Here is a 70,454-nt window from a genome sequence, read left to right as displayed (position 1 = left end):
TATTTTGTGACGGTGACAGTTTGTCTTCAAAAACCCAATTTAAACTCAAGCACCAATGGAACTGTTTGGCCCAGAAAAAAACAGTATACAACAGTCTGGTTCCCGCCTTCTATCTCCTCTCTTTCTTGTTCTGTCTACCACCAGCTAAATGATTGTCATGTTTTTGCCTCCTCTCTCTCTCTGGGCTTGGATGGCACGTTAATGTCCCTGTCACTTTTGTGCCAGCCCATCTATCCTCGGGGATAAAAACTGACACCATTTTTACAGCGCCCCGTATTGTCCTTGTGTGAGCCAATAAACACCGTCCGAATACAAGCATGATCCTGACGAAGGCCACGGATCGGGGGGCTCACTATCACTCATCACAGGGCTGACTCACCCCCCCCCCCCCCAGCACTCAGCTTTTAAAGAGCTTGTTTTGTTCCAAAAAAAGTCCCAAACCTAAAAGTTTTTACAGCTAGGGGGCATCTCTCTAACTTAGAGGTAGTTCACGGTCTTGGCTTGTTGCTCATATTCCCCATATTCATATTCAGTACCATCTGTGGTCTGGAATCGGCAGTCAGATGTGTACTAAATTTCGGGTGGAGATATGCAAGTGTTGTTCCCAGTGTGAAGTAGACACTGGCATGGTGTGCGCGTGCGCGTGTGTGTAATTTCCATCTGGAGTTAGCTGACTGATGTTGAGGGATGGCAGAATGTGGAACTTTAGCTGAGAGGCTGAATCCTCATGCAAAATCTGAGCTCTCAGTCAGTGGCGTGGCGGTTGTTAGAAACAAGGTACTCTTCTTCTTGCCAGTGTTTTAGGACTGAACTAATTAATCTTGGATGATATGACTAAATATACCGTACTGTAGGTCTCCAGTGGGCCTGCAATTCAATTATTATGCGTATTGGATTCCAACCCTTGGATACCAACGTAAAGTGTAATAAGAATTCCGAGAGAAGTCCAGAGGAAGCTATACTCAGCAGAGTTAGGGATGGGGAATGGTTTCCCGACGCAGTTTTGCACCTCGCAGCTTCCTGCTCAGACTTCCTTGCCAATCACAACACCGGTATTCTATTAAATAAGATCTAGTGTCAGGAGACTGTTCCTATCTCCATCATCTATTCTTCTCATGCACGCAGTAGACCTGGGGTCTTACGTCTCGTCTTCTAACTCTTAGATCATCCTCTTTTCCTCCTCTCTCTGTCTGACACGATGCGTCACTCTCCCTCACAGTCTGTTATATGCCCTGGATTCTCTTCGTCCCCCATCCTTATCGGCAGCCTCTCCCTTCCGTCTCTCCCTTCCGTCAGGCAGCATTTCAGACGCTTACCCTTTCTCTCTGTCATCCGATATCCACTGTCAGTTCCTCTGCCTTCTCCTCCGCCTTTTGCACATCGACGTCTCCCTCGCACTCTTTCATCCAGGGCTGCAGCCCCCCTGCCTATCCGTCACTCGCCAACTCATTTATCACCCCCCCCCCCCACCCCCCAGCTCTCTCCAGCTCTCTGTCCCCCTTATCCAGTCTGTCTGGCAGGACAGGCTGTATTTCTCCACTTTTAATGATGGCTAATCAAGCTGTTCTGGGAGCAGAGAGCGGGGCAGGGCTGGCGGTGGCGGTGGCAGGCCGCGGGATGAAGCTGGACGAAGACATGTGGGGAGAAGGAACGGGTGAACGAGCCACTGGGGACAGGAGAGGAGAACGTGAATGGACGAAGACAAAATGGCGGGATGGGAGATTAGAGAGTGATACGTAGCGATAAACTCCACAGGAGGTGGGGTTTTATATACCGAGGATGAGGAAGCCAGGTATGTGTGGATGAAGACACAGGTGGTGCTGGGTCCGGAGGTGCTGTTAAAAAATGAGAACTGGCGGGGGAGAGGAGAGAAACTAGCTTTGTGGGAAAGCAAATACAGACTTTGTTGTGAAAATGTCCCCAAGTCCTGTGCTACACTACTAAATCGAGTCAGTCGTGCAGAAAAAAAAACACACACGCGCGCGCGCACACACACACATTCAGTACTTGCTTCTTGATGTGGACAGATGGAACAGGTGTATTATGAAAGCATCTTAGAGAGGACAGTTCTCAGTCATCAAACCCTGCTGTAATTGTAAATCCCCCCCATGGATCCTGACTCGCTGTCACATCTCTCGTCTCCTTTGATCACGTGGAGGAGAGCCGGACGTGGAAGAGAGCTGGACGTGGAAGAGATATGGACTTGGCCCGAATTGTTATTGCCTACGCTGTCGTCATCCAGGCAAAGACATGCACACGCGTGTGTAGGCGTGCACGCAAATACATGCATGCCTACACACACCCGCACATACGAGACTCGTACTGCATGCACAGCACACATACGAATACATGTGCATACTGCACTGCACGCAAACATGCAGATACACACGCATAAGCACACACACACACATCTGAATACATTCTCTCCCACTTCTTTGATCTCTCTGTTGCACGCACACGCACGCACACACACACACACACACACACACACACACACACACACACACACACACACACACACACACACACACACACACACACACACACACACACACACACACACACACACACACACACACACACACACACACACACACACACACACACACACACACACACACAATCCGTTCTGTTAAAATGGCTCTGATCCAAACAGGAGCTGACAACATGGGGAGGCAGCAGAAGGTAGATGGGGTCCAGACAGCTCTGTCTCTGTCTCTCTCCGCTTGCACGGGGCCAGTCAGCAGCTGCTCAAGGTGAACGTCTAATGAGGCATGTGTGAATACTGAGCGGGCAGCCCACCGTCCACAGCCCGCACGGAGTGAGAGAGAGAGAGACAGAGAGAGAGAGAGAGAGAGAGAGAGAGCATCCCAAGGAATTAAATGAATTGATCAATAAATGATGAGGAAATACACACGCAAGCTCAATATGTCATTGCTTCCATTGGAGAATAAATATATTGTAGTGCCAAACAATCCAAGTCAAAGGCTATATGTGCATAATGTTGGATATTATACTCTTCCTCCAAAGAGGCCATTGTTCGAGGGACTTGATTAGAGGTTATGAAGACTGATAGGTGGTGGTATCATATGTGGTATGGATGGATGACCCTAAAGCCTAATTTATACTTCTTTCTATAAGGTGCGTCGCACACCGCAAATAGCCGATCTACAAGCTTACAACGCCCCCGCATCGCAAGCTTGTAGATGAGCTATTCGTCACACGACACCATTGTACAGGGGAGTATAGGTTAAGCATTTATACCTTAGTGCCGTGTTTCTTGAGGATGCTACGCTTTGCCATGATGAGCCTCTCAGTAGCCCCAGCCTTAACCCTCTCAACCTTTAATTAGTAAGTACCGAATCATCCAATGACCCTCCAGATATAAGGCTCTATGATCAGATTAAGGACATGTATTCCTAGTGTTTTTTGTTTGGTTTGGTTTTTCTTTTTTTTTTGCCTGTTGTAGACTGATTTGTATTGATTTGTATTCAAATATTGACATGCTGAATGGATTTTAAGAACCCTGAATAATCATGTCAAGGTCCTGTGCATACTCCTAATAGGGCCGTTTAACTTACAATATATATTTGTACTTTACAATGAAGCAAATAACCAAGACGCATGGATTTACAAGGAAAATAAGTCTGTGTTTTATGTATACAACAATCACATGTGTTGAAACATTTTGATGTTCGTTATGACGAAACTCATGAGGGCTAGCATGACTCTGCTAATTGTTCACACCCAAGGTATATACTATTTCTATGGAAATATAAATGTCTACTTATGTATTAACACACAAGAGAATAAAATAACTGATATTTTCAAAGCACTGGCTATGTACGCTTACTTTCATATCTGGAGTTGGAAACCGGAATACTCACCCCAAAACACACTCGCCCCCAGCAGTTCTTGTATTCTTGTATTTGTTTTACTGAGGATAAGGTTAGAAATAAGTTTAGAGTTAGGCATAGTTTTACTGAGGTTAAGTTTAGGAATAAGGTTAGGTTTAGGTATAGTTTACTGAGGTTATGTTTAGGATTAAGGTTAGGTTCAGGCATAGTTTACTGAAGTTAAGTTTAGGATTAAGGTTAGGTTTTGGCATAGTTTACTGAGGTTACGTTTAGGAATAACAGGTGGCGCCCGTTCCGAGGTTGCCGGATTTGCCCCAGGGCAACTGTGTTTTGCAGATGTGCACACATTTTCACAATTTTTCAAAAATAGCAGATCTACAAGCTCATAGCATGGCACTCTGTGCCACGCTATGAGCTTGGATATCTCCTATTTTGAGTAGCCAAAGAAATATAAAATGACAGAGATGCGTTCCCGGTCTTATTGGATTAAAGGGTTATAGGCTTAATTTGTAGTTTGTTCTCCAGTTCCGGTTAAAAACTGCAGAAAGATAAAAACATGTCAGGCTGCATAAGACTGACCTTATAGCACACCATGATGTAAGTACCTCAGCTGCAGCTGATTAGGTTGACCGTCTATGCCTTCACATTGGCAATTTGGCACACCCATGGCTCTGAGCATAAATCTAACAATTTTATTAGCTGCAGCTGTGTTGCTTTCTAGCTGGCCATGTTGTGAGCCTAAATAACCCCCTACAAAATCAGCCTAGAATTCTATGCCCCTTCAAGTGTATTTTTCGGAAAAGCGTTGTGAGGTCACAGTCACCGTGAACTTTGGCACCCCAATTTGAGTCCAAGTGGAGGTTTGTGCCGAATGCAATGAAATTCCCTCGAGGCATTTCTGAGATATTGTGTTCACACGAATGGTCGCCGTGACCCTGAGATTTGACCAACAAAATCTTCATTTCATCATTTTACCCCATTAGACTTTGTGTGACATTGTGTCATAATAATCATCATATTAATTCTGGCCAAACATGTGTTTTGTGATGTCACAATGACCTTTACCTTTGACCTTGGTCCTGAGTCCAAGTGGACGTTTGTGTCAAAACGTCATGAAAATTGCTTCCAGATGTTCCTGAGATATCATGTTCACAAGGTTGGGACGTACGTACAGTACAGACGTACAGTACATACGGACGGACGGACGTACAACCTAGAAACATAATGCCTCTGGCCACAGCTGTTCACCGGTGAAGGCATAAAGAAAGAAGAAAGTTAACACTTGGAATTACAGCAGCCTATGTCGAAGGCAAGCCTGTGTATGCATCCTCACTTGATTGATTGATTAAATACTTTATTAACAGTTTGCAAAAAGTACAGATGTACAGTTATACAATAATGCTAAAAGGATAACACAAAGAGGGGATAATTTCTTTTGGCAAGCTGGAAGACTCGTCTAGGTCCAGTTGCAAATTGCAGACAGGTGCTCTTTTATGGCCGTTTTTGAAGGAGGGTTCGGGAGTCACACTTTTTGATGGCTGGTGGTAGGGCATTCCACATTTTGGTGGCATAATAGTAGAATGAATTCATCCCCATGTTTGTGCCGAATCTGGGGGGAATGAGATCAGTGGAGCTCCCCCGTGGGCGTTACTCACTCTTTTGAAGTAGTTAGACTATCCTATCCTGGTACCATGTTGTGTTTTGCATTAACACTGTATAGCACTATTTAACCAATTAGCGAAAATAGCCTGGATGTGGACGTTGTGGGTTCGAATCCACCGTGGTTGGAGATCTTCTAAATTCGCTATTTTAAAAAGCTATTTTTTTTAGGATTCTTTTAAACAAACTGAAAAGGTTGCTATGACATGCCCAGAATTGACACAAGGTCGAATGTGGTTAATTTCTTAGTATGTTACACACTCACTCATGTGTCCTCTATTGTTGGCTCTGTCCACGTCCCTGTGCAACTCTTGCTCTCCGTAGTCTGCTCTCACAATATGTGACTTCAGACTTGAATAAAGTTCAGATACCCTCAGAATTAAATTTGGGAAAATGGGAAAAAAAAATTCAGCTTTGTCACTCCCTGCCCATGCCAATACTCTATGCCAATGTGCAATTTCAGATTGATTGACCGCTAAAATTTGGGGTAATGGAAAATAATCTGCCATGTCAGTAAGTGCCTATGCCAATGGTCAATGCCCATATCCAATTTCAGATTGATTGGCCAACCCATTAAGGAGAAAAATGGATGCAGACAGACAGATATTTCATTTTATAGTAAAGGATGCAATGGCCAGCGTTGGTCCCCTGCGTGGGTGACACATTGGCCGTGACAGGGTGTGTTTATGATGGATGAATCCCAGGCCTTCAAACTTATGGCTGGTTTATGAGGCTGCAGCAGCAGCCATGGTGCATCAATATAACACGTCCTCCCAGAGCACCGTGTGGAACCAAAAACATAAATTAGGTTACGCTCCAGAGAGTGCAACACTGCAGGTGTTTAGCCACACACTGGAAGAAACACACATTTACACAAACAAACAAAAGACACAAACACAACCACTAAATAATGGATTTTTCATAATGGCAATTTTTCCTCCATAACAAATGGGGTAAACAATGGGGGAATGCGGTGAGTCAGCAGTTTGTCAAAGTGGGCATACATACAGTAGCTTAATGAAGCGTCTGGTATTATTTTGGGATTTTGTGTTGAATAGCAGAAGGCTCTGGCAGACACACGCACACACAATGCAACGCTGTATAATTATGTTTTTTTGAGTCTTATAATCCCATTAAGACAAGACAAACAAATTAAAATTCATTCGTTCATTCATTCATTTTCTCTCTCTCTCTCTCTCAAACATACACACACGGACGTGACCTCTTGCGCTAATAGGGCTGTGAGTGTGTGTGTGTGTGTGTGTGTGTGTGTGTGTGTGTGGTGTGTGTGTGTGTGTGTGTGTGTGTGTGTGTGTGTGTGTGTGTGTGTGTGTGTCCTGTGTCCGCTCACTCTGTCCTTCAAATCCTTTTGTCCCCTCTTGAGAAAATGACATTCAACTGCAAATCTGTTTTATTGGCGTGCAACACAGTTGTACGATGAAGTACAAATGAGGCCTGGCAGTTGACTGCGTCTCTGCAGCTCATTCAAGAGATCGGTCACATTTCCAGACTGTGAACAATACAAAATCAATGTCACTCCATTTCTCCATTCAGCTGCTCCATTTCATTATGGATGATGGGGTTGCATTAAAACATAACTTTATTACCGGTAGATATGAATGAATTAAGAACTGGTATTGACCGGAACCACTATGGACTAATCTTGTTAAAAAATGAAGTGATATGGATTAGTTTGTTTGTGTTCATTCACTGGGGAGCCACTTGCATTGTAGCATATTGCTTGAAACACCATACATAGGGTTTGGGGTTAACTCACAAACTGTGAGCTTGCATTGACTATTTTCAGTGTGTGACACCAGTGGGCAACTAAGTATAAAACAGGCCTTTTAGGGTTGAAAAAGACAAAACAAAAAAGGGGTAAGAAATGGCATTTGAGAAATGCACGTCCTAAAATGTTTATGTCCTCACAAATATAGCAATGCCAACAGTGTGCGTGCGAGTATGCATGCAACGTAAATACTGTGCATAACCTACTGCCATCAACTGTTTACCAATGTGACTTTGCTGCTGAGTGAAGGAAACCAAACAAAAGCTCTTTCATCCATCATGTCACGTCTGCTGCAGCGGTCCCATGGGTGTCTTTCTCTCGTGGGTTTCTCCAATATGCAGAGGTGGAAAGTAACTACTGTAAGCACATTTACTCAAGTAGTAGCCTACTGTACTTAGTACAATTTTGAGGTACTTTTACTGGAGTATTTTCAATACTTTATCCTTCTACTCCACTACATCTCAGAGAGAAATATTGTACTTTTACTCCACTAGAATTATTTGAAAACTTTAGTTACTAGTTACTTTGAAGATACGTTATTACATTATGAAACGTACATTAAAGGAGAATACCGGACAAATTAAGTGTTGTCTTTGATGTCTCGTTACTCACCTACCGACGTGAAAAGTGGCGTTCTTTTTTTCCATAGATTCCCCTGTCGTCATTTTTTAAACCCCCTCCGTTGTCATAATGGGAGCGCGTGGGTTAGGGAGATTCGTCTATTATAACCGATGCAAAGTTGTTTTTTTCTCTACTGCTAGTCATTGTGGAGTCTCATGATAGTCAAACATGCGCTGAAACTTCCTGCGAGCCCACCGTTAATGGCGAACGACTTAACACTGGTTGCTTGTTTCCAGAACCTGGCAACACGAGTTGCCAGGTTCTCGAAAGAAACAAGCATCCAGAAAAAAACTACTTTGCATCGGTTATAATAGACGAATCTCCCTAACCCACGCGCTCCCATTATGACAACGGAGGGGGTTTAAAAAATGACGACAGGGGAATCTATGGAAAAAAAGAACGCCACTTTTCACGTCGGTAGGTGAGTAACGAGACATCAAAGACAACACTTAATTTGTCCGGTATTCTCCTTTAACCACTTTAGCCCTATTTTACACATAGGCTATTTGAAAGCCAATCACATAACTTAAATGAAAAAGATGCAGAAAAACTAGTCTGCATACTTTATTACCTCTGGGCTGGATTATTGCTAATGAATTCCTTCTTATCAGGCTGCCCCAACAAATCTCAAAAGACTCTCCAGCTGTGTCCAGAATGCCGCTGTGCACGTACTGACAAGAACTACCCAAAGAGGTCATATTTCTTCTATATTACCTTCTCTGCACCATGGTTCCCTGTAAAATCCAGAATATCATTTAAAATCCTCCTCTCCCCTACAAATAATAATATAATAATAATAAACTTTATTTATATAGCACTTTTCAAAAACAGGTTTACAAAGTGCTTAACAATACAAATACAATACATTACATACACAGGGAATATAAAGGCAATTCAATGATGGAAAATGTAAAAACAAAGGAACCATACAAAAATAATAAGACCAAAAATAAGAGTGAAAGCAGAGAAATAGCTGACTTCTAGCTAAAGGCCTTCTAGCTAAAGGCCATTCTAAAGTAATGAGTTTTTAAAAGGTTTTTAAAAGTGGACACCGAAGTGGCCTGTCTAATTTGCAGGGGGAGTTGGTTCCACAGAAATGGAGCCCTAGAAGCGAATGCCCTGTCACCTTCCGTCACAAGGTTTGTCTGGGGGGGACAAGTAAAAGTTTGTGTGCTGATCTAAGATTGCAGGTGGGTTTGTGGGGAGACAAGAGGTCAAAAATATAAATAGGAGCAAGTCCGTTCAGTGCTTTAAAAACAAACAATGAAATTTTAAAATCAATTCTGAACGCCACTGGTAGCCAGTGCAGTGAAGCAAGAACAGGGGTGATGTGGTCATACCTCCTGGTTCTTGTAAGAACTCTAGCTGCTGTGTTCTGAATTAGTTGAAGGCGGTTGATTGACTTTTTGGGGAGTCCAGAAAAAAGTGAATTACAGTAGTCCAAGTGGTTAGTGACAAAGGCATGAATAATGGTTTGTGCGTCACTAAATGAGATAAAAGATTAGATTTTTGAAATATTCCTAATTTGGAAAATGGCTGTTTTTGCAATGTTGGAAAAATGCTTTGTGAAGTTTAGGTCTGAGTCAAATAGGACTCCCAGGTTCCTTGCTTCATGGGTGCACTGTAACCCCTGTGTGTGTAATAACTGCGTTACCATGTCTCTACGGGTTTTTGGTCCAAACACAATTATTTCTGTTTTGTCATTGTTTAGCATAAGATAGTTATTTGACATCCAGGATTTTATGGCAGAAAGACAGGCAATCAAATTGGAGACAAGAGAAACCGGAGAAACTGTGGCACGGTCTGATGGGTCTAAGGAAAAATAAATTTGACAAAGCCTTGGTCAGGCACCATCCTATCTTAAAAAAAGTAATGTTCCTTACTGCCCCACAAGAGCTCTGCGCTCCCAGAATGCGGGCCTACTTCTTGTGGTTCCTAAAGTCTCTAAAAGTACAATTGGAGCCTTCAACTAAAAAGCTCCTCTCCTGTGGAACCATCTCCCATGGTCCAAGATTTGTTGACGAAACATGAAACAAAGCAGCATTGTAACAGAAATGAACCACTTTCAACCTGGCATCTCTATTTTGAGCCATGTCATTATAGGCTGGGGAAAGCAAACAAAAGTATATCATTTTTCTCCCATGAAAATAGCAGATCTACAAGCTCGCAAAATGTTGCAATGTGACACGTTGTGAGATTGTATATTGGCTAGTTTTGCCACGAGACAGTGTACAAAGACGTAAGTGTTCAATTGCCACGAAACAGTGTACAAAGACCTAAGTGTTTACAGTTGATCGCACAGTAGTGTTGGTTGCCAACCAGATCAGATCGAAGAGGGCATTCAAAGGAATGCCCACTTAAGCCTCATTATTAAGCTTTGGATCTGACACATTCTACAGAGAAACTGGCAACTCTGGGCACTGATGTAACAGCATGTACTACTGCATATTTCCCTTTGATCCACTCAACTCTCATTTGACCTTGGTCAGTTGAAACTCTCTTGGAGTATTTAGCTCACACTGCAGTAGCTCTGTAGCGCACGTGCATGTGTGTGTGTGTGTACTACAACTACCTTTGCGAGGACCAGATGTTTTCTTAAGGTTAGAAAAACAGAGGAAAGCCTTGTTAAAGTGAAGGCATCTTAGTGGTCACTTCCCAAGGGGGTAGTGTTAGCATTTGCATTAGGTGAAGGTTAGGTGTTCGGAGATGAATAGATCAGTCACAGCCACAGGTCCTCAGTAATAGCAGTAGTGCGTGACTGGATGTCTGGGAGTGTGTGTGTGTGTGTGTGTGTGTGTGTGTGTGTGTGTGTGTGTGTGTGCATGCATGCTTGCTTTCAACAAAGCAGACACACAGCTTTGTTTGATGAAAGACTGCTAAATAATGCATTGTGGTTAAACAAGCATGCGTGTCCAAATTAACTCAACTGGCACGTATTGGGAGAGGCACAGAGGCCAAAAGAGACACGTGACGTGACTCTCCTGAGTCCCGTTTCTTTTTCACACACTACAGCGGTCGATAGAACGTGGCAGGCAACGTGTGTGTGCCCTGTTCCACCTATCTTTATGGGGATCAAAAGTTCTTAACTGTGGCAGTGGCTTATTTCTATTCTCTGTATGCTGTATACCCGTTTTCTCCCTCTAATTTATAATTTTTGGGCGGTGAAACCGCCCCTATAAGTGAGATTTGGAAAAATGTACATTTTCCTGCGCTGTGATCTGGGCCCAGGAAATTTGTACAATTATCCTGCGCTGTGATTGGCCAATCACAATCTATTCAGGACTGTGATTGGCCAGTGTCACATGACACATGTGCATAGTCCTATATAAGCAACCATAACTTGAAAAAAACCATAAATTGGTTTTTTTCAAGTTATGGTTTTGTCCATCATAAAGAGTGTTTCAATAAATGTATTTATTTTTACTTTGTATATGATTGATCGACTCCATTGGTTGACTCCTTTCAGTATTGTAGTTAGCTAGGAATACACCGCCCACTTCACACAGGGTGTGATTTTTTGTTCTTGAAGCATAGATGTATCTCTTTACCCCTATTTGTAATGTATCTGTCCTGTCTGTCCATCAATCCACATCCATAGTGGCCATCTTGGAATTGGAAGGTTCCAGGTTCAATAGCCTGCTACTTGTTGAAATGAATTGTCCTTCATGGAGGGAAGTTCACATCCACTGATGCTCTGGGCTGTCAGTATATATAACCCTGTTCAGTGCTTTGCGGTTGAGGGGAGTACAGTTCCCATACCAGGCAGTGATGTATCAATCAGGATGCTCTCAGTGGTGCCTCTGTAGAAGGATCCATAGGATCTTGGGCCCTGCCTGAGGTGAGAGAGGACCTCTGTGTTTTGACCATTTGTGCATGCCTGGGTGCACTGAGCTGCTACCATGTGATCTGCACGTTGGAAATTTGTGTTGACATGCAGTTGGAGAGGTGTGTCTAGTGAAGTGGCCCGTGAGAGTGCGCGCACACGCACACACATTTCTCTTTAGTCTATTTTGCTGCTGCCATTCACAGACTGCTATTAGTGTACAGTATAATGCCTGCCTGCCCCCCCCCCCCCCGCATCACTATTGATGTTTATCATCATTACTATGCTGCCGCTGCTAGAATGCCCGAGGAGCCAAACCTTTACACAAGACACAACATAAAAAAAACGTAGAACCTTGAACGTGTTCCCTCTGGAATGCTAATGGGTGGAAAAAACACCATACATTGCTGCAGGAACTGTGGAAATGTGTTTTACTGATAGTGTGAATGCATCTGTTTGTCTATTGCGTTTAGCCTAGATACCGATTCCAATTTTAGATAATCATGAATTTAAACAGTATATATAGATTTTCTATATTTCCGTGTAGTTTTTGTTATTGTTTTGTCCAGTTGTTTGGGTGTTGAATGTTTAATGGACCACAATGGGAACAAGCCTTTGGCTTTTCTGTGTCAACCATTTGTGTGTGAGTTTTTAACTCATTGTACTGCATGTCAATCAATCAGTCAATGATGTGAACACTGAGGAACTTGAAGCTGCTGACTCTCCCTACAGCAGACCCATTGATGGCAATGGGATCCAGCCTCCCTCCGCTCTTCCTATAGTCCACGATCAGCTCCTTGGTCTTGTCAACATTGAGAGTTCACTATATGGTAGCCTAATGTTTGTAAAACTCCATTCACAGAGCTCGAGGAACTGTGTGTTCTGTTATTTATTACCCAGCACCTTTTACACATACCCATAATTAATCCTGCATTTAACCCAGCCTAAGCATTAAGCGCAGTGGGCAGCCATTCCCCAGACACCAGCTTCAGCTCTATTAGTGCCTTTTGGTCAACGGCAATGGCATGTACAGGAAGAACAACTGCATGAAGAAAGGCCTTAGTCAGCCCACAGTGGGATTCACACCCAGGAATTTCTTGCTGTGAGGAAACTACTAGTTCTTTAAAGCATCAGCTATAGCCTACAGTATCTTCTTTATGGCATTGACTCAATAGGCAGTGGCATGCTGCCCTCTGCTGTTAGAAAATCAGACACTCTCATCTTTGTCGAAAGGCTCCAAGTTCATTCAGATACTGGAACATACAAATGATACCAAGTTATTAATCTAGAGTCTAGATATAACTTTAACAGATTAACCACCTAAGTACCGGCTACCGGTATTTGAAAATACAAGGTCACAACACATTGTGATACAACATGTTGTGAGCTTGTAGATCGGTTTATTTGAGCTGTGCAGCACCATTGTAAGCTGAAATAATGGAGCTTAAGTGGTTAGTTCATCTTTGCCTAGACTATAGGACTGACCATATAACCCCATCAGAGCATTTCCGTAATATTTAACCAGCTACATAATATGTAACCCATTATATGGTCAGTTCTCTATTTCATATTCAAAATGTATGCAAACTGTAAAGCTGGAACTGTGCCAGTGTTTGAATTAAAGCGCTTACATGAGCCGTGCCTGCATGATGCAAGCTCCATAAACTTTGAACTCACATGACTGACCGCACATGCACACCACAGCATTAACACGTGGAAGTAAACAACTGCTTCCCCCAGGCAATCAGGTTTATGACAGATTGACCCTATACAGGCCTGTAACCTGTCCACCTACTTCCTGTGGACTCTGATCCGGACCTGGGTCCACTTGCCAGATGTTTTGATTAGTGTGAACACCATTGTCTGGAGTATACTTCATGTAACGGTATACGTATCAGGAGTGAAAACCAAGTGTACAAAAACACAGAGGCTCACAACTATATGACCACTCCCCCCCCCCCCCCCACTTCCCTCCCTCGCAAGTGTACTTGGGTATGGAAAAAACATTGCTAATGTGAAAGCCGACAGGTGAGGGGAGGTGTAGTTGGAAAGCAATCGTACCAAATGTGAAACCAGCAGCACATCCCACCACTTTATATAAATTACTAATATTGCACACAAACATATGCACACATTTACGGGGTGTGGGGGATGTCTGATTTAAGCAGTCACACCTGGCCTTACTAGTTACTACTAATTGGACTGAGCTGGGTGTGACTGTTCACCCCCACACACCTCCCCTCCCCCCCCCCCACATGCACACAGAACAGAGCCTCTGCCATAAGCCTCTGCTTACATACATAGTGTATACTGTATTTTATATATTTAGATGTTGTCCCATGCAGACTGCACCTTCAAAGCACCTCAAAGAGTGCTACACCATGACTTATGTACAGACTTAACTATTTATTTACCATAAATTATTTTAGTGTGACTGCTGCCCAAATGACGAGGACCTGAATGTTAGGATTAATAATAATACATCCTAAGAGAAGTTACAGTAGCCTAAGTACTTCATTATGGAGATCACAGCAGGTTGAAGGAGTAGTTCACCCCAAAAATTACTTATTTTCTATCAAATTATTGGCTTCGGAAAACAAAAACAAAAGCTCCATGAATTCAAGGCTTCGTGGGGTGTGTAATTGATGGAAAATAAGTAATTTTTGGGGTGAACTACTCATTAAAATATGACGCACGTCGCACAGCAGTCGTTGCTTTCACAGATCAAATTAAGATATCAAAGCAGCACTTTAATGTTCATAGTTATTTTAATTCGACATAATATTTGTACATAATATTGAATGTCAGGACTGGACTAATCCCTGACACTCATGGGCTTTATTCAAGAGTAAAAAAAAAGAAAACGTTACACTGATTAGAAATGCACGTCACATGCATGTCACACTTCACCATTTCAAATTTCATATACAATATATTGAGTCAGCGGAAGCCTACAATGATTTTACTTAAAATAAATCACTTGCATTTCCACCCTAGCGCAATAACAATGTTAGCGGTACAGATGCCAAAAGGGAGACTTTTGATTGTCCTGCTTTTTCCTATTATAAAGGCCCAATTTATACATCATCGTACAACAGAGTCGAGCGTCAAAAACAGACGTTCTACGAGATTGCGATGTGACGCGTTGTGACCTTGTAGATCTGCGGTTTCCGGCACGTGACAACAGTGTACATGAAGTATGAATTAAGCATAAGGCTTGGTGATAGAGATTGCGTGAAAGCATTAGTTGTGCTAGATCTACCATGTCCACGGAAAGAACCAAAAAAATAAAAACTATAAATTATAACTAAACCTAAACATATATATATATATATAACACAAAACAAAACACTGATTTAGACACGGCAGCAACACATTGAAATGAATACAGTACACAAAAAGAGTAAACGAGACAAAGAATATTTTGACATGACAACTTGTCAACAGGTGGTAATAATGCTTATGGTATAATGCATATAGATATTATAAGAGCTTTACGGTCTGTTGTGCTTTGGTATGTGAGGGAGACACCATTAGATGGGGAACACATTAAAAGGGGAACTTTGCCGGTATTTTGCATGAATTGCATCGTTCTATTGTGAAAACTGTGCCAACGCAAGCTCTCGAAACAGAAAACATTTGGAAGTGCTGGTTTTCACACGTCTTCCGCAAAACAAAACGTTAAAAAATTCACATTAAATACCAGCCAACTTCCCTTTTAAGAGAAAGTCCCACAACAAGGCAAAGACGCCAAATTCCAAACCAAAACTCATAGTCCTACACCCATTTCCCTTATGGAGCTACCCTGCCAGAAGTATAAACATCGCCAGGCCTTGTACTTCCATAGGGCGACATTGAGAGACTACTGTAAGTATTGGTCCTGAAGAGTTTGGAACGGTGCCAAAGTCAACTGATGTGCTGAAATTCGCTGATTACACTTTACCTAACCACCCCGCCATTCTCATCCGTCATTTTCTTTTCCCTGGTGTGGTCGTTATGTTCAGAAACTGAAGATGGCGTTCCCAGAGGGGCTAATGCTGATGAGAGTATTTCCGTTGGCGGCGTCCCAGTCGGTTTCTGACAGCCAGTCGTAGGAGGTCACCCCAATGTCCAGGACCTGGGGGTTAGTACGTGACACGGCGAGTCTGAGGAAGAGGGAGAAATGGAGTGTTTTCTATTAACTGAGGACCAGAGGATGACTAGGACAAATAACCAGGCGCAAGTGTGATTTCGGAACATCAAAGGATTAGTAAATTAAAGAAACAACAGTTCATTAGGTTATGCTATTTTTTGTTCATGGATGTCAGTGATGTCCTCTGCTGCTATGCCGTTATTGCAAACGATTCTTCGAAGGTCAACCGAGTGGTTCAGGGCAATGACAACTAAAAATATTTTAAGTGACAAAACGTCTGGGAGAAAAACTTTCCGGCCCAGGGCCTTTGCACCTAGAGGAGCCATCACATACTGACCCTGTTGTCATAGTCTGGTTAACTCTGCTCTCAGGGGCAATGCTTGCACAAGGTCTGGATAGAGCTCAACAGGATTACTTTAAGACCATTTGGTTCATGGAAGGAATGGCGTGGCTTGTGAGACAAATGCCGCAGGATTCAAATGGGCTACAGAACTGGTTCTCAACGGGGGGTCCGGGGACCCCCCAGGCGTCCTTGAGGGCGTTTCAGGGTTCCCAGCTAAATCATTGATAGTTAGGAACCAAATGGGCCCTTACAGGTCTGTAACTCAAATGGTTCCATTTGCACACTCAGATTTAATTTAACACTAAGGATCGATTGGGGTCTAAGAAATAAACATGATATCAAATGAGGGTCTGTGGCCTAATGCAAATCAGAATGGGGCAGTGACCTACAGTAAGCCAGTTAACAATCACTAATACATGATTATTCAACAAAGTCCTATGGTGTCAGACAGTCATGTATTATTATGAACTGCCCTGGGGTAAAGGATGTCTTAAGATTGGTAATTGCCAAGTCTCCCTTTCTTTTGAAGGAAATATCAGTCACACTATATTTATTTCATATACTATTTGAGTATTGAAAGTTGACCATAGTTTTGTTCCATAGAGACTGAGGACAATGTCCCAGCTTTTGTGCTATAAACTGGGTGGGAAAATATTGGAAAACAACTGCACTGCAGAACCATTCAGAATTCCCCTCAAGATGAATAAAAGGTCTATGTATTCGTCCATCCAGCCACGGTCCTAAGGGAGGTCCTTCATATTGGGGCGGTGACAGGACTGTTTCCAAAGCAGTGGCCATAGGTTTTGTTAGCAGCCAGCCAATCTTGCCGCTGTTCCAGCAACTACAGTACCTTGCCATTAGAAGTCTGCAGATATATCGGTACTGGGCGGAGAGATCTCCAATCGTCTGGCAAAGCAAGACTATGTTACTGGGATGGAATCTAAGGTGATGGATTACTGTTGGTGGATTGAGGTTATGTTAGTATGAAGGGCTTCTACAGTTAACAAGGCTTTTTTAAATGGATAGCAGTATACAATTTTACCTGGAGACGACCCATAGCTATTCAGAGCAAAGCTGGAGATACAAACACAGTAGATTGATTATAATCTAGAGCCCGGCTTTAGTTTCAACCATAGTTTCTTCTAGTTGATATCAAAAGGCTAAAATTCTCAGACCATCACCAAGTAATTAATTGTGATCTATTTCACACAATTTTCTGTCTGAGCCCACCAGATGGGAACAACTGTGTCCTGCAGTACACAGGAAGCACCAGTATGGGGCCTGGTAAGATCATTTTAGGGGTGAAATTTGATGAGAATGTTTTGGTGATTGGGAAATTGTGGTTGAAAACGGCGGAATCATTTTGGATTCTGTTTAAACTTAAAGAACTATACAAAGGAATCTTCTCTCACCTGGAGAAAGCTTCCTCCAAACCATCTTCTGTTTCCTGGAAGATAAAAGAAAAAAAAAGGAAAAAAAAGAAGAATCTCAGTGTTTGACAGATGTGCCTTTAGTTTCTCTCTTTGATTGTGTCGAGCTGAACAGTGTTACATTTTAGATTGCCGTTATATCTTAGTGCCTTCCATCTGTTTAGTGGATAATGGAAGATTCAATAAAACATATGTAAAAATATACGAAGGCACAAAGCCGAAATTTTAACTAAAACCATTATCTGTGGAAATACTAATTTCAGGCACCAACACTCACATGGAAGATTCAATAAAGTAGTTGATTGTGTAAGTAATTTCTTGTGTGTGTGTGTGTGTGCGTGCGTGAGTGTGACCTGTGTATATATGTGTGTGTGTGTGAGAATGTGGAGATCTTACCCAGGCTGGGGGGTTGTTGTTGTTGTTATTATTCTCAGAGGGCCTGTGGTTGTCCACTTGAACTTCTACAACATTGCCGTTGTTCTCCACCATCACATTAACATGGTCGTCAAAGTCCAGCAGGTTCGCTGTGATGACATCTGTAACCATCGATGTTCCATCAAATCAAAACAATGTTCTCTTATATCTCCTTTTAACATCAGTCGTTGGTAGTATTGGTGGTAGTACTGGTGGTATTTTCCATAATGTGGCCAAATTGCTGCAGTTTATTTTCTTTAGAGTCTGCCATGTCACCTCTTGTCAGAACACATGAACTGTGAAATCGTTCATGCGTTAATATCGCTTCAAATAAGAACTGTGTTCCAAAAATAAATGATCCCGGTGGTTTGACTCATATGGATATGAAGCATCAACTGACAGTGAGAAAAGGCTTACATTTTCACCAGAAACAGACTGTATCAAATATGAGTGACTGACTATCATAAACGATACAGAGCCACTTCCCCGACAATGTCGCCGTGACAGTTTGTTTATTTTTGGACCACAATTCATATGAGACGATTCTAAGATAACCCAATGTTATTCTCCATAGAGAAATTAGTTCCGTGAACCAGGGGATGATCGGGTGACGTCAGGACTTTGGTATTCTATGACATTGATAACCAACTAAGCCCGGTGCACAGCTCCGTTTATAAACAAACATAATATTACGTTAATCACGTTGTCATATTGCTTATTACTAATGCAATATAAATCGACTATTCGCCTTCGCCCGTCGGTAAGTAAACGTGACATCATCGGCAGCTGTCCACATCAAATCCAACGTGTTGAACCTTGAAACCGAGCCAACGCAACTATACTGGTTGGCTTCAGGTGTAGACGATACATTTTCAGGTACTGTGTGTGTGTGTCTTCACCTGTCCCTTTCAAGCTGCCCAAGCTATTGGATCTCTCCGACTGGGAACTGCTGCTAGCCTCTCCAGCTGAGCCAGACTTCACTCTCTTCTCTTTTTCTAGGAAGAAAAGAGACATTTATCTGCTTGATCAGAAGATAGTAAAAAAAAGCAGCTGATTGTATCCTGGAGATGTCCTTGGTGTTTGAAACTTGAGTTGGATTGTATGAACCCAGACACAAGCTGATAGGTTTGTTGTGTGTGTGTGTGTGTGTGTGTGGGGGGGGGGTTGTAAGTAATGAATGGTGACGTGCGTTTTCCTACCCTCTTTGGCCCCCTGCCAGAACTCGAAAGCCACCCTGAAGGCTTGGGCCACTGTTAAAGTCACTGCCTGAGCCTGGAGAACACGAGAAACATTATCAGCAAGCGATCATAACAATGTTGTTTGTTGACGAGGGTTCATGACATTTACCTTGATTTCGCACTTTGAAGTCGCTCTGGATAAGAGCGTCTGCTAAATGCCTAAATTGTAAATGCAGATTGTTCGACCATATAGACTCTGTTTTGCATTTTCTGTACTGAATTTTTGGCACTGTGGTTATATTCTCCTCATTAGCACCACCATTTTGGCTTTATTTTATTGTGATCTTAATAACTTGCTGTCTTGCTTTCTCTGCACCTGGAACTGCTGTTGTGTTGACCAATCTCCCCTCAGGGATTAATAAATGTAATTCTTATCTGTAACGTAATTCCTGTTGACATTACAATGTAGACACTTTTTGTTTAGGTGTTGTAAAGTGACACTGGAGATAAAGTATGGCAGATCAGTGGTTCTCAATTGACTTTGCACAAGGGGCCTTAAACACATAATCGTGCCCCAGCATGTTATGTTCAGTGACAAGGTACTATCCAGTGTACGCAAAGGTATTACCATTCTACAGCAGAGTATGATGTGATGTTGTGGTGCTGCGTAACACAACATACGTATGCCGTCTAAAGTCTAACTGAAAAATAATAATAACAGAATGCCATTCACAGATAACCTCGACGAGGGGTTAAACAGATAGGGGGGGGGGGGGTTTCAAAGGCTATGAGAGGGTCATAAAATAGTGGCAGTCACAAACGTAACATAACATCCACAAAGCAGGTCATGTTCAATGGCCTTGTTATGCCTGAACCGTTACTGAGAATCATTAGCGCCCGACCAGCCGACCTGTGCCTCAAGAACTGCTATGATAGGACAGTAGGAGGTCAATGCCATCTCTATAATCTCCATGTAGGAAGACGGGGGTGGAGTAAGCCCAATTCATACTTTGTAATATGACGATGTCGGATGCGGAGGAGGTGGGGAGGAGGGGGTCTTGGAATGTTATCCTAGAAGACGGATGGGAGGAGGATGGAGGGAAGATGAGAGGAAAAGTGCCCTTCTTCTTGACGTCCAGAAACACAGGGAGTTGATGGATGGGGCTTAGAAGTGTGGCCGTCTAGGGTTTCCAGAGCAGGGCGGGGGGGAGTAAGGGGGGGTCAGGGGGTGGCTAGGGGGGATACAACCCTGTTCCAAAGACGACTGCAGACAGTTGCGTTATATCTGAAGGCATTTGGCTGACTTTAGATGGGCTTAATACAGTCTCATGCAGCCAGACGATCTGAGATCTCCACCTACCGACACATCAGATGACATCTAAATTCAATGTAGTGGCTAAAACCGGGTGTAAACCATTTGGTGATTTAAAAAAAAGATCATATTGGTGCAATAAATACGAGTCCACCTAACTTATCATACATCACTAATACCTAATTCCACTAAGTATAATTTGGTGTTTAACAGACACTCTTATACAGAGGCACTCGCAAGAGTAAGCAGAATCAATAGAAGGTTTGTTGTTTTTAAGTCGGCCAACTCACCACTTTCCTTTTGGAGCACAGGTAGGCGTGACATTCCAGTGTTCCATTCAAGGTGTTCTGGGCGATGTAGGCAAACACCTTGTCATGCAGCTTGTCGGCCGTACAGTATGATATTCTGCAGACAGTCAAACTGAGTTTCAACCATTTATGCCTGATCCACGGGTGCATTCGCAAATACGCTCTGAGAATCTACTTCGATTTCATTTTTAAACATTTATATTACAAATATTAATGTTATAATATCATATAAAACAAAACTTAACTCACAATGCCTCGTTGTGAGCTTGTACATTGGCTATTTTTTTTGTTGCCTCATATCATTTGACACATTGTTGAATGTTTGACCAGTTTTTTATAGTATAGTTTGTTGATTACTTTTGATGCAGTATAGGTCTTTTTTGTTGTTGACATGTCTTAAATATCATTTCACTGTCATCTGGGGACCCCCCCCAACCCACAGGCTGAGAATCACTGTTCTAGACCACAAAGAAGTTACAATCATCGCATTTAGCAATGACTTCCTCCATCATTGTCACAAATGTTCAGACCCTTGGACAACCCGGCCTTTCAGTCGACAGATCAGTGGAGTGCACTCCAGCCTTCTTACAGTGGATTTATAAACGCACTCTTTGTCTTGCGCCGGCATTGCGTGACAAAAATACTGATCTACAACGAGTTGCATTGCGAGCTGGTAGATCGGATATTTTCGCCAGGCGACATCAGTGTGTGATGGAGTAGAAATTATTAAGCATAGGCTATTTTTGAGGTTTTTTTGCCTGTAATGACAGGCAGACACACCGAGTTACTGACACAGTCACTTTGCCAAAATGTGGTGTTATTCTCTCTCACACACACACACCTGTATATGGAGATGTTTTCTAGCAGCTTGTTGGTGAGTCTGTCGTGTAGCATTATTCCCTGAGGAGACACCTTGAGGGAAACCTTCTGGGATTTCTTGCCACTTGCTTTGGCCTACATTGGAATCAGACAGAAGACAATTCAGCACAACAAACTGGCCATATTCACATGGGGGGAGGAGGGAGGCCATTTATCCCTTACTTCATTGTCCAAGGCCTCACCTAGAGCTGCAGAATCGATAATTTTCTTAATTATTCTACCGATTACTTTTTATTTTATGAATATTCAAGAAGCGTGCTTTAAAAAAAAGGAAATATTTCATATTTGTATAACAAATCGATTAACAACTTAATTATTATACGTGCCGTGCAGAAATCTAAAAGCTCACAACGCATCACATTGTGAATTGCGACGTGTCTTGAGCTTGTAGATAGTCTACTTTCACCATTAAAAACAACAAAGAAACCTATAACGACATGCCCAAAGGGGATCGATTATTAATCCATTACTTTATTAAAACCGATTATTTTATAATCAATTAGTTTGATTAACTGCACCCAAACCTCACCGTGACCACGATCCTCTTGACGGCGGCTGCCGATAGCTCCTCCCCCTTTGGCTGGTCCACTAGGGTCATGCCGAGGTGACGCAGGTTGAAGGTCATGCCCTCCAGGATGGTCTCCCTGGTATCGGTCCAGTTCTCCGGAAGCTCTGGAGAGAAAAACACATGCACCGACTTGTTTGTTTGGTTTTCCAGGAACAGCGTGTTTATTTCCATCCCGCCGAGAGATACACGGAAAGCAAGCTACAATGTAAACAAGTGTACATTAAGCTTTTAAGTTGGCCAAGTTCTGCTGCTTTTCATGCTGACGCGGCTTTGGCATAAACAGCGCATCTAGGCCAGAGGTGGATGTAAAGTCAATATTTTCGCTCAGAGTAAAACTTCTAGAGCTCGCCAATCAAACAAGAAAAAAGGGGGAGAGCTGGGGGCTAGGATACGTGGACTCTGGCATAATAAGTGTGTTGAGAAGTTTATATTTTTGTCCCCAACACTTTCACAAGTCTCTTTAAGGCTGCAATTCAGAATTGAGGTTATTTTAACCGATCTGTATGGTAGAGTATGTTAATATAACCATTACATCTTCAGTGGTTGGACGTGGCTTCCGTACTCTTCCATTGAGACATTTAGACCCTGGTGTCGGGTAGGACACCTACTGGTTGACACGTAGTACTGCCTGAAGCTCATAAGAACCCCATCTTCCCTTGCCAAGCGGGAATGACTTTGATGAGCTGGAGGTAGAGGTTTGGTTTCCCCAGGTTCCCAGACCTGGGTTTGCATAAGTTGCCACAGTTGCAATTACGTCTCTGTCACGACTCGAAGAGCACATAAAACATCCAGATTGCTGCTTTGAAAACTAGGCCATTAGATTATGTCATCAGAATCTTTTACTTCATCTTAACCCTCTGGCATTTTCTTTTAAAATACAAAATGACTATCCTTATTCATCAAGGCTGTTATGGCCAACTTTAAAAAAGGGATTAAAAACGGTTAATAAGTTAACAAAACAGTACCGCACACTGACAAATTTTACCATTTGGCATGATAAGCGATGAATAGACCGATATAATGGTTTATATTGGCCATTATTTTACTTTTTGATGACATGGGAATTATGTAGCCAATGTCTACAAAAAAAGTTAGCTCACGTGTAGTGATGCGACATAGTTATGTTAAGTTTTCAAGTCCAACTTCTAAGAGCTTAAAAAAGATCCTGCCCCTACAAATAGCGGTCGATACACGGGTGGTCTAGGACTCTCCGAAATCGGGAAGAGACCCGTAAATCTGCCATCGGTCAGGCTCTAGCCATGAGAACAAGTACTTGAGAAAGCAGAGGTAACAGTAACAGTTGGAAGGAAGGAACAGTTGCTGCCTCTGCATGGTGCCTTTATCAATTTGTGTGTGGAGCGTCCTGCCCCTGACCCCCGACCCCCAGTGTGTTTACACAGGAGATTCCCACAGAGATGTGGAGGAGGAGGGCCGCCAACTCACCCCAGTGTTGCCAAGTCTGCTTATTATAAGCGACTCTGGGCTTGTTTTTCTGTTAAGTCGCTTGTACATATTGGTAGTTGCGTGTGGGTTGCAGGTTTTTGGGCTGTTTATTACGTGTAGTTGCTTATTTTGGGCTCGCTTATAAACGTTGTTTAAACCAGCGGTTCTCAAAATTTTGTCAAGGACCCCCAAATTAATGTCTCCCATCAGTATTTTGTGATCTCTGCAGCCTGTACCAGGATTTGTGTTAAAAAAATATTCAAAATGTTTCACTCCCCCCCCCCCCCAGATTTAAAAAAATAGCATATAACTACAAGCTCACTTCGCGTCGTGAGCTTGTAGATTTTCCGTTTTAGTGCCTAGTTGTTCTTTAGGGCTTGTTTTCATATACCTAGTTGCTCATTCCCCTCGCAAAATCTGGCAACACAGCTCACAACCTCAGTTACCTAGAAATGCTTTCTTATTCTCCTAGTTGAACTCTTCTGGGAGCCGCTGCATTCCAGTACCACATATAATGCTCTCGAACTCACGTGCACACATGCCCAGTTAACCTCTTCACCACTTGAACCCTAATACTATTCTGAGGGGAGAAGATTCGGTGCAAAATGGCCGATGCCAGTGTGTGCTTATAGATCAGCTATTTTTGGCCAATACTTTTGGTGTAGAGGGAAAAAAGATAGATAGAGTATGGGGGACAAACTAAGTTAAAGCTTGATTTACACTTTGTTGTAAGACGGTGGAGCGTCGCGAAAATAGCCGACCTACAAGCTCACAACGCTGTAGATCTGCTACTTTCACCTATGACAACATGGCCAAAATAGGGAGGCCAGATTGAAAGGGGTTACCGCACGCAGGGACGACCGCACTAGAACATGTGGCCTTGTTTTGGCCTGGTTGTGAAACGCAGGCATGCAGCAGGTACCAGGTACCATGCACCGCTGACCCAGTTAAATACAAAAGGGCCGAGGGTTCAAAGTTCGGCTCTCATGACACGTGAGGGAGACAGCTGTGTGCGCACGAGTGGCCTGAGAGACCAAGTGAAACCAGATGAGCCGGGTGTAACAGGTCAATCAGTTCATCTGCTGGACTTCAAGAGATTAATTATAGTATTAATTGCTCACAGGCCCTCATTGGAAACAAGCCCGCAAGGACTTTCATGAACGTCCTGTTAAAAGGAATTATCCTTATCCTTATTTTAAAAAACTTCTCAGATAAGTTCTAAGAACATTATAGACAGACAAAGAGTGACAGTGACAGAGATTGGGGTAAACCCAAGTCATGCTTTGTTGCATGATGGTGCTGATTGTAAAAAAAAAACTAAAAAAAAAAATCATCACTTGGAAACCAGTTATATTAACAATCGTAAATTAACCTAGATATAATTTAGACCATGAGTACAAGATGGTGGGCGGGCAAATCTAAAAGAAGGCGCAGGACCGGACAAATTCTCCTGGTCCGAATTCCAAAAGTAATTTCAGTCAAAGACGAATCCAAACATTGATAGACGAGTGTCCACTCCACATACACACAAGTGTGAAATCCCTTCCTCCAACACGCTGCGACAACACTGGGCAAACATGCTGATCAAAAGGACCCACTGACAGGCAGTTCACGTCCCAGGCTGATTTGTGTGTCCACAGCAAACACTCAATCACTGTGGAAACCCAACTGTTGGCTTAGTTGTGACACAGGATCACAATGGGACTGGATGCCAAATCCTGCTTCTTAACCAATGTTTGCCTCTACCCAACTGTAAGGATACACAGAACTTCACTAAAAGAAGAGTTTTGGCCCATTTTTAGAGGGTGAAAGGGGTTTGACTTCCAATGGAGACGTGAGCAGATAGCTGCTTAACTCTTAATTCGCTAATCGGCACAAACATTGTTAATATTGGTTGCATTAACACATGTGAAGGATGTTCTTATTCTCTTACTCTTCAAAATTTGTGTGACTTAAGACATCACTATGTATACTCGCCTCTGGGCTTTAGTCTTAAAATCAGAATAAAAAGATTTTGAAAAGAAAAAGACTAAGAGGATGAGACAATGTTATGTTTATCATTTCAACTTGAAGGGCATCTTATTCTTGGAGAAACATACGGGCATTGTGGGCCAAATCCATTATCTGCCCCCAAATTCCACTATCAGACAGTTGGGCCCCATCTTGAAATCAAAGATCGTTTAAGATACTTGCAGTTAAGAGACTAATTTACAAACACGATAAGGTTAGAAGAACAAGATGAAACTTCAATGAATGTGATTGTGGATGCATAATAAGTTCCAAACAGAAGCGGCCTTAGTTGGGTGACTTGGGTCATATCTGCTTTCTACCAAGCCTCGAGTTGAATCAGTGCTCTAGAAAGCAAAATGTGAAGCACAGTCAAAGATTCAAATAACAGACGTTAATAAATATGCGAGACTCAATATACATCCACAAACTCACTAGTATTACATGGGATTCTGGAAGAATAATAAGCAATAAACTTGTTACACAACAACCGTGTGGTGCATATTTTCTCAAATTGTAAAAAAAGAAAGATTTGGGAGAACGTTAAAGCTGCACACTGTAACTTTCATATCCAACTGACATTCGAACCGGGTCCCCCAAGCAAGTGCAGACATTTTCACCCCTGAGCCAATAGAACAGGCCTGCTTGCTCAGGGGAGAATGTGAACTTTGACCTTCAGGTAGTACCACTTGTCAACCAGTAGTGGTCCTACCAGACCACAGGATCTAAATGTCTCAATAGTAGAGCAGAGATACCAGTAAAACTAGGGTTGGGATCCGGAGCCGTAGGAACCGGATCAAACATTGAGGAACTGGAATCGGTTCCATCACATTTGTAACCGTTTCCGGAACCGGTTTTATCACACTGTCAGAGCTGGTATGTGGACTTCACGTCTGCCATTTAATTACAATACCGGTCGTTCTCAAACGTTTTAATTCCAAGGACCACCATAACTCAAGAGTGTACAAATGGAACCTCAACCAAGAGTCACAGACCTGTAAGGGTCCATTTGGAACCCCCTATAGGAATCGTGAAAGGGAACCGTGAAGGAATCGGACCGTTAAATGGGAATCGTTAAGGAACCGGAAGCGTAAACAAAATCCTATCCCTATCCCATTTGATTCACTAAAGAAAGTTACATAGTGGAGCTTTAATGCAGTTAACATTTTTGGATTTAAAATGCCATGGAATAATTGGTATTCAAGGATAGATTGGGGAAACATGTTACATTTATATGTGACATGGCATCGACTAAATGAATACTAACTTACTTAAAATGTCTGTGTTTGACTTTTGTAATATTTCCTGACAACCAACCAACCATTAATTATTTTCATCTTACTGTGCTGTCCCGTTTTTTTTTTTCAAACTCAATAACAAAAGTGAACCCAAGAAAGAAATCTTGAGTTCATGCAAGGATTGTGGAATCAAATATACTGCAGAGCTTCAGAGGATGAAGAAACATAAACAGGTGATAAAACGGGTCTGCAGGGCTAAGTCTCTGTGGATGCAGAGCTAAAAACAAACATTTGAGAGGCACTTGGCAGTGATTGTAGGGCTGAATGGGCACCTAAACTGAAAAATAATTCAAGGAACACTGCATCAATAGGCCAGAAAGGAGCCGGAAAAACAATAACAATCCTTAATAGACAATACTAACATTTGCATTTAAATACATTAGTTGACAATAGCTGCAGTAGATATCACAAGACAGAAGACAGTGTTATTATACATAACTAAAATGCACAGTCCTCATAAATCACACAGTATGAATAAAGCCACTGCAGTTTGACAGCTAATAAGAGATGGCAGATCTAAGATGGCCTTTGTTTTGCAATATCACAATTCACTTGTCGTCCCAAAACATCTCCCGTGTCAAAAGATCCCCCAAAATGTAACCCAATCACTCCTCTAATTTAGGTTGATCGATCTCCATATGTTTAATTTAACGTATACTCCATTGTACGACAAAGTATAAATCAGGCTTTAGCCTAAAGGGAAATGGAGTTTCTAGGTATTGAGGAGAACAGGGATATAAATCTCAACCCTATAAAGAAGTGCCCTGTCTTCATTACAAAGCATCACAGACAGACAAGAATCATATATTCTACTGCATGGCGCCCTGGGTGCTGCTGGGTTCACAGTGAACAAGCAACACTTGTTCAGTTTATCCTTCTTTAGAAAGAAAGAAGAGGGGAAAAAAGTAATACAAGACATATTGTAGAGGGTCCACATTCCTAGTCCAGTAGGTCAAATGTAGGACACAAATACTTGGCCCAGACTTGGTCCCCAGGGATTAAAGAAAAAGAAAAAATTATGCCAAGTCCCAATCTGTGATTTGTGAGACTGTGTGAAAGATTGAGGATTTACGCTTTGCTTTTATGAAATATCTGAGACCATAAGGGTTCATGAAATATGCTTCTGAAGTGAACATGTATCCTATTGCTAGTTATAAAACACCCTTTAGGGAAAGCCAAGAGAAAGGACTCTATGGAACACTATGCTGGACTCTATGGAAAGCCATGCTGGACTCAAATGACTGAAATCATTCATGGCAACTGAGAACTTTAATCCATGGGTCTTGTGGGCCAGCAGCGGGTGTGTGTGTGGAGGTCAGGTCACCGTCTGAGGGATGTGGGTCAGTTGGTAAGGAGTGTTTGCCCTATTATTGGGAATAAGGTAAGGTTCTTCTGGGACTGGGGCACAACAATACATTACAAACCAGATAAGAGATCAGTAAATGGGTCATGGCAAGCAGCATGCCTTGTACCCTAAGTGTTGAACTGAGCCATTGATTTTTTTCTACATAATATAATATGCCTGCCGCAGGTAAGGTATGTGTCAGCATCAGTTCATCATAAAATGTGCTTCAAAATCCACTGTCTTAATAACCTGGCTTTTGCTAGGGCATAATGCGGGCTATTAAGGTCATCATCTTTAATGCTCCTCTACAGGGATCATTCAAAATGTTCCTCTATACACCTAATTTAGCTGGTGGAACAGTGTTGCTAGGGAACAGCTTGGGTCTGAGCTACTGATACTTGATGATAATAAACAGTGCAACAGTATAGAAACTTGGACCCATTTAATAGAATGTCGTCAGGTGTGAAAAGGATGTTATAATGGAGTCAAATTCTCAGTGTTAATTTATCCATTTGTAACTCCCAAGAGTGTACAATAGGGAAACAAATGGACCATTATTTACATGTGTTTTACTCTCATAGTTAAAGGGTATAAGTTATCAAAAACATATTGTAAAAATATTTAAGGTCATAATCACTGCTAGAGTGTCCAGTAACAGGGGTCTCCCCATCTCTTTAGTAAACAGAAAATACTTTTTCAGGCCAGGAGCCAGGTCAGGAGAGAGAAACTCATACAGGATAAACAAGTTAAATTGGCAATTAAACAAAACAAATTAGCTGCAGACAAAACTGGACCATGTTTGTGGGGTTCTCCCTCCTGATTGGATGAAATTGGTTGCCATCCCGACACTGAAAATAGATTTTCTGTTTACTAAAGAGCTGGAAAGAACCCCGTTACTGAACAAACATCATATAACAGAGAACACTGTCAGACCGTTAACTTTTCCAACAATATTTATTTTACAAAAACATCACTACACCTCCTTTAACCACTTAAGCCCTGCAGTATATACCTGGAAACAGACTATCCACAACACACATCTTGTAGATCTGTTATTTTAGCATTATGTGACATGCCCAAAATAGTAATGCCAGGGTTAAAGTGGTTAAATGAACTGCAGCCAACTTGAACTTGAACACACGGTAGCTGTGCACTGGCTGACCTGCAGCATTCCTGCTGGTTGTTATGGTTTTACAGACAAGTAAAGACTCATGCCGTTCAGACAGAAAGAGACCCCAGAAGAACCAGAGATCAAGTGAGATTTAAAGTGTTACAGGGCTGAGCCAAGTGGACTCTCGGTGTGAACAACAATGGTCACAACATTTACAAGACAAATAGCCGAGGAAAAGCACTAATCATTTGACACTCCCGCCAACCACCTTGTCAATAAATAGAGTAATGTAGGCCAGGGGCTCTCGACCTTTTCAGGCAGTGAGTGACCCCCCAAAATAATCACATGTGAACTGGGGACCCCCCACCCCGACAAGCACTGTATGAATGTAGTTGAGTTGAGGCATTACATATAGTTTGACTCAGTTCCACAGATAAATATTGTGGAAAATATTAGATCTACAAGCTCACACCTTGCATTGCTTGTAGATCTGCTATTTTCACAGTTTTTGCTCTCTTATTATTTGACAATTTGGCCAATGTTTCACAAGTTTTAATAGTATAATTTGTTGATTACTTTTGATGCAGTAATGCTCTTTTTTGATAAAACTTAAAGGGGAATTTTGGACTAAAGTTTTCTTACCTTTTCTATGACGTTATGATATCTTAGGATGAATGGTACAGTAGAAAATTTTCATAACTCCACCCCTAAGCCGCCACAGCTTAAAAGGTGCGCGGATAGGCCTTTTTTGGTGAGATCTGACGTTCATAGTGACAGAACACTGTCCCAAAAAAAAAAAAAAAAAAAAAAACAGAAGTCTCGCTAGACGAGATTGAAATCTCGAGATTTCAATCTTGTCTAGCGAGACTTCTGTTTTTTTTTTTTTGGTTGCATAGTGTTCTGTCACTATGAACGTCAGATCTCACCAAAAAAAAATTAAAAAAAAGATATTAAAATATGTGATCTAACCTAAGGCCTATCCGCGCACCTTTTAAGCTGTGGCGGCTTAGGGGTGGAGTTATGAAAATTTTCTACTGTACCATTCATCCTAAGATATCATAACGTCATAGAAAAGGTAAGAAAACTTTAGTCCAAAATTCCCCTTTAAGTCCTTAAATTGCCACTTCACTGTCATCTGGGACCCCCCCCCCAAAAAAAAAATCATGTAGGGACCCCCCTGGGGGTCCCGACCCACAGGTTGAGAACCACTGATGAAGGCCTGTGATATAGGCCTATCCCTATATTAAATTGTATTCAAATGTAATTTTATAATGCGTTTGTTTCGCAGTGTTTTAAATTCAATGCTTTTGTGAATATCCTTGTAGTCGAAATAACAACTACACGTGCCTCGCCTAATGAATCATACGGATATACACATTTAAAGGCAAGTGTATATGCACTTGCCAATTGCCACATCAACAACACATGATTTTTGGATGTCAAGTTATAGCGCCCCAATGTGTTAAAGAAAAAATTTAATATGCAAATGTCAACACTACGTTTCGCGACACTGTGTCTACAAACGATGGAAATCGGCAAATCGCAACTACATAACGGAAAACTACTAGCCTTGGATCAAGACTATCATAGATGTATTTGATCGATTCTGACATTTTCACATCTAGATACAAAAGTCAAAGGCAGCTCGATAAAATACGATCTATGATAGTCTTGAATGATTCAAGGCTAAAAAACTACTGCCTTTATACTTCTTAAAACTTAAAGTGGGTATCAGTTCGTTAAGGAACTTTAGCAATAAAGCCAAACTGACTCTGGTCCAGGTCCATATAGCTAGAGTCATGTCAGCCACACTGGAAAACTAAAACAAAAAAGGTTTGACTTTTTATTTATTTATTATAAATGAACTTTTCTTATTAAAAAAACGTCTTACTTCTGTGCCGGCCGGAGTTCCACGATCGTTTGGCGAAACTTGGACTTCTGATAATGGCTCTTCCAGCCGTTCTCAGGGCGTCCATCGCTGGGTTTTTAATCAAAGTTTGGTGCCAAACCGAGCCTGTTCTGATCGCAGCTGAAGCTGGAATGTTGTTGTCTGGCCTGATGATCAACCCGACGATTTGAACCTCTGGCAGTGGGCGGGGACTACAACACGCCACTCAAACGTACGCTTCGCCGTACGACGGTGTCACTCGCAATTTCATTGCGATTCCAGTGGTGGAGGAAGTAGTTGTAGGAAGTTTTGTTTACTTAAAGTAGCAATACCCCAATATATAAATACTCTTGTTACACTAAAACACTAAAAGCCTGTTTTCAAAATTTGACTTGAGTAAAAGTCCAAATTATTGCCATCCCTGCACATCCCTATGTTGGGCATGTGGATTAGAGGGAAATATATATAGTTTATATATAAACTCTAGCGATAATAGCAGATCTACAAGCTCACAATGCATTAAATCAGTCTGTGATGTGAGCTTGTAGATCTGCTATAAGCCTATTTGTCAAACAATGACATATAAACAAATCCAAATATATATATATATATATATATATATATATATATATATATATATATATATAGTTTCTTTTTTGTTTGTTTTATTAGTTTTTAGAGTTAGTAAACATCGGCAATCTATTTGTCTATTAGTTATCCCTCATCATTTTGAATTGTCTTTTCTTTTTTGCTCGTTTTTTTGTATGACTATGCAAACTCTGACTTAGTATTTTAAAATACTGAGTCACTCTCAGAAAATAGCCGATCTACAAGCTCATCACAAGCTTTTATCTGCTCTTTTTTTTGTAAGACAGGGTATATAAATAAATGAGCCACTTATACTCCAGCATCCATATTGTGGGGAAAGCTTTCACTAAAAATAGCAGATCGACAAGCTCATAACGCAACTTGTCGATTGGCTATTTTCAGCAAAACTTTCAGGAAACAGAAAATACACTAGACTAAATCAACTAAATAATTGAAACTTCAAAAGATGGCAAATGTCCTCTGCCATCTTAAAGGCACATTCAATTGTATTAAATATGAACGATAACTTTAGCAGTTGCTTTACTTTCGGACAATGATTTACTTTCGCCCTCTAGTGACCACTAATAGTCACTAATTTAATTGTAATTGTAGACAGGCGATGTAAAATCTCAGTTATTTCTGACTGTCTTCCATGACAGATTGGACCAGACATAACTGCAATGGACAATGTCAAAAGATACAGATAATACAATCGGCCCATCACAATTCGAAAGAAATTAACACCAGACATAACACAACAAACTTGTTCAAACAGCTCACACTGCCACCAGCAAGACTTTCTTTAATTTTGATGCTCAAAGTGAGAGGACACATCCAACCTCACTGCTCTGAATAAAGAAACTAAACATGGCGGAACAATGAAACGATAAAAGAAAGCACCCTTTACTCCATTTCCTTCCACACTAACTTGTAAAACGACTTCAGAACAAAATTCACAATGCCATAGCGATCCACGTAAATACTTGTCCAGGTAGGCAACATGAGCACGACATGGTCAAATGGTTCCGGAGAAAATGTCATCCCAACACAACACATTCACAAAATCTTCCCTGGTACAAAATGAACCAACAACAAAAAAGAAAAAAATAACTAAAGTCTGGAGAACAACCAAACATTATAGGGAATATCAAGGAGGCGCAAAACAAATAAATAATAGCACAATCAACCCACCTGAATGCCAATCCCAGAACCATGTTAAACATAAAAAAATACCGTTTCAATAGGTTCTAATGACAAAACAATAATACTCTTTTTGCAAACGTTATGCTAACTACGTCCATGTACGAGTGGATGGAGAACGAACCAAAACATCAACACTTGGCACTTAAGAAATAAAATACAAAATGACAGACAAAAACAGACAAGAAAAAACATTCCTCAGCAAGTAAAAGTACATTGTTGTAAACAATAATATGCCAACTCTTGGGCATGATAACAATCAATCCGTTTGGTTGGCATTTGGCATACTTTGAGCCTGTATAAGTGACTTGTACCATATCCATTTGCTATTTGTTATGTTTTCCCTTTTGAAATGACAGTCTTTGAGCGTGACAGATCAGCTATATCAGGACCAAATAGATTACAAAGTATTTGATGTACAAGGTAACTGATCACATACTATGATATTGGGTTTATCGTTCCATACTGTGACTTCAATAGAGATGATCGTATGATTCAATGCTCGCCTTTTCCCGTATGAGAACAAAGCAAATCAAAGTAAGAGAGACACAGCGTTGACATTTTAGATCCCAGGGTTGGAGGGTAAATGGTCTCTTCATCTTATAAAAGAGAAATTTCAAGGCACTGTGAAACTGCAAATGGGTAACAAACAGTTACCTTGACATCGTTGACATCGTTTAAATCCAGTGGATAATAAGATGGCCTAACAGGTTCTAATTTGGTCCAGAAGGATAGGAAATGGGTGCAGCAAACAGATGAAGATCACTTAAGATTTTGGCAGTGCCAGGTCAAATCTATGAGCGTAGCTTTGACTATATAATTGTCATTTCTCCTTGAAATGTTAGTTATCTAAAAAAAAAATGCTTGCGGTCTGTGATTCCAGCAGCCGTGGATGTACCGTATCGGTGTTCAAAAACAAAACTGAGGAACAAATGAAATGTCGATCTGTCCATTATACCTAACAAAGTACAGTCATCACTCAGATGAAATGACTTCATCAAAAACAATCATTGATGTAAGTGGTGAGAAAAAGAAAACGTAAAAAGGGGGAAAAAAGAATAATACATTTACATTCGTCTCTACAGAGAGAACTTTACTTTACAGGCCATGTTTCATTGTAACTAAAATAGACATTACCTGCCGCAAGGGAAGAAAAAAACAATCGGTCTGAAAATCTAAATTGTCTGTAATAATAATGTGGTGAGAGAGAGAAAGAGGGAGGGAGGGAGGGAGAGAGACAGAATGTGGTGTGAGAGAGAGAGAGAGAGAGAAAGAAAGAATGTGGTGTGAGAGAGAGAGAATGAATGTGGTGAGAGAGAGGTGGGGAGAACTGACACTAAGTATGACAGACACTAAAGCTCAATTTATACTCTGTCGTATGATGGTGTTGCTTGCTGACAAGATCAGCTCTTGTCGACAAGCGACACCATCATGACGGGAGTATAAATGAGACACAAGCGATGTATGATGGTCCTCTGTAGACACACGTCCGACACACGTGTCCCTTATCTTCACCTCTTTGTTTATTTGACCTCCAAACAGATCACACCATCTAATGGCTACATCCTCAAACACAAACAATACAAAAACATCTCAATACGCAGAAGAAGAAGAAACAAAAGACTTGCGTACGGATTGTTCACAACAATAACTCCAAATCGACCCGGTTCTCAAAACAGAAGCGAAACAGGGCCAAATTAACCTTCGCCATGAGGACTTTGCGTGTGTATGTGTGTTTTTGTCTGTGACTGTTGTCTGTTGTATGTTACAGTGCAAAATTTGTCAGGGGAAATAAACAACAACTGAACTTGACCGGAGAACGTCAAAAAAGAACCTTCTGTCTGAGAAAACGTGTGTATGTCAGAGTCACTTCTTGAGGGGCTGGTAGACGGAAGCATTAGGGTCCAAGGAGGACGGACTGTTGTCCATGAACTTGGACGAGTAGTGCGGGGCCACAATGGGGCTCCGGCTGCCGCCGTCTGTGGAGTAAGACAGGCTGGGCATGACGGCCATCACCTCTGCTATCTTCTGCTTCAGGTCGGCAATCTCCTGCTCCCGCTGGTGGATCTGGCCTGGGGGGAGAGGTTATTTACATTAGGCTTCGTTTAAAGAAATGACACACGCTCGCGCGTGCGCACGCACGAGCGAGCACACACACACACACACAAAGTATGCTTGCAATGACAGAACGTTTCCATGGGAAACATTTTTTTCCCCTTATGCTTCATTTGGACTTGCGTCATCATTCCTTGTCTTCAATAGCTTCTATGACTTATGCCTATGTTATGGATACTCAACGACTGTGTCAGAAAGATGATATGATGACTTCATGTAGTAGCTACTACATGAAGTCAAAGCATAGCTAGAACTACAGGATAGAATAACAAGTAAGACGCGCGAACGCTGGAAGCGAACGCAGCTCAAAAATATTGTGTATTTACGGACTTGTAATCCGTGTTATTTCACCGTGATGGAGAGAGAACAGTGTGTGTGTGTGTGTGTGTGTGTGTGTGTGTGTGAGAGCATTGTCTAAATTCCTGCACTCTGGCGCACTCGTGTGGCTGCTTACAGGCAGTGCACGCATGTGAGTCATGTCACCCAGGGCCAGGCAGGCAATGAGAGTGTGAGTCACATGGGTGCATGCAGCCAATGAGAGGTGAACACAGACACACAGAGACACAACCCGAGCACGGTTTCATAGTAAGCTCCACTTGCGCGGAGGCGCGCCTCCTTCCGCTGCGTTCGCAAAAACGACTCACAGCAGGCAGAAATTCACCCAGACACGGTTAAGTGCAGCCTATTTAACTTGTTACTGATTGGACACAGACTTCAGATCGCATAGCAACAAGCATCCAGGTTTGTTATCGTAATGACTCGAATAGCGACACTAAAGGTACCTGGACCCCTATTCCTAAAACACAGATATTTTTGCAAGATCAAATCAGACTTGAAAGCACAGGGGCTGGGGTGAGGTGGGGTTGTTGTTAGGTGGTGGGCTTCAATGCACTGTTTCCGAGGGTCGATTTGGTTCCATTTGTACACTCGCAGAGTTAAATAAACACTTTTTTCTTTGTTGTTTTCTATCTAATGGGGCTCCATGGGCTAAAGCATATCAAATCGGGGCTCCTTGAAATGAAAAAGGTTGAGAACCAGTGGTTTAGTGTACCTTGTGCTATTTCCAGCTGCCTCTTGGCATCTCCCAGGGCAGAGAACAGGTCCAGCTTGATCCTGGTCTCAGCACTCAGGCTGTTCTCCAGGTGCTGGGTCTTCTCCTGCATGGCTGACAATGCCGACATCAACACCTCTGTGTCTTTCTCGTTCTCTTTGTACTTACGCAGCTCCTGTACAGGGAGGACAGGGGGTGGAGCAGGAGGTGAAGGAAGGAGGATTACGATAAAAGCTACATGTTAAAGGGATGAACGTTGCGCTCGTTTCATAAAGCGTACTAGCCACGTTCTTTTGTTATTATCCCTTTTTTTCTCCAATTCTTTTCAAAAATCTCTAATTCTCTTAGTAATTCTGTTAATTCCCAAGTACCCTTGTACTGTAGTCGCTGCTGATCTTAGGGAGGATGTAGGCGAGCACGCGTCTCCTCTCAAAACACGTGATGTGCCAGTCTGCTTCTTTTCACCTGACAGTGAGGAGCTTCACCGGGAAGACATAACACAACGTACCACGTGCCCTGCCGGACCTGAAGGAGTTCTCTGTTCCTGCATTAGCATGCTAGGCCCTACCAGCCTCGATTTTGAACACGGCCAATTGTGTGCATTGGGACACCTGGCCAAGTCAAAACCCTAGTCCCCGCAGCGGTGGACAGTAACTACCCAAGTGCCCTTTAATTATCACTTGTGAACTATGATGTCAGTGGCAGCTCACCAATAGGACCTGAGGAATCATTTTGGGTCCGTTCAGCTGTTCAATAGTACACCCCTCAAAAATAAAGTTCAGTTTCTAATCTCACCTGACACTTTCCCTCCAGATCTCTCATCTGTTCCTCCTTCAGCTTGACGTCCATGCTGAGCTTCTTGCACTCCGTCTCCAGCTCTCTGATTCGCTCGCGCAGAGACTCGGTACACTCACCCCTGACGACCACAGTGTCAAGAGTGACAGAAGAAACAGGAAAAAAGAAGCAAGAAGCATGTGCAGACATTTAGAATAGTGCCTGGTATTGCTGCTTTTTCCATCCTACCAGGATGTTAATTGTGTTCACCCATGCCCATGTAATTCCAGCTCTCTGATCATGGAATAATTAGTCTAGGGATGGCATATCAATGCAGTTAAAGGTGATATTTATAATATTTTATGTAATGACAAGAAAATAATACATCCATAGAGCTTTTAAGAAGGTGTGGAATAAAAATATCTCCCACCCCCCCAAAAAAAAATATGATAATGTTTGTTTTGTTTGCCCCTGTAAACTGACGGCTGACATTATTCATGTGTGCTTCTGTTTTGATTGGGTTATGTACTCCCCCCACCCAACCCCCCTGAAGAGTGTTACAATGTGCAAACTACAAGACTGCAGGACTTATAGATGTGAATCAGGGCAACATAGAGGATGTAATTGCGACATCTAGTGGCTGAACGCTCTCCATTGCACCTTTCAACTGGTGGGATATAAAACCAGCAGTACTAGGGGTCCATGAGGACCCATAGATTATAGAGGTTGCATCAGGATGTATCGATACGACATGTAGTGTAGTGGCATGGCTTCACCAGTGTATCCATTCACTCACAATTGACCAGTATGATGGTGTACGTGTGCACATGTGTACATGCAAACCTACCTGGTAGCGGCAGCCAAAGCCACAGCCCTAGCGGCGGTGGCCTCCTCCATCTTCTTCCTCTTCCTCTCGTCAGCCAGCTGTTTCTCGGCCAGGGCGCGAGCCTCCTGCTCTGCCTTGAGTCTCTTTTCCAGCTGGGAGATGGTCTGCTTGTCCTTCTGTTTGGCCTGCACCGCACCGTGGAGCCTGAGGTGTGGGGTAAAATATAGTCAAGACAGGTGGAAGCTTTAGCCTGATTACACTGTGCATTTTTGTTGTTGGCCTCGGTCAATAACAACAGTGAACATCCCCAACCTATATGGACTTCTGTTCCGTTTACTGGGTACCAAATAAGAAGACAGGGTCTAAGCCTGTGTGTAGTTTCAGGGGGCACTGACATTAAAGGCTTCATTTATACTTTGTTGTGCGATCAATCTGCATTAATTGCTGGGACAAATGCCAGTAGTCACTAGTATTTATCGGTTCCAGCACTGATTGGCAGTGACGGAAACAGGACACGCAGGTAGACTTGCACATTTTCTGCCCCTTTTCCGGGCCGATGCTATGAGAGAGCTTCTTCTGATTGGAGGGGAAATGGAAAAAAGTAGACCAAGCCTCTACAGTGAGAGTATTTGAACGGCATTTGTGCCCAGACTGGTGGGGGTCCTTGAAATAAAAAAAACTTTGAGAGTCACAGGTGTTAAGTGCAGGTAAATACATTGCACAGGGGGGGGCTCTCACTTGTTCTGCAGCAGCTCGTTCTCTTGGCTCAGTTGGCCCAGCTCGGAGCGCAGGCTGCGGTCCTGGCTGGTCAGGGAGGACAGGTGGCTCCGCAGCTCCGACTCCAGCTGTCTGCTGGCCTGAAGGTCTGCCTTTAGACGCTTCACATCCTGCTCCAGCCTGCACCACCCGACAGCAGGGAGGGAGAGAAGGATGCGGTGAGGGTGGGTGGGGGTGTTAGATGAAGGCACAGGGTAAGAGTTTGAAACAGCGAGGCAGGGAGAGAGGATGGAGAGAGTGTGTGCAAGACAGGAAGATGGAAATAAATTAGGGAGAATAAAAGAGGGAGAGAAAAGCAGAATAAAATGATACAGTAAAAATAAAATGTATGAGTGTGTGAAAAGAACAAACGTTAAATTTTTTTTTTAAATGTCTTTTCCATGAGACACATATCCCTAAAGCCTGATTTATACTTGGTTGTGCATTGTGTCTCACACCGAAAATAGTCGATCTACAAGCTCACAGTGAGCTTGCAGATCGGTTATATTCGGTGCGACATACCGTTGCGCAACTACAGTTAAGTATAAATCAGGCGTTACGGGATCATAAGCACAAACAATACCTAACACAACACACAACTCCAAAACATCACAATCAATTCACAACGACTGAAAGCTGCATGATAAATATACTAATAAAAGCTCTCACAAAAGTAGGAAAACATTATGTTCTCTAACTCTTTAACACTTAACTCAAGAAACTGCAAAAACGTTACGTTCAAAAAGGCATTCAACTCTATTACATCATTTAGCCACATCGAGTCTGAGTTTCCACCTGTTAAATAAGATCCCGCAAGATCCCAGAACGAAATTCAAACTGTTCATGACGATTTTTGTGTTTTGGATAATGGAACACAAACATATTTTTCACAGACATAGCCCCTTTTTATCATGCTAAATGTTCTGAGTTTTAGTTTATACAGTATGTCCCATGATTTAGTATGATATCATGAAAATGTGTTTAACCAAGGAAATGTCTACAGTACTTTTATTTTGAAATGCATGCCTCAATTCTTATAAATATATCTTTTGTCAGTGTATATGTAAGTGTCTCTATGTGTGTGTGTGTGTGTGTGTGTGTGTATATGTGTGCGCGTGCGTCTTACCGCACGAGCGCTTCCGGCTTGCAGAGCTGGTTGTTGGGGATGCAGTTCTCCACCGGGTCTTTCTGACCCTTCCCGGCGCTTTTCTGTTTCTTGCCTTCGTTCTTATTGGACGAGGAGCCGGATGGCACGCTTCCATTGGTGGAGCTGTGGTTCCGGGGGGAGGAGTTAGAGACGCTGCCGCTGCCGCCACCTCCTCCTCCACCACCGGTGGCAGCATTTTTGTAGTTCTTCCCCCCTGTTCCCGTCCCGGCCTCCTCTTTGGGAGCGTGCGTGTTGGCGTCGGCATGTGTGTGCGCGTCTCCCGCCAGATCGTTGTTTAGCCTCCCCCCCGCCACATGGTTCTCCATGTACTCCACCTCCTGCAGTTTGGAGTCCAGTGTGTGTATAATGCTGTTGTTATTGATCCCCACTGTGTGTTGCTTTTTGCCCTCTTTGCCGTTACTGTCCTTGCCTTTCTCCCGGTACTCCAGCTCCGGTAGCGGGACAGGGGTTGTGTTTTTCTTCCCAGGAGGACCTCCGTTTTGGGATGTTGGCACCGTGGCGTCCACCTCTGAGACCCCTTTAGCTAATGCCGCTGAGGGAGGGAGGGGCAGACCAGAGGCATGGTTAGAAGGAGGAAGGGTTTAACATTCCAATATTTTTTTGAAAATGCTTGAAAATATTGGAACATTTTCCAACATGGAAACGATTCTGCAAAATAATTGCAATTATCTCGAATAATTGTGATGATTCTGTACTAACTGTGACAGGCTTAGAAACCCAAGGCTGATTTTGTAGCTTGGTTTCCTGTACAGGTTAAAACCTACATAGAAGGGTACAAACATGGCAAGGCAAGTAAGCAACGCAGATCCAGCTAAAAGTAATAACTGATGTGGTTAGATTTAGGTGTGGAGTATTAATAACAAGAGTGAACTTAGATTTAGTGTACCCAGCGCCAAGGGTGTGCCAATGTGCAAGCACAGACAATAGCTAACAGTATTGCCAATGCTTTGCACATTGGCACACCTAAATCTACCACAACCATAATTAATTTTATTAGCTGGAGCTGTGTTGCTTGAATCGCGGTGTACTATAAGATTAGTCTTGTGCAACCAGCCACGTTTTACCCTGCTGTTGTTTTTAGCATGAATTATTTTTTAAAGTCATAAATGACAAAGGTCTGCCTAGGGTTTCATTCCCGTTTAAAGTTCCCCTGTACTGGCCTCCACCGGCTATCTGTTAAATACAGAATTTACTATCCGTTTTAACCACATGAACTCTAGCATCCCAATAGACTCTGTGCAAAACAGTCATCCTGTGTTTCCAGAAAGTGGCATACCTGTTCAGTTTCCCATAGCTTTGTTTGATTGACTCGACAGCAAATTTGAACCGGACATGACACCTTCAAATGTGTTTCCAGATCAAATCTGGTGCCAAGAACAGGATATGGGTATGCCACCTTCGAAAAGTGGGACTACAGTTCTGCACAGAGGCTATTCTGGACATGTCATAATAGGTGAACACGCGGCAAAAAATGCAGATCTACAAGCTCACAACACATCACGTGCGATGTGTTGTAATCTTGTAGATCTGCTAGTTTTGGCGAATGTTAGCTTATTATGACATGACCAGAATAGGGACGCTAGGGTTCGATCGCTTCGTAAAACCTCAGATCTCTGCTAAAAAATAATAAAAAAAAGTTGAGCTGGAACACACACAAACGCAAAAACTACAGCTGATAACCACCTTTGTGACTTCTACACCTGCCTGAGTCTCCACCAGGAGATGGCAGTAGTCTGTATCATGTCTGTATCTAATGGAGCCAAGCTCCAAAGCAGAGAAGACATGGATCGTTTCTCAATACCAGAACGCAAAGAACAGACTTGCATCTTTGAAAAAAATGATCTTGTCAAGTGAACTATTATTAGAACTATATTATTGCAGAGGAATAGCCACTTGTAGACTCCTTGTACACGTGTTGCGATGCGTTGTAGATCTGCTATTTTAGCGAAACATTTGCCCCACAATAGGGACGTTACACGCTAGGTTAGTTGTTTGAATGGTCACTGCTAATGGCCGACTTCTGCCAACGGCGTAGAACACACAGCAAAGACTACGGGCAAGCGGCAGGTCTTTAGAATATCATCTGAGTGAGCACATTTCTCTGTCCCGGTTGAAGTCTAACAATTAGGTCTTCCCCTTATTACATTTTTCATTGTTGAGGTTTTACTGATTTTACTTGTACAGCATTGTTTGTTTTAAAGTGATTTATAAGGGTGCCTGCCGGGTAGCACAGACCATAATGCTCCTTGTAAGTCGCAAAGGACCCAAGATGGAATACAACTCCTGTCATGTCTCATACTGTATGTCTCCCTCTCTCTACCCCGTGTTTCCTGTCTCTCCACACTCTCTAATCTGATCTAAATAATGCAAACAAATCCAAAACAATCGTAAAAAAATATAAATACATTCTTAAATAAAACTTAACTTAAAGCTGCACTATGTAACTTTCCACTTCTACCCTGGATTTGAACCCGGGTCTCGTGCTGACATGTTTTACCATTGTGCTAATAGAGCCTGCCGGCTTGCTCAAGGGAACATTTTAATCTCGACCTTTAGGTCAAAATTCTTGTCAAACCAGAAACAGGATGGTCTCAAAAGGTCATGCCTCAGCTAGACACACAATCTAAATGTCTTAATAGAAGAGCAGGGAGACAAAATACAACCACCCCAATTGTATAAGTTATATTGTATCAACATACTCTACCATGCAGATTGGACAAATTTAAAATGTATTCAGAAAAAGTTACATAGTGCCGCTTTAAATTATGATTGTGTCTGTTTGAGCATGTACTTATGCCTGTCTGTGAGCACGTGTCTATGCATTTATACATGCGTCTGTGTGCGTGTCTCACCCTCCTCTGCCTCTCTCTCAAGTCTCTGAAGCATCTGTTGCTCTGGAGGCAGAGCCTGCTGCAGGAGCTGCATGTAGAACTCGTTCTCCTTCTGCACCTCCTTCTGCTTCCTAAGACGCATCTTGTAGCTGACGTAGCTCTTGAAGCCGAAGCCCAGAGTCACCACCGGGTAGCCGATGCTGCGAGGTACAGGGAGAGAGAGAGATGCTAATGTTTCAACCTGGCACCATGACAGGCATGATTCATGCGTTAGAATCGTGTACCATCTGCATTAGAGCTGGCTTCAAACTGTACAACAATATAATAACAGCAGTGAACGTTCCAACCCATATGAACTTCTGTTATGTATCTTGGATACCAAATATGAAGAAGGAAAAAAAGCCTTGTTTGTCAGCTGTTAGTTTAGCTAGATAGCTATATTGACCAGACTGAACTACATAGACCTGGAACACCTATACGTTGTTATACCATTCAAGCCGGGAACACCTGTGTGTCACATTAGCTGTTGCTATCTGTGCCGGTGTTTATGCAACACATTTCTCATCCCGTCATATTAAAAAGGTACCTTTGGCATCCACGCTGATGCCGAGGATAACCTTTTGCATCCTATGTTTACGCTGAAGAAACGCAGACCATGTCATGTCGACTCAATGTGCAGTTCTCACAATAGGCTTAGGCTTCAATGCTTTTGGTTAAGCTTGATATAAATTGTGTGGCTGTGTATTTTCACACAGGGAAGGGACCCTTGTCTTTTCATTTTATTTTGATCAGTTTTAATAAATGTACTTGTGACATCTCACATGTGGCTTTGATTTACAACTTTCTTTCTCCCCTTCCATTGTTAATTAACATTACACCGAAATGGTTGATGATGGCTAATGTAGTTATCCTTAAACTAACTACAAGATAACATTGACCAACCAACAGCCAATCAGATGTGACCACGGGTTTTGGCTCATCTCCTAGCAACTATTCTGGCAAGTACAAAGCAATGCATACAGACAAACACTACATGAAACAAAGTACTACTGTAAGTAGGTCACTATCATGACATTTTACTTAGGTTTTGGCATTGAACATTGGAACGTATAACTCAAAAGTGCATTTGTTTTTTCTATTAGGCTTTGTAGACAAAGAATCGAATCAAAATAAATAATGTATCATGGCTAAATGAAAGACATATTTCATTTATACATAGAATTTTGTTTTAACTAGCGGAAATAGAAGTGAGCTTATAGATCTTCTATTTCCGCTATTTTTTTAAATGCATGAATTTTTCAACAGATACATTTATGCAGATGAAGGGAAACGATTCTGACGATTATGCAAAAATAATTGCGATTATCTCAAATAATTGCGATTATGTAATAATTGTGACCGGCCTAACTGTAAGTACTGTTTTTTGGTGCGCAGAACAGGTCCAACACAGGTCAAAATGTCATTAGGCATGTTTTAACCTCAGTCACTGATAAAAAACAAAATGTGGGAAATAATACTACTGCATAATACTACAAGGGAAAATGTGGTTACAGTACCAGTGAGCAGCGAATGGCCGACACAGGTCGACATGAAAGTTTTTCAGGTCTTTGAAGCGGATGGCGGCTTCGATGTATACGAATAATATCCATAGCGATACAGTGGGTAGACAAACTCCTCTTTCTGTGGAGAAGCACAAAACAAGAAGAAGTCAGCAGTCTGGGTTTGGCACTGATGGAACCTGGCAGTATTTGCATTTTAGATTCTGAATCAGAAACATTTGACTGCCAAGTGTGCGGTTCATACAAGGAAACGGCTCTGGCATTTTTAATTAAAAAGTACACCAAGTCTTTGAGATGAAATTGGCTGTTTCACTGGCAGCTATATAGAGGATCCAATAAGAGAAACTTTGGACTGACCTGTGTGCCAGACGTACTGGACCCATACGTAAGTGCTGGCAGCAAAGAACAGCCACTGGACGGGGATGAAGAGGAGGCAGATGATGTCTGATGTAAACGCCACACACACAAAGAACACAGAGAACGCCTGGGTGGAAGAGAGGAAATAAGACAGAGAAGTCAATAATTTGCAGAAAAACTGCATACAGTAAATTTGTATTAATAGCACTAGTTAGGATGGCTAAATGCAGAGGACAAACAATTATTATATTTTCAGCATGATGTGTTTTATACTGGCAAGTGGCAACTATGACTTGATAATGCTGAATCTTTTTGTCTTCTTCTCACAAATAGGAATTTTGCAATTGAGAGAGAAAAAAACAAATATATATGGAGATATGTGGCTGGAATTGCAAGAGAAAGAAACAAATTGAGGCCTTTTTAATTTAATTTAATGTATTCAGAAAACAGTCTCACAAACGCATGCACACACACACACACACACACACACACATACATACCAGTCCCTGGTATCTGAAGGAGTCGTAGACACTTCTGATGAAAAGCCAGAAGGGCCACAGGTACTCGAATCTGAACTCCAGCACAAAGTCAGCCAACAGCACCAACACCCACACCACCAAAAACTTCAGGTAGAGGAATGTACTGCAAACACAACAACAACAATCATTATTCTACAATGACCATGTAAACTTATTTTATGACACATAACCACGTTCAACTGGTGTCCCTATTTTGGGCATGTCATTATAGTCTCGCGAAAAAACAAACAAACAAATAGCAGATCTACAAGCTCACAAGTTGCGATGTGATGTGTTGTGAGCTTGTAGATAGGCTATTATTTATATTTTTATGAATAGGGCTTCAGTTGTTACGCCTTTCATGAAGAGGACAGCTTGTGGAGGCTTCGTATAGTGAATAGAGCATTTTTTATTGAAATATAAAATGTTCAGATTAATTAAATAATGGAAAACTCATCTGTATTTCCCACCTACCTGTTGATTCTAAAGGGGCAGAAATTAGAAATAATGATTAGTAATCTACCACTCTACAATACTATGCCTGTAAAGCAAAAATGGGAATCTGATTTGGGGTGCATCTATGATGACATTGATTGGCATAACATGCATGTGAATGTTCACAGACCTTTCTTAATATCCACTAAACACAGACAAATGCAGTTTAGCATTTTTAATAGAACCTATTATACACCACATAGATTACATAAAATATTCAATAATGATTCCCCCAACTGCCAGAGGTGCAAAATCTCTGAGATTTACTTCATATGCTGTCCGTGCTTGGAGGAGTTTGGAAATATATTGTTAAAACAACTTCAGAAATAGTAGAGTCTGAAATAGTGCCCGACCCTAGGATTTGGATTTTGGGAGACATACAGGGACTCGCATTAAGCCATCATAGGAAATACTTTATTTTGCTGGCTGGCACAGCTGGGAAAAAAATGTATTCTTCAAAACTGTAAATCTGAAAACTCTCCCTCTCAGAGACCTTGGTTGAACGAATTGCCTTCCTATTGTACTCCTGAAAAGATTTTATACAATGTAAGGAGGAAACCTGCAACATTTGAGAAAATATGGGGTTCTTTTATATCTTTATTACCATCACTGCGTCCTTGTAACTACATGGGATATTGTATCATGTTTTTAATGCAAATATAAAGATGGAACTTGTACCATACCTGGGTGTGTGGGTGTGTGGGTTGTTGTTGTTTTTCTTTGTGTTCTTGTTTTTTTGTTGTCGTCTTGTCTTTTGTTTTTTTGTCATTGTGAAAAAATGTTAAAAACTAGTTGAACATGCATATATATATAAATCCAGCCTTTCTGTGCCAATTATTATCTATATCTGCATTTGTGTGAAATGAAATGGGTATTATGGGTGAGAGAACCTTTCTTCTATCCTTGAAGACACCCAGAGTGAAGATGTTATTTGCATAATATGAATGAACATCCAGGCAGAATCTGTGAGCTCCTTCGTCATGTCTGGACATGCTCAATTTGACACAGCTGTTTGCACTGTCTTGATTTGCCATCGATTAAACAGCAGGCAAATGCACGTTCGATTCTGAGTTATTTTTAATGAATGGGTTTGTTATGTATAACTGGCAGTGGTGTAAAGCAACTAAGTACATTTACTCAAGTACTATACTTAAGTATAATTTTGAGGTATTTTTACTTTCCTAGATTATTTACAGTTTTCAGTGCTTTTACTTCTACTTCACTACATCTCAGAGGCAAATATTGTACTTTTACTCCAATACGATTTTTTAAAAACTAGTTACTTTATAGATTTTTATTATTACAAAACATCCATTACCCACTTCAACCCCTATACATTTCGGCCATTTGAAAATAGACCAATATGCTATTTTCATTTTTATACATTTGTACATTTTGATACCAATACTTTTGTACTGTTACTCAAGTACATTTAATTCTGGACTTTTACTTGTAATAGAGTATTTCTACATTGCAGTATTGATACTTTTACGTAAGTAAAAAATGTGAGTACTTCTCCCAACACTGCTCTGGTGGCTTTTTTGTTTTGATTCTGAATCCAGGACGAGCCACGCTGTGATCACTCAACAACCCCGCCATCGGCTTTAAAACGTGCGTCCCTCATCCATGCACGTCGCCGTTGTCATCATATTATTATAGTTCGCAGGTTAGAGGCTCACTCAGCCTAATATTAATGTAAAAAAAAAAAATCCCACGTGCCATCGCGTGTAATTTACCGGAAAAAACGAATCCATAACGTTCATGTTTTAGAAGCAATTCATTGCTTGCATCTAAAGAAAGGACACATCTGGACATAATGTCTCAAACATAGGCCTAAAAACACTGTCCATTCAGAGGTGTCTCGTTCACACCGCGTCTAACTGTGGATACAATGACACACATCGGCTACTTTGTTGCATGTCAAAAAAACGAAAATAGACGAAATATAAGCTCACATACATAGATCGGCTATTTTGGCCGAATGTTCGCCTATAATTGCTGCCAAAATGTTTGCCTATTATTTATAATTTGCCCAGAACATGGGGGACGCTGGATGTTTCATCAAGTGGATGATGAATGCGCGTGCACACACACATATAACACATCATACATATATGATCCATAAACACAGAGACGCCATTGTTGTACCATAACGTCCGTTAGGACCGTTGTGTTCTTCCTACCTGCTATAAATACCCTCGGTGATTCGGCTCCGTTTTAACGGCCGTCGGAGTTTGCTGCAGTCCGCATTGCGCCGCTTCATCCTCCCCCTGTTGATCCAACAATGAATTAAATATCGCGGAAAATGTCATATAGTCGACCCGTTTAATGAGCGCGCCCCTCCCCCCCTTCAGTGGTCCTCCATTGTTGTTGTTTTATGAATACATGAAACAAAGACATAAATAAAAACACACGTCCAAGAGGAGAGAGCCCCTCCCCTTTTCACGACACCGTCCGTGCGTAGCTGCGTAGGAGCGTCGTGTGACGTCATGTGACGATACCCACTTATTGTCAAAGTGAACAAGAGAGCACTTCAATTTTATAACCACCTAAAACAGTCGTTTTCAACCCTTTTCATATCAAGGTCAATTGTTTATTCGGTATTTTGAGCCACGGACCACCATTTGATTAAGATTAAGCCTCTCAGACCCAAAACTTAGAATAATGTTGTTATCATTGGAAGGATACGATTTTGTCCACAATTTCATGCTGTATTGATGTGGTGGTACCATAGGAGAGATAACAGGCCAAACAAATAACAATTCTTCTACATTCTCTAATTGTGTAGACTTCTTGTATTTCTTTGTCTTGCAGATGTTTCACAATAATTTAACTTGAGAGTGTAAAATGAAACCAAATGGACCCGTAACATTTGGTATCATGATTTTACACTCTCAAGAGTTAAAAATCCATAAGGGTCCATTTGGTTACCAACTGTCCATCATTTAGCTGGGGACCACCTGGAACCCCCTTAACACACACTCACCGCCAAAGGGAAGAATTCTCCCCTTTTCAGTCAATGGTGTTTACCGCCAAAGGGGAGAATTCTCCCCATTCTCCCTTTTTGGGCGGTGAAACCGCCCCTATAAGTGAGATTTGGAAAAATGTACATTTTCCTGCGCTGTGATCTGGGCCCAGGAAATTTGTACAATTATCCTGCGCTGTGATTGGCCAATCACAGTCTATTCAGGACTGTGATTGGCCAGTGTCACATGACACATGTGCATAGCCCTATATAAGAAACCATAACTTGAAAAAAACCAAAACTTTGTTTTTTTCAAGTTATGGTTTCGTCCATCATAAAGAGTGTTTCAATAAATGTATTTATCTTTTGTACATGATTGGTTGACTCCATTCAGTATTGTGATTAGCTAGCAAGACACCGCCCACTTCACACAGGGTGTGATTTTTTTTTTGAATTTCCAAAATGTTTCTCTAATTTTTGAGTATATATTTTTTTTGCATTATTCACAACGAATTAGGAGATATACATTTTTTTTTACAAAAAAAATCCATTCACTTCAATGTTAAAAAATAAACGGACAAATAATTTAAAAAAAATCTATAAAAAAATGATTAAAAGCCCTGGCAGTGGGTGAGTACATTATGAATAAACTCTGGCAGTCAATGTGTTGGACTACTGGTGGTCCCCGGACCACTGGTTGAGAACCACTGACCTAAAAGAAAGCATAACCCAGACACGCTCCATAACATAGCCCTCAGAAAACCTACAGGGATGCCCCTTAGTCAGCTGGTCTAGGGACAGCACAGGTACCAGACGGAAAACCCATCACTGGACTTAACCAGATTATAAGAAAACAAAAAGAAAGCTACCTGACATACTGGAAAGAGACAACCCAAAACCAAAGCAAAATGGAATGCTATCTTGCACTAAAAAGAGAATATACACTGGCAGAATACCTGAGAACGATGAACGACCCAAAACTAAGGAAAGCCTTGACTAGGTACAGACTCAGTGAACACAGCCTTGCAATAAAGAAAGGCCGCCACAGACAGACCCTTCTCCCAAGGGAAGACAGACTATGCACCCAATGCACACAAAATGTGGTGGAAACAGATCGAACTACACGTTCTAACCACCTGCCTGCCCACTATATCAAGACATCAGAGACACTTCCCCCACGTTACACTACATACACCCAAAGTGAGTTTGAAAACATGACCAACGACAAAACACTAATTGATTGATTGATTGAATACTTCATAAGCAGTTTGCTAAAAAAACACCTCAAGGTATGCTTTTTTTGATTGATTGAAATTTTTATTAGGCAAAAGAATGTAAAACAACACAGTTACATTTATAATGCTTTTGTCTAAAAGGTCCGGCCAAAAAAGTCCTTGCGGACTTGTTTCCGTTGGGGTCCTTGAGTTAATTTCATAGACATATATAGTAGCAACCAAACAGTTCAAAAATCAACATGAAAATACAGATAATACAGAAAAAGTACCACTATGTACAAAAAAAGCATTTAAAAATATATGTACAAAAAGAAAGGGGGGGGGGAAGCATGGAAAAATAAAAAATTATATACAAAAAAAGCATGAGGAAATACAAAATATGTACAAAAAGAGGAGGGGGGGGGGGTCGTCTGTCTACAGGAGGATTGCTAAGAGGATTTCAAACCCAAGAAAGCCTATGGCTTGTTTCCATTGGGGTCCTTTGTACTCAATTCATCGAAACATTAATGACAGACAAATATACACTACAATGAAAAACATAATATAAACAGTTATTTAATTCCTATACCTACTTGGATAAATACAACAATGTGCGAACACAGCAGCAAGATTTGTGAACTGTTACTGATAAAAGAAAATGGTTTAAGCCAACCCTAAGCCACCCTAAGGACTAACCATTGAGTGTAGGCCTACAGAGTAGACCTCTAGACCTACTGCACATGACAGAGCTGCTACCTTTAAACACATTTAGGCTTTTTTGCATACTATTTAAATAGTTTTGAGAACAAATGCTGCTAATTGTCCCAAAGTGACTGCAAAAGGTTGCTGCTATTTGTTTAAAAAAAGCCATTATACCCATTACCCTGTATTACCCTGTATATATATATATATATATATATATATATATAGCATGTATATAACAACGCAATGTGACATAGCTCTGTCTAACACAATGCTGCTGTACCCCCTCCAACTGTATATAGTATTACTTTCCCCATTTTCTTAAACTGTTTTTTAATATTTTGACACTTGCTTTGGCAATGTAAACGTATACATGCCAATAAAGCTCATTTGAATTGAATAGAAAAAACGGTGACGTCACCACGTCGCAACCGTGGGCAGTGAGCACACAGCGTCAAGGGGAAAAGATGGCAGCGCCCGTAGCTTAACGCGTTTTATCTCTCTATTTGGGATTTTCTATGGATTTAATATCAAAGGTACGTGTGTGAAGCCTCTTGGTTGTGCTGTTCTCTGTTCTGCCTTTGCTGTCAACGTGCTTTAATCAAGCTCAGATCAGAGAGGTTTATGTATTGATGATAACATTATGTTACTGCTGCATGCTGCTTGCTACTCAGCCACGTTTGTTTTCATGATGGCATAGCAAGATTCAAGGTTTATTTATTCAATACATCATCTCATTTACACTTACGTACAGTGGTGAAAAAAGTACTTTATTACTTTTAGTAAAAGTATCACATCAATACTGCAATGCAGAAATACTCAGTTACTAGTAAAAGTCTGGTAATGAAAATGTTTTGAGTAAAAGTACAAAAGTATTGGGATCAAAATATACTTGGATGACCAAAAGTAAAAGTACTTGTTATGCAGAATGTCTCGTTTAAGTTATCATTGTCTAAAATGTATAGAAATATTTTGAAAATAAGATCTACAAGTTCACGACGCCTCACGTTGTGAGCTTGTAGATCGGTATTTTCAAATAGTAAAAGTTTACATAGGGCAGAAGTGGTTAATGTTTTGTAATAGTAATCCAAATATACAAAGTAACTTGTAACTAAAGTGTTCTTATAATTGTTGTGGAGTAGAAGTAAAATTTGAAATACTCCAGTAAAGTAAAGATTCCTCAAATTTGTACTTATAAGTACTTGAGTACATGTACTTAGTTACTTTCCACCACTGCACATAATTTGCTTTCGGTTCCTCAACATTGTAACGACTTTAACAAAATACAGAATTAAAGTATACTTTTGTATACTTTATTGCAGGTTTGTACAGTAGGCTTACAGTACATGCCATTTCATCCATAATATCTTACAAGTTTTACTTACACTTGTTTAATTTATCCTGCATCACTTTTTACATTTGTTTTAATTTATATACAAACAAAAAATATTAAATGATAATACAAACAAAAAATAAAAGGGGGAATAAAGAAAGTAGAAGGAAAAGGAAAGAAAAATAAAACAAATTGGAGTAGACAATTTAAAATAGGGATAGCTTTCCTGTATTACTTTAAAATTTATTATCACGCTTCATGCATTTCTAAGACCCATTTACTTCAGTTTTTAATTCTTAATTCTTTCCATCTCTTTAATCTCTTCAACTGTTACGTTCTTTGCATACTTTTAAGTGCCTTTGAAGGTGCTACTATGTGTATTATGTTTCAGCATATTAGTATACTGTCTGAATGTGTGGAGTCATATGATTGTAATATTTTCGTTCTGTAATGATTTGTACCAATAGTGGGATGTTTGCATTACCTTTACCTGGCATGTGTAACATTTATATTTTTGTATTATAGTGCTCCATCTTTTCAAAGTTGACATACTGATTTCAGTGAATAATTTTAGGGATGGGATGGCGGGTCAAACCTTCTCTAATTAACCCATTAACCCACTTTGGCTATTAAAAAATAGCAGATCTACAAGCTCATAGCGCGCTACGAGCTTGTAGATCTGCTATTTTTGAAAAATCATAAATATGTGTGCACATTCTTTTTATTTATATTATTTTAAAGCGAACATTTTTTACTGTCTTTGCTTCTGGGGGGTCCCTGGAACAAAATATTTTGAGGGGTCCTTGACATGAAAAAGTTTGAGCACCACTGATATAGAAGCAATCATTTTTCAGAATACTGTTGGGATTTAGACGACATTTGTAGAATCAGCTTCGGATCTTAATGGGTTAAATGGTCAATTCTGATGCTTTGTTGGAAGCATGGCGCCTACTAAAAGACCGAACATTGCTCTTGTTCAGATAAACCGTACTGGCCAGCTCCAGTAACAAGTTGTATACACGTTGTTGAAATATTCCGTTAATTTCCATTCAACTGGTTTGTATTTTTACAGATGACGTCCGCTGAGGAAGAGATGACAGAGACAACGGCACCATCCACCCAGGATGAAGAGGAGCTGGTGGAGAAAGAGGACAACTCAATAGAAAAAGACGGGGAGGAAGAGGAGGGGATGTTTGAGAAGGAAGTGAAGGGAGGAGGGGAAGACGAAGAAGATGGAGTGAATCAGGTGGTGAAAGAGGACAACGCTATAGAGACAAATGGAGAGGAGTTGTTGGAGAAGCAAGAGGAGGGAGGAGAAGATGTTGAGGAGGTGGAGCAGGAGGTGAATGAAAATGGAGAACAGAGGCTGTCGGAGAAGAAGGCAGAAGCTCACACAATAGTATCTGGAAGCACTGATAACGCAGAGACAAAAACGGCGTTGACGAAGAAGCAGAAGGAGAAGGAGCAGAAGTCGAAGCAGGGGGAGGCGGTCCTGAACGTCAACAATCAAGTGGTGAAGATGAGGCTGGAGGTGAAGAGGGTGAGAGCACTGCTCATCAGGAAGCTGCTGCGTCACTTGGCAGACCTGAAGAAGAAGAAGGGCAAAGAGACCGACCTGGAGAAGAACAAGAGGAGAGTCGACCGGCTACTGGAGGAGATCCGTCAAATGAAACGCCTCAGACCAGATCAGGTAGGTTTGACTGCACCGTAACCACTTAAACCCCTGTGGTTGACCGAATAGTACAGGATTGCATATTTACTTCCTCGACATCCATTACTAGGGACAAAGGATCTTTTATGAGCAAATTTGAAAACGAGACGCAGGTTCGTCAACAGAATCATTCTGCTGGTGATGACCCTACAAATGTGACCCAGGGTGTACTGCACGAATTCAATTACTATTTAATTGATTGATTTCTATTTCCTTTGTATTTCATTTTGTGTAATAATTGAGGATTTTTCTCATCATCAGGTGACTAAAACAGCCTTGGTGAATGACTTCAACTTTGAGAAGGTGTGTAAAGACCTAACTACCACTATGTCTCAACGGGCCATGGCACGTATCGCCACTCACCCTCAGTTCAGCAAGAAGATTGACGTCATCAAAGCTGCCGTCAAAGCCTTCGACGAGGAGAGGAAGATGGAAAGGCAAAAACAAAAGATGACCCCTTTCCAGGAGGAAGAGGAGCAATATGCATTGAAACAAAAGGAAGAAGAGGATCAGGAAGAGACGGAGGACGAGGAAGCGGAAGATGACGATGAGAATGCAACCATTGGGGGGTCGTCTGAACCGGGCACAGAGACATCAGCTCCTGTAGATGAAACAACAGAAACATCAGAGCAGACAGGATCTGAAATTATGGCTAGGTCCAAAACTGTTGCGGTTTCAAAGAGTGTTAAAATAGCCTCTACGAAAAACACAGAGATAAAGGACATTTTGAAAGAAACACTGCAAGGTAAACCCACAGCGACGAAAGCCCCTGAGAAGAAACAAAATCTCAAGCCTGCTCCTAAAATGCAGCAGAGCAATAAAGATGAGGAGGAGGATGATGGTGATGATGATGACGAGGAGGAGGAGGAGGAGGAGGACGACGACGAAGAGAAGAAACAGAGTAATGATGATGACAAAGAGGACAAAGGGGGTGATGAAGAGGAGGAAGAGAGTGATCTGGAGTCAAGTGATGAGGAAGAGAAAGAGTACTTTGACGACAGCACAGAGGAGCGCTTCCATAAGCAGTCAGAGGGCAGCGAGAGCGAAGATGACTTCTTTGTGGGAAAAGTGAGCAAGTTCAAAAAGAAGAAGAAAGCCCTCGCCACCCCGAGTCTGAAAAGTCAAACCTCAGACGAGGGCCAGACTGATAAACCTAAATCTGAGCTGAACTATAAAGCGCCTAAATCTGAGCTGAACTATAAAGCGCCTAAGTTGGCCTCCGTCTTCTGCAGCACCCTGTCGAGTTCCAAGCCCGGCAGGGGTGGACTGAGCCGGGATAGAGGCAGAGGCAGAGGTGGGGATAGATCCAGGGGCAGAGGAAGAGGGGGGGACAGGGGTGGGGGTACGGACAGGTTCTCCAAGAGCCCCTCCAAGTTCCAAAAGCAGGATGGAGCGGCCAGAGGGAAGCCAGGGTTCAAGAACAGCGAACGTGGCTCTGAAGCCAGACAATTCCAGTCAGAGGACAAGGACAGGACCTTCACTGGGCGAGGGACGGGACGGGGAAGAGGTGTTGCCAGGCAACAGGATCACAGAGGACCAGGTGGATTTTCCCATCAGGCACCACAGCAGGCACTGCATCCGTCCTGGGAAGCCAGTAAGAAGAGGAAGGAACAGCAGGGGCAGATCATGGCCTTTCAGGGAAAGAAGATTAAGTTTGACGATGATGATTAATGTGAATTTGTTCTCCATTGACCTTTTGAGTAAACTTTGAAAATGGTATAGTGTTGCTGTCGGGTGGAAACCTTGTATGTCTGATAGTACTCATTGCTATAGAGTGTTTGTTCAGTAACCGGAGTCTCCATGTCTCTCCAGCTCTTTATTAAACAGAAAATGCATTTTCAGGTCGGGACACAAATTTTATCCAATCAGGATAGAGAACTCGAAACAAGTGAAATTGGAAGTAATGACACAAAGAAATGAGCAGACAAAAAGCTCACAGCGCAAAATGAATCTGATAAATGAGTACTGATTGCCTGAAATTTTGCAACCCACCTGAAAATGTATTTTATGTTTATTGAAGAGATGAAGATATGGAGAGACTCCTTTTACTGAACAAACCATATATAGCAAGACAATTGTGCTTTAACTTTTTAACAAAAAAACATTTTGTTTTAACCGAAAAATATATCTTAACATACCTTCAACCTCTTTCAATGTGGCGTCCCTATTTTTGGCGTTAGTACTTTATTTTAAAAGCTTTGAAAGATGAAAATTGCTGATACAAGATTTCTGCCCGACAACGACAAAATTGTTTATTTGTTGGCTTGGCTGGACTGTTGATGAGTGTGACCACAGGAAGAAATTGGAAAAAAAGAAGAGGTATGCATTGCTCATGTAAAAATGATCAATAACATAAAGACCCACCCCTATTACTAAAATGGTAGAATTATACAGTATTTTGTATAGTGGAGTTTCACTACCTCAAGTGTCATTGTTCCTCGGCGTTCAAAATGAATGAGTAGGCCTACCCCGGCCCTCATACACACCTCAGTTGCATATGAGAATTGATCACATGATAGTAGATAGAAACCCCAAGCATATTCACTAGTTTTCAAGGACTCATTCCAGCTCTACACAAATTGATATCATAATACTACTTATACTAAATATAAGTATAACTTGAGAACCTGAACAAATACTACTTTTTTTAAATGGTTCCATTAATTTCCAGCTCCAAATGGAAGATCATCAGATCACATTTGTTTGTATTTGCAAATGGGACAACAAATGGGTTAGTTTGCTATCCTTATTATGGACGTGTGTTAATAGATGAAAGATGTTTGTGGTCTCCATAATAAATTCATTTTACAAGAACTGATCATTTTATTTTGTCTAGTGTGGAAAGCCTAGTGATGCGAGGTAAGTTATCTACAACAAAAATATTGATTAAACCAATCTATCATCATGAATTGTTGTGGAAAAGAGTGTTACTGAGCGAATCCAGTCATTGGCTGGTAGCAGTTACGTCTGACGCAAACCTGTATACGGCTGCGTCGCGGACCAATAGCAGCCGGTATGCAAATTTGATTTAAAAAATATTCCGCGAAATCTGAGTTTCGCGGGAGAGCGCCCCGCGCGTCCGCTCATTCATTGGCAGCTTCCTGGAACCATTTCTCGGCTGTTTCTGAGGAGCTCGCGGCCCAATAAAATCCATTGCATCTTCCTTATTTGGATAACTTACAGTTGATAATAACATCTAAACCGACTCGTAAGATGTTAAACTCGTGATAACGCTCATTATTTTTGCTCCGAACCAAGGTGGATTTGCTGGAAAAGCGAAATTGCAGCGGCCAGCTAAAAGAGACATTCGGATAAAGATGAGAAGGGGGGCTGCCTCGGTCCCAGAGAAAGTCCTCACACCGGGGGTTGGGGGCTTCTCTAGTGCCGACAATACGTTCTTTTTGTCGGCTTTTTCCCAAGATCATCCCGCTGCTGGATCATATGTAAGCAATATGTCGACCCTGGTCCCAGCCGGTGATACACTGTTGGTCTTGTTACCCGAGCCAATGGACTCTAGGCTCCGGAGCGCAACCCCCATCGGAGCGTCAACACACAGGACAGGGCAGACAGCTGAGCTCGGACAAACCCAGGTAACCGATTCAACTTAAGCAGCAGTGTCGGTGTAAACAGTAAAACACCGCGTATGAATCAGATTAAGTGAAATATGAAGGCTCGGTTAACCGATGGCGTGGCGCAGGAATCACGATTAAAAGACGAAAGGAGATTGTTGTTTGTCATAAAATGTTTCAATGAATTGAATACACAAGGACTCCATTGGAAACGAGCCATAGTAGTGCTTTCTTGGGTTTGATCCATTCAGCATCCTTTTGTATGGAACTGTACTTTCTGTGCTTTTTTTGGGGCAAACTGTTAAAGTACTCAATCAATCAACATGCTTATAGTCAGTCACTAATAATGGATCAGGAACCAGCTATAAACTACAGTAGTAACTTGCTTTATATATTTAAAATGTCACTTTAATCTACAATACAGTGAACGTATAAGTGCACAGTGCATTATTATACCCAATGATGGTAGACGGTTAAATTGCTCCGTTTCTTGAGCAAGCCTCCTCGACTTCTCAGATCGATTTTTTTTGTTTAGCTTGTTGTCTTCCTGACAGGACGGTGTCACAATCGAGCTTGTGGTTATTTCTCTGGGTAGCCCAGTTGGCTACCTGGCCTGGTGGGCAAGTAGCTAAGGCTAGTCTGCAGATCGGGCTGTTCTGTTTTCTGCAGTTCTCCCACTTGGAGTTCAGATCATCTTGTACAACTCGGGCTAGTCGGGACTCGGAGCTTTAAACTTTCGTTCACTTTTATTAACCAACACAGCGTTGGCGATGAACCGTCTGAAGAACTCGGTGGTAAGAAGGGCTTCATACCCAGGACAAACATGATATGACTAGATCGCAATAATATGCACATTTTGCTGCCAGTAGTGAAGCTAACGTCAAGCTAACCGTCTCAAAGAGGGGGATGGGACGGGGTTTGCTGTTCCCATTAAGCACACTGGGAGCTCTGCAAGCTTATTTTTTGCTATCCCAGGTTAACAGCGTTAATCCTCACCAGTGCACAGTTAATGTAACTCCGTGAGAGTGAGTACAAATGTCACCCTACTCTAGTCTACTGGAGGGGTGCAATTGTACACACTAGTTACAAATGGATACATCAACACTAACAGTGATGATGTGTACAGTCAGTGTAGCAAAATGGCTACCTACTAGTGAATCAATCATAACACATGGGTAGATCATGCAAAAAATAAATGCCATTTTAACTGCATGATTGCATAGTAATAAGAGGCCCATGCAAGGAAATGTCTTGGGCAGATGGTGCCATATTAAGCACTTAAACTGATCCCAACTTGACTGGAAAAAGTAGGTGCAGTACATGCAGGACTTTTGTGTAACAAAACATGCATTGGCAGGCATTCATCAAAAAACGTAACAAGCTTGATATCGAGGAGATATGGGACATTATATAATGTGTTATGCACAGTCTGTATGTGAAGAGTTATTAAGCCTTTACCATCCAGCTTCCAGACCTGAACATTAAAATAATGGAAATGGCCTAAACGGGCTATTAAGGTGGAGACAGAACCTACACACTTGACACTTAATGTTCTCAAACTAGTTTTTTGTATTCATGGGCAGTGTTTGGATACATACCAGTAGCTGATGGGGTAGAGACTAGAGAGGCTATCTAGGAATCAAAGGTCACAGGTTTGACCCTTGGCTCGCCCTTCTACATATCGAGGTGTCTATGAGCAAGACTTTACCCCTTACAGCACCCCCCTCCCCACCTGAACAGCCATCAGCTGGGTGAAGCTATAAAATGTCCTGGTCCCCCCCCCCGGGGACTAGGAAATGCTCCCATAAAAGTGTAATGCCACTATGACAGTATTGAGTGCAGGGTTCACCCCCCTTCGTCCCTATTTGTTCAAATACATGTTCTAAAGATAAAAATGATTATATTCCCTGCTGGGAAATCCATTTCACTTGCATTGTTTTGTTGCTTTGTCAGGCAAAGAGGAGGCTGGAGTTGGAAGCCGATGACCCAGATTACTTGCCCCCGGATGTTGGCAGCATCTCCAAGATGCTTGCAACATCCCCCACAACAACAGCCCACCGCCAAAAACAACCCAAGAGTAAGTCTTTTGTATATATATCAATATATATATTGATATGTTATATAGATATTGTGATATGAGACTAGATATCGTCTGGGATTTTGGATATAGTTATATCATGATATGGAATAAGTGTTGTCTTTCCTGGTTTTAATTACTTAGGCACGCACACACCGTTAGCCCCAATAACACTGTTTCACGTTTGTAAGCTAGCTTTATTCCCATCCTGTTTGTCTGGCTGTCCCATGCCAATTGAAAAGACTTGGCTACTCTAAATGTATACAAATAAAAACTCAGCCCCACAACACAGACCAGAATTCCACGGCTTTCACTGAACCATTTTTGTCCGGTACACAGGCAATGACACCACCCAGTTTCAAGGCTTCACTCGGCCGTCTTCGTCCACAGCGCCTGACAGGACGCGCTATGACACCTCCTTGGGCCTGATGACCCACAGGTTCCTGCAGCTGCTGGCCCGGGCCCACAACGGCATTGTGGACCTCAACGTGGCTTCACGGGAGCTCAGTGTCCACAAGCGACGCCTCTACGACATCACAAATGTCCTGGAAGGGGTCCAACTGCTCAAGAAGAAGGCCAAGAATAACATTCAATGGATGTGAGTAGTTTTGTATTGCGTGTCCATTTGAATTGATGATGCTGCCCTACGGCTGGGCAATATATCGATATTATATTATTGATTGATGTTTTTGACAAAAATACATATATATTGACATTTATTTATACGTACAGTATCTGTTAAAAGGATGAAACGCATACAGTAAGTTCTAGAGCTTATTTCAATTGTGGTCCTTTGAGTGCAAATGTGTTTAAACTGAGTGCCCTGTGTATATGAGACTAGATGGCATAATACGGCATGTCTTTTCCTTTTATACTTCCTTTTATAGCATTTTTCAAAAATAGCCGATCTACAAGCTCACAACACAATCCAGGGCGACGTGTTGTTAGCTTGTAGATCTGCTATTTTACTGGAAAGTTTGTAATTATCGTTACAAAATAATTGTCACAGTAAGGCTCAGAAACGGGAAGGACTCAAAAGCAGAAACACACAGGAAACCAAGAGTAGAAGTTCAACCAAAACTTTACTTAGAAAATACCTTCAGGCCTGAAGAAGGTCATCAGTGACCGAATCGTTGCGTCTTCTAATAAATCTGCTCCTGTACCGTGCAGTTTTGGCCGACAAACTACAAAAAGGTTTTGGTTTGATGGTTGTATACTTCAAAAAAAATAATGTTTTGTTTGTGTTACTGTGCAGGGGTTGTCAATTGCAAGTGGACAGTGACCACGAAGTGTCGTACTCAACTGTCGACCCTCGGCTCAGCGTCGAGATCGACCGGCTCCAAGACGAGGAGAGGAGACTTGATGAACTGATTCAAAGCTGCACACGAGAGGTCAACGAGCAGTACAAGGACCGGCACAGTCAGAGATATCCTTTCCTCTTCTTTGTCTTTTTAAGCTTGTAGATATTTTTGGTAATGAGACTTGGTGTAGAGGGGGGGGGAAAAGGAGTGGACTAAGTATAGAGCCCTGGGGGACCCCGGTCAACTAAGTATAGAGGGTTTAACCCCTTAAGACCAGGAACGCAACTGTGTCAATTTCTTTGGCTATTCAAAAATAGCAGATATACAAGCTCTTAGCGTGGCACTTGGTGCCGTGCTACGAGCTTGTAGATCTGCTATTTAAAAAAAAAAAGTCAATCTTTGCAAATCTTTGAATAAATATATATATTTTTTTACTCAAATATTTACTTCTGGGGGGGTTTTAGAAAACATTTATATTTTTTCACTATTTGATTTATTTATTTTTGAGTAAAACATTTATGTATATATGTATATATTCAAAGATTTGCACAAATATTCATGATTTAAAAAAAATAGCAGATCTACAAGCTCATAGCGTGGCACTCAGTGCCGCGCTATGAGCTTGTATATCTGCTATTTTTGAATAGCCAAAGAAATCTAAAATGACAGATGCTTTCCCGGCTTTAATGGGGGAGATAAAATGGGAGTGGGGGGTTTAATGGGAGTGGTTAAAAGCCCTCAGTGCTAAAGACGATGATGTGGTGTGTGGTGGTATTCCTTGACCGTGCCCCTCACGTTTGCCTATATGACATATGAAGACATAAAAAGGATCCCCTGTTTAAAAGAGCAGACGATGATTGTCATCAAAGCCCCCGCTGAGACCAAAATGGAGGTGGCTCATCCAGATGAGGTAAAATGCTACTTTGTGATGACGATGATTCTTTTGTTTCATTATTATCAGTTTCAGCTGCTTTCTTTTACAGAGCTCAAAAGATTAAAGATTGGTTCAAATGAGTTACGGATTGCAGCTTTATGGTTAATACAATATGACTTGCAACTCTGCAGTGGAGGTGGTATCTCTGCTCTTACATTGAGAAATTAAGACCCTGGTGTCGGGTTGGAAACCTACTTGTTGACAAGTAGTACTGCCTGGAGCTCATAGGCGCAATATCTCCCTCAGCCAAACAGGGATTGCCTCTTGAGAGGTATAAACTTGGTCTCATGGGGGAGGTCCGGGTTTGGATCCAGGTAGGATATAAAAGTTATGGATTGCGGCTTTAAAGACATTTAGATGCACTAATTTCTTAGCGTTTTGACAGTTCGCTGATATTTATCAGTGACGGCAAGAGTTCCTGACTGTTTCTAGGTTAACAGAACATTGAATTGCAACCTAAGCGGTTAGTGTCTGGAATGAAAGCCTGAAAATATTCTCCAGTTCGGTATACTGCTCCCTTTGAAGAGCATCCAGTCATTTCTTGAGCACAAGAACCACTTCTGCTAATTTAATTTTTCACTATATTGAGTACTCAGTTGAGAAGAGTGTATCTTTCACTTTTCGTATTTTTTTCGTAGTGTCATTGAGTGTGGTCCTAAATCTAGGTGACATGAGAAATGTCTTGCGTCTTAAAGGACGACTTCACCCATTTTCAACCTATCTTCATATAATGGGTCCTCACTACTGCTTATTTTGATAAGGTACCATTTTTGTCTACCCCATCTGTGTCTCAGAGGAGGAGGGCTGTGGACAGTTCCGAAACCCGCCTACCAGTGACATCATCGATGGGGAATCCAAGCTAATAGAAACTGCAGGCTTTCTATTCTTGGAAAGTTAGAATGCTATAATGGAAGCCATTGTTCTTGCGTTAATAAAAATAAAATGATTGAAATCTTGTTTGTAAAAAAAACAAAACAGCCAAAGGATGTCACTGGTAGGCGGGTTTCTGAAGTGTCCACAGCCCTCCTATGAGACACATACCTAGTAGATTATTAGCGTTAGTGAGGACCAAATATATATGAAGATAGGTTGAAAATGGGTGAAGTCGTCCTTTAAATAGTCTGAAATTTAAACTTCCTGGTACCTGCAGACGCCCTGTCCAGGTGTAGAAGGTATCAGTCGTGTGTCCATCTGTTCTCTCCAGTGCCTCCAGATCCACCTGAGGAGTACCCAGGGCCCCATCGAGGTGTACCTCTGCTCGGACGACTGCATGCCCTTGGACAACACTGACGACTGCTACCACGGCAGCCTCTCTCATTCGTCCCCAAATACAAAAGCCACGGCCTCGTCCATCAAGGTGTCGTCTCCAGGTGAGCAGTGTCTTGGTTTCCTCCCTACCCCAGGTCCCACACTAGGTGCCACACATGCTGCGTTTCCACATAACAGTCCCCACACCACACCGCACCCCACAGCCTGCTTGTGTCGCCGTTTCCATAATTACAAGGACCCGGTCCATAGTGGGCTCAGGGGTGCCGGGCGGTCTGAGGTAGTGTTGATTTTGACAACAAATTTTTATTCAGTTTTAGTCATAGTCGCTTGAATCAAATTCCATTTAGTTTAAGTCATATTTTAGTCATCTGAAATGTTTTAACTGTTTGTCTAGTTTTAGTCGACTAAATATCATAAGATTATTGTCGACTAAATCTACAGTTCATTTAGTCGACTAAAATGTATTTCGGCGGGCCTTGATGGCGTCGTAATGGCTGATTTTACACTTGGTTGCATTCTGAAAATGGCCGATCTAAAAGCTCACGTTGTGAGCTTGTAGATCGGCTATTTTCAGAGCGCAACACCTGAGCACAAGCATAAAACGACTTGTCTTTCAGTTCTTCTCCACTAGTCCCTAACATTTTAGTCTAGTTTTTATTTGTTGACAAAATTGTCAATATATTTAGTCTTAGTTTTAGTCATCATAGCTTAGTTTTAATTTAGTTTTAATTTAGTTTTAATTTAGTTTTTGTCAGTGAAAAAAGGTAGTCGACGAACATTTTTCGTCATAGTCTTAGTCGACGAAATCAACACTGGTCTGGTCTTTTCAAACCAGGACCAAACCGCTGACGTGTAATGCGGGGCGCATGCAAAATGTTTCGGTGGTCACCCTCTCACCGCGGTGGTTTGAAAACTAACATGGCGTCACTGAGGCGCGGTGATAAGCGACTCACCGCTCACCCCGCTCACTTATTAACCGACATCACCGGACTATGAGCGCCTAGTATCATAATCACCTTTTTAGGTGAAAACGTTTCCACCTAAGAGGTGAAAGGGTGATCACCTAAAATGGTAGCATACAGCCACCTTAAACGCTGCTTTCTACTGATTGACCGTGGTCATGATGTTTTGGTAGACTAAAGTGAGGACTGTATAGACCTGTATAGATTTGTTTACAAACATTGACTCTCACAACCAGTCACGGATGCGACCATTGTGAGCTTGGAGGTCTGCTATTTGCTCTCCCCCAGGACTTTAGAACAGTTTGCTCTGATTTTTGTTTTTATTTGCATATATTTTGCACTGGATTTGCTGTGCTTTGCACTTAATTTGCATTGGTTTTGCTGTACTTATATTACAAAGGAGTGTCAATGGCCGTCTACGCATAGCTGTGGATTTTCGCATGTTTTACATTCAGGTGTAACCAGTAATGTCGATAACCATGACGACAGTCAGATCCCATAGGCCGAACTGGCAATCTCCGGTGATTACACGAAAATGTGGATAAACGGGTTACATTTTGGGAAAGTGAAAAACGATCGTCATTTTGTGCATTTGCTAATGATCAATGCCCGTGTGCAAGTTGAGATCACTTGCACAAGCCACTGAGGAGAAGCATGCGGGACAGACGCTCTTTCCGTGTGACTGACTGAGTGACGGACAGAGTTTTCTTTAATTATATGTGGGATTGGCACTTAGAGCTGCAATAAGGGATTTCTGGCATGACCTCCCTGTCCAGTATTTAGATTACGCTATGTTGTAGCTGTGCAATTCGTAAACAAAGCTGCATAAATCCCTATCAGTTTTTGTGGTTAAACCCCTCCTTCTCTCGATGTCCCCCTTTGTCTTTCCAGACGGCGCTAACCGCTCTCATCGCCATAACGTTAGTGACGGTTTCTCCAGCCCGTTCTCTGGACGGACGGAATCTTCGCCCCTGTCGCTTAGCGTCGCCTCTTCCTCCTCCTCCCCCCTGGGCCCTGCCTGCCTCACCCCCCTCCGCCCGCACTCCGGTGACCAACAGAAATTTGTCACCCTCACGCCCCCTCTGAACCTCTCCCTGGCAGGCTCAGACTACCTCCTTAGCATGGGCAAGGACGAGGGCATCACTGACCTTTTCTCCTCTGTGGACCTTGACTGTCTTCCCTGGAGCTACACGTCAGTCTGACCCCACACTCCCTCTGTAGGAAGGTGGTTCTCAAAAGTTTAAATTTCAAGGACCCCCAGTGTGGTAGTCCGCAGACCCCCATAACTCTGAGAGTGTACAAAAATGTACACTTTTGTGCACTCTCAGAGTTACAGGTCCATAAGGGTCCATTTGGTTCCAAACATAATTTAGCTGGGGACCCCCTGGAACCCGCTCAAGGACCCCTGGGGGATCCCCGGACCCCACTCTTAAGAACCGCTGCAGCAGAACACTACAGGCAACCATTTTGAACTTGCGGCGCTTTTGCACAAGCAGGATCTCGGTGGCGAGCTGGGCTTGGTACCCAACGAACCTCATTTGAAGTTACTGGAAAAGCCTGTTTTTCCCCTTTCCTAAAAAACATGGAGAGACTCGCCTTCTTGTGGCCGTTCTTCTCGTGTCTCTTGGACTTGCACTGACAGGCCTGTCCGTCAACCCGACTCCCCTACTTGGCTGCCGGCCGCAAGCTGTTGCATGTCTGAAAGTGCTTCTCATAAGGGTAAGTGCTGTTAAGTGTGCTCTTCCTGAGTCACGCTGCCTTGACACCAGGCTCATGCATGACCTGATGGTATTGATCCCGGCTGGCAGGGTGCCCTCTAGTGGTTGGAAAGAGACTGTGTGCGAGTGGACTAATCTGTACTCTGCACAGCTTTAAACTTAAAGTGCCTTTTCTCATGATGTGCAGGATTGGCCCAGCTCTCAGTTGATTACTCGTATGTTTTCAGACTTCAATATTTATTATTTGTAATTCTAGTATTTTAGTAACGAGGCATGCCATTTCACTTGCAAGAGACACATGGCGACATGGGAAACGTCACTCAGACAAAGCTCAACCACAAAAGCTAATTTAGTTTTACAGCTGGTCATTAAGGCATTTGACTTTTGTAATGCTTTTTTTCCTCTTTGTTTTGTATCCACTCAAAATTTGCCCATTCGACTAATCAGGTAATGGTTTGTACTGATCTAGGCCAGTGGTTCTCAAACTGGGTCAGAACCTCCAGGGGGGTCCCCAAATGATTTGGGAGGGGGGAAGGGGTCCTCAGATGATTTGTTAATGTGCAACAATGTTTTCTCACTCAGCAGTAAACAAACCAACATACAGTATAAGTGTATACAGGGTATCTGCACATTTCTAAAGTGACAATTTAAGACCTTGCCTCAATAATGAAAAAATAATAAGATCATTGCTGCGTCAAAAGTAATCAACAGGCCAAATTGTCAAATTTGATATAAGAAAGAAGAAAATAATCTGAAAATAGCTGATCTACATGCTCACAACCCCTCACAATATTTATCTGTTGGAACTGAGCCAAACAAAAAGCCTTCAAAATCCTACAATTCCAAGTGCTTGTCAGGTTGGGGGGGTCCCCAGTTCAAATATTTGGGGGGTCGCAGCCTGAAAAGTTTGAGATCCACTGATCTAGGCTATGGATAAGAGGTTTGGCAAATGTAAGGTTTTATTCTATGTATTTCTAGTTCATATTACATAGTTGGCAGATTTTTGAACAGTCCTCTCTGCCTGTTTGGGAGTAGCTATTTGATTGACCTCTTTCAGTATTTGAACATGTAACCTTTATCTTTCTGGGATAAAATGCTGACTTCCTTGTTGAGATGTTTTCTAAATCGGACGACAATGAGAACTTGGGCTCAGCAAGGAATTTCCCTCTAGGCCTGAAAATGACACGACACTACTGCTATGCACGGATATGTCACTGTTGTGTGAAGTTTTGCGACTATGTTTGAATTGTGAGTGAGAACAATGAACAGGCTGAAGAATTTAAGTATATATAAAGTCGTCCTTTGTATTTTCATCAGCAGTCTGACTGTTTCTTTACAGAGTGTGTTACAAACTTCTAACTATTAGATATCTCAGCTCTATTGGTGTCAGCAAGGTCATGTAACGTTCCTTGACTGAGAGGGAAATTGTGAGAAACGCTGCGGGTCGAGGGTCACAGGTTTTACGCAGTATGTGTGCTCGCTCCAATCACATTGAGTGGCATCTGTACATGATGAAAAGACTAGAAATGTATTGCAGTGGTGTTCCGTAATGTACCACTAGAGGGCAGTGTTATCCTACAGAATACCAGACAATCAGCATGGTGGTGACAGGGTTGTTTATATAAATTTGAAGGCATTCTGCTTACTTGGGCAGTGGAAAGGCAGGGCATGACAAGAGTACATTCAAATAAGACGGACAGCAATACACAATAATAATTAATATTAATAATAATTTAACCTTTTTTAGGCCTTCATCAGGGTAGCACATCATCACAATGGTGAATATCGGTGCACAAACTGGTTGAATCATTACGTCGCTCTGAAATATGTGTTTTACAAACGATGTCAAATCAAGTGTCTGCTCTTTGTCCCGTTTTTAATGTTCAAATTGATAGTTGTGAGTGTTTTATGGAAAGTAAGTACAGTATGATACAGTTAAATGAGAATCTCTTTTCGAAGCTCGGTTATTAATCATTGTGTTGTGATGGGCAGAACAGCATACATGGTTTAACTTGGTGTGTGTGTGTTCAGGAAGCTGCAAAAAGTATAATGTGCAAGACTCCATTTCAGTCCACTGACATTGATCATGCAGAAGTATCAGGACAGGGGGCTTTTGTACTGGAAACAAGAAACTGCGTTGTGCTTGGAAGCCAGAATAGACTTTAAGACGCATGTAGCCTCAGTGCAATGATCTAAACTAGACATTTTTAATAGGCAACAATAATAACATACTTTGTCAGCGGCCCCTTGACTTAGCCATGCTCATGATGACTGTATTACTTAAATCCTCTCTGTAGGCAGCTCAGGGAAGTTTTCAGAGTGTAATTGCCTTCATGCTAAGTTGTATGCTTTTGTCAGTGATTAAGTGCCTTTTTTGTTCTTAGGTGCTTAGCTACTGTAATAGTTAAGTAGATCTTTAAAAGAGCCGAGCTACTGAAAGCCACTGAATCATTATCTACAACACAAATAGAACTGTGTGGAGCAGAACAGAAGGCAATATAAATTCAGCAATTGGTAACTCATCAACGTGACTTGTTATACGCATACTGTTAACTAGTCATTAACGGCTTTATCCGACCTACAATTTGTTTTTATTATAGCACCAAATGTTATTGTGATGAGGTGAATCCTGTCTCTGGTCTAGGAATCGGGCTTCAAATTTGCTTTGAATTCCATCAGTGTGTATGTTGCACTTCTTGATGCCTCTCTTTGCTGCCTTTCTTTGTCTGTGTCACAAGTAACTCAACGACCTCATCACCACCTTCCACATGATGATGTAATCCACCAGAAGCCTGCCGTGTCCAAAACCGATCCATAGATGGCAGTGTTGGTCCTCAAAAGCCCCGTCTAGACCATTTAACCCAGTTCCCCATAAACAGTGGCTCACACACTTAAGTTCATGGAAAGTCACTGGATTGATGCTATTATTGATTCATGTACTGTATGTTGTTTCAGTTGTTGTTTTCTGCTCCCCTCGTTCACCTCCGTGCCAGAAAGACTGATTTGCACATGAAAAACCGAGTGAATATTGAATCGGGTCAATATCGAATGAGGTCTGACGTAAGCCTTTCTCAAGAGGACTTGGGTCAAAAGATCAGTCAATCTACCTGTCAATCAGCCAATCAATCAATCGATGGGGTTTCATTTTTAGAGTGCTTTTCCTTGTCACCTACCACCTAATGACACAGCCGGCTTGAACCAGAATTGGATTAGGACTAGGAAATGCATAAAAGCCTCAAGTGGAAAGAATTGATGGAGAGTAGGTCCCTGTACATTGGGTGCCAGTGTAGAAAATTAGGCTGTTGCTACTCAAACTATGTGTGAAGGCTGATTAGGTTTGCCTAGTAGTAGAACCTTCTTTCTCTGCAAACCAGTTCGTCCTCTGCTGCGCTCTCGGCGACCAGAATGTTATTTTAGCATCTGTTCTACGCTGAAGCAGCGGGGAGGGAGACGGCAACCAGTAGCAGGGAGAGAAAAAAGAGTGAGGGTTAAAGAGAGGAGTAGGAACGCAGAGGAGAGAGTACTATTTGCTCCTCATTGGCTGGTCGAGGATGCGCCGTCTTTTTGCGCGGCGCGCTCGCAGCCAATCGGCTGCCTGTGGTATATTTTTGGGTTTATGAATGAAACGGCAGTGAGGGAGTGGGGACGGGAGTTGCTTGATTTCATCAGTCGTTGCATGTGATGGTTGGCTACCACAGAACGGAATGTCCTTCGGTGTTGCAGTTTTAACTGTGGCCTTCAAAATGACCGGCATGGAGCACACACACAGTGATGTGGAGGTGATGATGATGATAACCTGTAGTCCTTTACTCTATTACAGAAACACCAGCAGGCTGATCACACCACACTGACTGATACCTGAAGGCAGACCGAGAGCCCATGGTCTCAGGCAGCAGAAAGCACTGTTATGTAGGTCAGTGTTACTCAAGTCCGTGCGCAAGTACTAGTCTGGCAGTAGCCAGACGATTAGCCACTTGAAACCTACCGTCCTTATTCTGGGGCGAACATTAGGCAAAAGTAGCCGATATACAACCTCACAATGTGTCACGTTGCGATGCGCTGTGATCTTGTAGATCGGCTATTTTAGGCAAAATTAGATGTAGGGGGATTAGTATAGACCCCTGGGGGACTCCGGTCAACTAGTAGGGTTTAAAGGAGTAGTTTACCCCAAAAATTACTTATTTTCTATCAATTAAACACTCCATGAAGACTTGAATTCATGGAGATTTTCTTGTTTTTGTCGCATTCCTGAGCCAATAATTTGATGACCGGCGGAAAAGATGCTAATATCTCTGGTAGGAGACTCCACAGGAGACTCCGCCGGTCATCAAATTCGGCTTAGGAATGCGACAAAAACATCTCTATGAATTCAAGGCTTCATGGGGTGTTTAATTGATAGAAAATACGTAATGTTTTTGAGTGAACTACTCCTTAAGTAGTTAAATAGATATCTAACGTCTGGGGGGGGGGGGGCTGTCGCCAAGACTAAAAAAATAAGTCTGACATAAGTGAAGTGACCAAACATGGACCTCCTTCGGCCAGCCACGGACCTCTGTTACATCCCAGCCATTCAGAGGCTTGCCTGAGATTTTCTCTGGCAAAACCTGGACATGCTGACTTAAGATTCAAACCGCCCGTCACTGGAAAGATGGTGGGTCTGACCATGTGAGACTACACAAGCACTTACCTGGAAAATGACTCTAATAAAAGTAAAGCCATAGTTCGGGTGGGGCACAAAAATAAGCAGCAGGTTTCATATACTGTAAGTGTTATTAAGATTTCCTGCCGATAACAAGTACTCCAAAAAAGAACACTTGACCTCTTTTGGCGAGGTCTGTTATAGATATGGTCATAGGGAATTGCTTTCCTGTTCCTATTTATTTTGTATCAACCTAGCTGTAGTATCAAGGATGTGATGTCCTCACTTGACTCTTTCTACTGTTGATGCTGAATCTCTCTCTCTCACTCTCACACACACACGCACACACACAGAGATCGTGTGTCTTACAATAAAAACACATTGATGTAAATCCAAGCAAATTACTTTAAAAAGAAT

General features: G+C 41.9%; 5 protein-coding genes across 6 annotated transcripts; 3 read left to right on the top strand and 2 right to left on the bottom strand.

Annotated features, from left to right (window-relative positions):
• Positions 1-14,509: 14,509 nt before the first annotated feature.
• Positions 14,510-31,547, bottom strand: ldlrap1a (low density lipoprotein receptor adaptor protein 1a). Of its 2 annotated transcripts, none has more exons than XM_080442275.1 (9): positions 31,409-31,547; positions 22,275-22,417; positions 21,708-21,820; positions 20,849-20,963; positions 19,268-19,340; positions 18,968-19,063; positions 18,051-18,190; positions 17,637-17,671; positions 14,510-15,894 (listed from the first exon to the last, which is right to left on the bottom strand). In XM_080442275.1, exons 1-9 carry the CDS (start codon positions 31,491-31,493, stop codon positions 15,750-15,752), a joined length of 945 nt encoding a protein of 314 aa, XP_080298401.1. In that variant the 5' UTR covers positions 31,494-31,547; the 3' UTR covers positions 14,510-15,749. The 2 variants fall into 2 exon arrangements, with proteins under 2 accessions (XP_080298401.1, XP_080298402.1); XM_080442276.1 differs by having other exon boundaries at positions 18,051-18,178.
• Positions 31,548-32,778: 1,231 nt separating this feature from the next.
• Positions 32,779-48,001, bottom strand: maco1a (macoilin 1a). The gene is made up of 11 exons (XM_080442923.1): positions 47,827-48,001; positions 45,131-45,272; positions 44,631-44,757; positions 44,271-44,394; positions 42,736-42,914; positions 39,842-40,415; positions 38,698-38,856; positions 37,981-38,163; positions 37,155-37,275; positions 36,360-36,534; positions 32,779-35,265 (listed from the first exon to the last, which is right to left on the bottom strand). The coding sequence occupies exons 1-11, from the start codon at positions 47,904-47,906 to the stop codon at positions 35,060-35,062; spliced, it is 2,070 nt and encodes a 689-aa protein (XP_080299049.1). The 5' UTR covers positions 47,907-48,001; the 3' UTR covers positions 32,779-35,059.
• A 2,971-nt stretch (positions 48,002-50,972) lies between these two features.
• On the top strand, positions 50,973-56,382 carry srfbp1 (serum response factor binding protein 1). Its single transcript, XM_080442611.1, has 3 exons — positions 50,973-51,060; positions 52,930-53,547; positions 53,830-56,382. The coding sequence occupies exons 1-3, from the start codon at positions 51,043-51,045 to the stop codon at positions 55,237-55,239; spliced, it is 2,046 nt and encodes a 681-aa protein (XP_080298737.1). The 5' UTR covers positions 50,973-51,042; the 3' UTR covers positions 55,240-56,382.
• Positions 56,383-57,571: 1,189 nt separating this feature from the next.
• On the top strand, positions 57,572-60,677 carry LOC308095554 (transcription factor E2F3-like; the record flags this gene model as incomplete). The annotated part of the gene is made up of 4 exons (XM_080442609.1): positions 57,572-57,931; positions 59,091-59,214; positions 59,554-59,812; positions 60,470-60,677. Exons 1-4 carry the CDS (start codon positions 57,908-57,910, stop codon positions 60,675-60,677), a joined length of 615 nt encoding a protein of 204 aa, XP_080298735.1. The 5' UTR covers positions 57,572-57,907.
• Positions 60,678-61,316: 639 nt separating this feature from the next.
• On the top strand, positions 61,317-66,711 carry LOC308095435 (transcription factor E2F3-like). Its single transcript, XM_080442495.1, has 3 exons — positions 61,317-61,425; positions 62,654-62,819; positions 64,572-66,711. Exons 1-3 carry the CDS (start codon positions 61,321-61,323, stop codon positions 64,880-64,882), a joined length of 582 nt encoding a protein of 193 aa, XP_080298621.1. The 5' UTR covers positions 61,317-61,320; the 3' UTR covers positions 64,883-66,711.
• Positions 66,712-70,454: the final 3,743 nt, after the last annotated feature.

This window comes from Gymnoscopelus braueri (assembly GCF_963280865.1).
Source record: "Gymnoscopelus braueri genome assembly, chromosome: 11".
Taxonomy (NCBI): domain Eukaryota; kingdom Metazoa; phylum Chordata; class Actinopteri; order Myctophiformes; family Myctophidae; genus Gymnoscopelus; species Gymnoscopelus braueri.
The sequence above is the reverse complement of the archived record's forward strand: the minus strand, read 5'-3'. Positions and strand labels throughout refer to the sequence as shown.

Coding starts and splice junctions, on each gene's coding strand:
- ldlrap1a (XM_080442275.1), bottom strand. CDS start 31,493: ATGGACGCCCTGAGAACGGCTGGAAGAGCCATTATCAGAAGTCCAAGT. Junction 21,821..22,274: donor TCAAGAGGATCGTGGTCACG/GTGAGGTTTGGG, acceptor ATTCCAATGTAG/GCCAAAGCAAGTGGCAAGAA. Junction 19,341..20,848: donor TGTGCTCCAAAAGGAAAGTG/GTGAGTTGGCCG, acceptor CGTGTTCTCCAG/GCTCAGGCAGTGACTTTAAC.
- maco1a (XM_080442923.1), bottom strand. CDS start 47,906: ATGAAGCGGCGCAATGCGGACTGCAGCAAACTCCGACGGCCGTTAAAA. Junction 44,758..45,130: donor CCTTCAGATACCAGGGACTG/GTATGTATGTGT, acceptor TCTTCCACCCAG/GCGTTCTCTGTGTTCTTTGT. Junction 38,857..39,841: donor AAGCCGGAAGCGCTCGTGCG/GTAAGACGCACG, acceptor CGGGTGGTGCAG/GCTGGAGCAGGATGTGAAGC.
- srfbp1 (XM_080442611.1), top strand. Junction 53,548..53,829: donor AACGCCTCAGACCAGATCAG/GTAGGTTTGACT, acceptor TCTCATCATCAG/GTGACTAAAACAGCCTTGGT.
- LOC308095435 (XM_080442495.1), top strand. CDS start 61,321: ATGACATATGAAGACATAAAAAGGATCCCCTGTTTAAAAGAGCAGACG. Junction 61,426..62,653: donor AGGTGGCTCATCCAGATGAG/GTAAAATGCTAC, acceptor TGTTCTCTCCAG/TGCCTCCAGATCCACCTGAG. Junction 62,820..64,571: donor CATCAAGGTGTCGTCTCCAG/GTGAGCAGTGTC, acceptor TTGTCTTTCCAG/ACGGCGCTAACCGCTCTCAT.